This window comes from Trifolium pratense, linkage group LG2 (genome assembly GCF_020283565.1).
Source record: "Trifolium pratense cultivar HEN17-A07 linkage group LG2, ARS_RC_1.1, whole genome shotgun sequence".
Lineage (NCBI taxonomy): Eukaryota > Viridiplantae > Streptophyta > Magnoliopsida > Fabales > Fabaceae > Trifolium > Trifolium pratense.
Genome location: NC_060060.1, coordinates 58,824,478 through 58,896,566, shown reverse-complemented (window position 1 = coordinate 58,896,566; position 72,089 = coordinate 58,824,478). Strand labels below are relative to the sequence as shown.

Sequence of the window (72,089 nt, the reverse complement as noted above, 5' to 3'; positions counted from 1 at the left end):
TTTTTAGCAGATCAAACACACCCTTAAAATGAATAAATAAGATATCTAGAACTTAGTCAAAAAAGAGATATCTAGAGTTCAAACTATAACTCATACTCCTAAATATATAATATAATATTCCTACCAACTGAGTTATATAACTAGGACATTCTCTTTTGTTAATCCATTTCCGATATACTATAAGCATTTATCTAATTATTCTACTCTTCTTTTAAAACAAAGTCAAAACCCCACTTTTTAAATTTCTTCCAACATTAGTTTGAATTCCTGTGGATATTTAAAATGATTACCAACTGCATTATTCCGCCAACAACCTTAAGTAGATGTTTGTTTAGTACGAGGCATTTAAAAAAACTTAATAAAGTTTTTAAAGATATTAAGCCGCATAGTACTACTATTATTTCATATTTCTATAAAAATAAAATTGCTATTTTTTATGTTTAGTTATTTATTTTAAAAATAGAATTCTATTATTTTAATTATACAACTATATTATATATATATATATATAGGGGGCTGCTAATTTAGACCCAGTTGGGTCTAAATTAGCAAGGTGCACCTTTTGAGTTGGACAAAAATACCCTTTCTTTTTATAAAAAAAAAAAAAAAAAACATATTGGCGCTGATCCAGTGTCGCGCGCCTACCGCAGGACCACCGTTACAGACCGTTGATTTCCATCAGACGGCCAAGAGATGATCTCATCATGGCTGTCGGATCAATCAGACAGTCTAGATAATCCAGCTCCATGATAAGCCAGCGCGTGCACCACACTAGATCTGCGCCTGGAGAGAGAAAATTTTATTTTAAAAAAAGCAGGACACGTGTCAACTGCTGGGTGGTTGGCGTGTTTTTTTTTTCATTTAATACTTTAAACTCAATTATTTCGTTGTAAATTAATTTTTTATTTTTTTATTTTTATACCAAAATTCATAATTTTTTTTTGTCTACAAATAGAGACTTGGTTCGTTTGATTTGGACACAAAAAAAAAACTCAATTTTTCACTACCTTTAATTATCTTTATATAATACTGTGAAACCATTTAGCTGGTAGAATGGTTTCACAGTATAACTCTCTGAAACCATTTTACTGGTAGAATGGTTTCAGTGAGTAATTTCTTAATTGTTTGCTTCTGAAACCATTCTGAAACCATTTAGCTGGTACAATGGTTTCAGAGCGTTGTACTTTGAAACCATTTCACTGATAGAATGGTTTCAGGGGAGTTGATTCTTAATTGTTTGCTTCTGAAACCATTTTACTGCTAGAATGGTTTCGCAGTATAACTCTCTGAAACCATTCTTCCAGCTAAATGGTTTCATAGTAATATATAAACATAATTTTTCACTTCCTTAATCTCGTTATTTATATGTTCTATTGCATTTTAAATTATGTGTATCGTACTAAGTACGTTACTTGTGTGTTGTAATTTAACACGCACCACTCAATCAACTCACTGAAACCATTATACCAGCAAAATGGTTTCAGAATATAACTCTCTGAAACCATTCTACCGGCTAAATGGTTTCATAAGCAAATAACTAAGAATCAACTCAATGAAACCATTCTACCAGTAAAATGGTTTCAAAGTACAACTCTCTGAAACCATAGTACCAGCTAAATGGTTTCAGAAGCAAACAATAGTTTTTAATTACCGTTTTATCTCATTTAATTAACGAAAAATAGTTTCAGGTCTCCAAAAATTTCATAAAATATACCAAAAGTTCCAGAATATTATCTAATATTTTATTAGAAACAAATAAAAAAACAATTGGTTTCAGAGTACAAATCTATGAAATTATTATTATTATTTGTTAAATGGTTTTAAATAATCAGCGGAATTTGTGAAAATAATTTCATGACTTGAACTAGGGAGAGTGAGGTACACAAGAGGGTTCTAAATAATTCATAGTACTTTACATAAAATTTTGGAAATTTTTTATGGAATTATAATATTTTTAATTACCTTTTTAATCATTTAATTAACTAAAAATAGTTTCAGGTCTCCAAAAATTTCATACAATATACCAAAATTTCCAGAATATTATCTACTATTTTATTATGAAAAAAAAAAAATAGAGCCTCCCTGAGGCCGCACGCACCCCCACGCGCCTCCGGTGAGAGTGGGCGTGGGCGACGCGCACTGTTCATCGTCCCCCCCACCCGTTTTATGCAGAAACGGGCCGCGCGACCCGGTTTTGGACCCGGTTCGATCTCCCTCAATACTCAACGAAACTCGACGTTCCTTATATGGATTTTGATCGTTTTTCAATTTTACAAAGGTTTCCGGTATTAGTTTTTGAAATCGGCGTTCGATTCGCACGTAAAATGAGGTCGAAATTTGGAAGAAATTTAAAAAATGTAATAGTTGTTGTTGTTGCATGGGGGGCGCGCTATTTTATGATGCAAATTACATACATGCCCCAGTTGCTCTATTGTTTCAAAAAAAAAAAAATGGGTATTTTTGTCCAACTCAAAAGGTGCACCTTGCTAACTTAGACCTAACTAGGGTCTAAGTTAGAAAATCTCATATATATATATATATATATATATATATATATATATATATATATATATATATATATATATATATACTTTAATTTTTTTTAAAAAATGTCGTACCATGTACCGGTACCAATACCGAGTACCGATACCGTGCCCGCACCTATGCAACGTACGTAGTTGGTGGATAATATGCATGTAAATATTTATGTTATTCTTTGGTTTTTAATATAAGTTTTTTTTAGTTATATTGAAATATTGATGTGGTTAGTATATGATATAGTCTAGATACATCAATATTTCAATATATTTAAAAAGTGAACTTCTTCTTATATTAAAAACCGAATGAAATAATATTTTTTGAATTTTAAAATATGTACATGCAGACTGGACCAAAGAACTACGATACTAACAGCCTAATATCATCCTAGGCCTAACACAGCTACACTATTATTATCTCACGAGAGTAACCATTCAATTATGTCCGTTCAGAGCAAAATCTAACATTATACTAGTAAGTCTTTGAGATCCAACTCAACTAGAATTTTTCCTATTTAAAAAGAATGTTGAAAACTGAATATATTTAATGTATATTGCTGGTAGTGACATGCATTGCTAGATATAAAATTGCAGCATTCCCCTATTTTTAAATTTGGTGGGTAATATGCCGCCTAATTAAATTTTATTTTAAACAAGTCAACTAATTAAGGTACATTCTATACCTTAATTCTCTGTAAACAGATATTTTCTGTTTTAATTCTCTCTTCTTGATCTTTGATCTATTAAGCTATATGGCGTGTGCTCTCTCGTCTAAAATATTATAAACAAAAATATATTCAAAAATTAATGTATTTAGTTTATAGAAGAATGTTAACTAATATGATAATTAAAAAAAAATGTTAACTAATAATATTATCTTTTCAATACGTTCTCTAACATTCATTTTTTAATTGGATAAAATACATGTAAGTTTTACAATTTTATGTGAAATCTATTTTTTTAAATGAAAGACGCATATTAATTTTTATTTTCAACAAAAAAAAAAAGTGTTAAAAAAAGTGTTGAAGTTTTTTTTGTCAAGTAGATTAGTGGCTAGAATTTCATCTTTTAAGGTGAATAAGTGGGAGTACTCGAACACCGATCCCTACAATAACATGTAATGTCTCTGACAACTAAGCTATACTCGCACGGACGTACAAAAAAGTATTGAAGTTTTTCGCAACTAATTAATTAATGACAACATATATAATATTCTAAATCCTAAGTCAAACATGAATACACAATATAAATCATTGAAAATACCCTTGAGTGCTTTCCCAATCAACAATTAAATAGTGAACAATTTTTTTTAAACAAACTTAATTTGCTGGCTAAGTCAACTATATACATATATCCTTAATGAAATAATCATGGCATCATTATATATAGCCAAAACATGCTTATCCTAAACACAAAACAACATCAGTTTGCATAAAACTCATCATGACAAGCCCCTTAAGTTTTCTTATACTCATAGCAATTTCTTTGCTATTATTTTCAAAGCCTTCACTCACAATATTTGTGAGTATCAATTGTGGATCCTCTAAATCTTTCATTGATGAAAACAATATAAAATGGAGTGGTGATTATGATTACATTCAAAATGGAGTGCCTCAAGAGGTTTATTTTGGTTCTAGCCCATTAAGCACTCTAAGATTTTTCCCAACTAGAAAGAAAAATTGTTATTCCATCAAAGTTCCAAGAGGTGAAAAAGTTCTTGCTAGAGCAAGTTTTTACTATGGAAATTATGACAACAAATTTTCACCACCAATATTTGATCTTCAATTTGATGGTAACTATTGGGCCACCGTTAATACCTCAAATTATTATTATGTTGATTATGAAGCAATATATGTAACCAAAGGAAACTTCACTAGCATATGTGTTGCTCAAACAAAGGCTAAACAATTTCCTTTTATATCATCACTTGAAGTAAGAAGCTTGGATCCTACGATGTATAGTCATGTTGATTCCAATCATGCATTGATTTTGCAATGGAGATATGCTTTTGGTGGAAATGAAACTATCAGGTATTCAAATTTAATTAATATATCAAGTATTCTAGTTAGATATAAGTATGAGAAGTAGTGAAAATAACTTTACAATTATTCTGTTTTTAATAGTGTTTTCAAAAAAGGTCCGATGCATCTAAATATATATATGTGGCTTAAGTTTTATGTTTGTAACAGTTAAATTTTTAAGTTTTTTAGATAATGAATATGTTATTTAAGTTTCTAATTTGTTAAGTTTAAAAAAATATATAGTGTTTTCAAAATCAGAAAAGATTGGCCGGTTCAACTGATTAAACCGAGAACCAATCAGTCTATTGGATCACAATTAGTTGAACCGAGTCGTTTATTCATTTATTTTATTTTTAAATATTTCTTTTAATATTTATTTATTTATTTACTCTCCTCTTTTCACAAATTATACTTTTGTTATCTAGTAAGCTATGTAGCATGGGTACTCCTAAAACGGTGAAGTACCCGTACCGGGTATGTATCAGTACCGGATACTCCATGGTACTCGTATGGTACGCACCGATTCCGTACCAATTTTTATTTGGTTGATTTATGATGATAAATACGGAAAAAACATATTGACCGTTGAAAATTCTCTTAAAATATTATAATTTTTTATTATATTTCAATTATCTCTCATTTTTTATGAAAATAGTTGAGACGATAAACAAAAAAAATTAAATCTTCAAAACATGATGATAATAATTCACTTAAAAATAATTTTTCTAATATTTTATACTAACGTACCCGTACCTTAAATTTTCTGTCGTACCGCGTACCAGTACTGGTACCGGATACCGGTACCGTACCCGTACCTAGGCAACATAGCTAGTAAGCCACTAGGTTTGATCTAGTGGTGAAAAGTTTGAGTAATACGCTATAGGTCCTGGATTCGATTCTCGGCTTATTGTAAACCAAAAAGATTCTAGTAATTTGAAAGAATGCTTAAGAGACAATATTTTTTGCTTCAAATGATATTTATAATTAGAGACGTCGATGATATTTATTTAGTTATGGTTTAACGGTAGTTAAACCAATTGAACCATAAGCCGGATGTTTTTTTTTTTTTTTTTTTTGACAGTAACCATAAGCCGGATGTATCATTCATTTATTTTGAAATCATTGCTATAAACACTCATACGAGATAAACCAAGGCCAAAAGTATTCATGTCATGCGTATACAAAATTTGCGAAATTACTTTTTAGATATTTAACTTTATTTCAAGTAACGATATGGTTCTTTATCTTTTTTATAACATTTTAGTCCATTTTTTATGTTTGGATATGAATTTCAACCTTCAAATTTTAGTTCATTTTTTTTTTTTGCTTATCAAAAAAAAAAAAAAGTTTTATTTTTTTGTTCGCTGTGAATCATAAATATATGTTATGCCGTAAAAGAATATCATAGATTTGAAACGTGAAAAATTATATACAACACATGGATAAAGGACCAAAAAGAACAAAAATAATGACGTAAAAAATGATAAAAGACTAAATCGTTATATGAAATAAGAGTTAAAGAACTAAAGATGTAGTTTTGCCTAAAAAGTTAAATGGAGTATTTCATTGCATAACGACTTATAACTTTTAGTCAAAAAAAACTTATAACTTATTTTTCAAAATGAATAAAATGCCTACTATTGAACATAAATTTAGATAAATTGCATTTTTGGCCCTCCATCCTTCACAAACTTGCAATTTTGGCAATTTAGCCTAAAAATTTCGATAGCAATTTAACAAGTTAGGGTTCAAAGGTATTGCCTATAAATTTTGATGCTTCACATAAGTTTTTAAATTGCGGTCTACAACTACAATTTCATTCGTAATAAAAGGATTTTGAGGTCTTTGTGACGACATTGCAACCATAATTTCGATTGCATTTTCTCATAATACAAAGATTCTCGGCGTAACCGCAACTGCAACCTCAATTTAAAATCAGACTCACCCCGGACACATGTGCAACATGTGTTGTGGCAGTGAGCCTCCTAAATATGAGGGCCTCAAAAAATAATAAAAAAATTACAAAGTAGTGATATTTGTAAATTAGGGGATGCAAAACTTACTACATTACATCAAACTACAAAAACACAATTACGAGACCCATAATCTTTTTTACAGAATTGTAATATTAATATATTAGGGATGCAAAATTTAATACATTACTTGATTGACGAATATACTTCAAAAAAATGTTCAAGAATGACTCGTCTTAAAGATAATTATTTATTTGCAATTTAATCGAGGATAACACATTTAAAAAAAATGCATTTTTTTATTATTAAGGAACTACTTTTAACATTTGCATATGGGTTCCAAAAACTCAAAGTCGGCCCTGTTTAAAATCGTACTTTTAACATGCTAGGTACCCGGACGACATTTTTGATCGAATATGGACACCGGCAGTTGGTATCCTTCTTTCAGAAGTAAAAAGTGAGGAATCAAGCTTTGATATTACTACAGCAGAAGATCATCCGCCACAAGCTGCATTACAAAATGCTATTGTTTCGTCAAGCACATTAGAATACATACAATTTATCAATAGGCTTCCAACAGAGGAAAATCCTGTTTATATAAATGCTTATTTCTCTGAAGTGATGGAAAGTGCTTTTGGAAAAAGATCAATTCAGATGAATATAGATGGCAAGCCCTTTTTAAGTCCTATAGTTCCTCCTCTTGGAAGTGTGAAAGAAGTGTATATTACCAATATTACAGCTTCAGCAAACACTACATTTATTCTGCAAGCTTCAGATTCTTCCACTTTTCCTCCTATACTTAATGCTCTTGAAGTTTTTACAATAAGTGATGCATTCAATGCTGGAACTGATAGTAGAGATGGTAAGTGATTAAGGCTATGTTTGGATAAATAACTTAATTAAGTGTGCTTAAGCATAAACACTTATCATATAAGTTTTAGAATTCTAAGCTGAGTCTAACTCAACCTTACAAAATCGATTTGTAAGGTAAGAATTGCCCTCACTTGTAAACACATATTCAGACCATCTCGCAACCGATGTGAGACTTCTTAACACCCCTCTCACGGCCCAACACTATTGGGATTGATGCGTGGATATAAACGATGAGTGGCCCGATAGTGGAAACCTATTAACAGGTGGCCAAACGGATCGTTGAGAGGCTCTGATACTATCTTAGAATTAAGTTTTGGGTCTAACTCATCCTTACAAAATTGACTTATATGCTGAGAATTGTCTGTTCTTTATTAGCATATACTCAGACTGTCTAATACTTTTTATACTAATTTACCAAAAAATTCTTTTATTTTCTATGAATTTTTTATATTTAATTCACACTTTTGGCTTGTACTTTATTTTGTGAAATTAGTGGAAGGTTTGTTAGAACTGAAGTTTGCATTTGAAGTGCTTGTGGATTGGAGTGGTGACCCTTGTCTACCATATCCTTATAATTGGGATTGGATAGAATGTACCTCCGATGCCAAACCTCGTGTAATAGCATTGTAAGTACTCCATTAATATCACTTTAATATAATCTCATATATGATGTATTTATAATATAGTAGCTACTAATAATTTGTTGATATATATGTGACTAAAACATATAGGTATCTTCGTGGTTATGACTTGCAAGGCACACTTCCAGATTTCAGTTCCATGACTGCACTTGAAACAATGTGAGATATACTTACAAAATATAAGCATAATTTAAAAGTTTGTTTCGTTCCATGTACTACCGACTCTTCAGATTAAATGTGTATCTGACATTCGTCACTGACATGACACATATGATTATATATCTATTTCTTTTGAAATGAGTGACCAATAGTTTTATTTTATATATTTAATAAAAATTAATTTTGAGTTGCAGTCATTTGCAAAACAATACCATTGAAGGACGTATTCCTGATTTCTTAGGCCTTTTCCCTAATCTCAAGACATTGTAAGTTTAATTTTCTTTCACATTTTTGTTTCAACAAATGCAACACACACATGCTTTCATGAGTTCAATAAAGTGAAAATTATTTTCCATTATGCAGGAACTTATCTTACAATAGGTTCAATGGTTCTATACCTGCATCTCTTGTGAATAAGAACATTGAAATTGAGTAAGTTGATTTTTTCTATTCTATTCTCATTGCATTAGAAAATTAAAATAATGTCATGTCTAATTGTTGTCTTTATATTGTAAAATATGCTTGGATCTCAACCCCAAAAGCTAGCTCATAGGGTGAGGTTGTTCTCACATATTTATACACTCAATAGTCCGGAAACATAAGCAATGTGTGGGATTTCAGTTTTCAGACAAACTCCAACAACTTATTCATAAGGTGGGGTTGCCCTCACATATTTATGCACTCAACAGCTCGAAAACCTAAGCAATGTGAGACTTCAAACAAACTCCAACAACACAACTACATACTCAACATAGATGACATGCGTCATGTCATCAAAATTAACCCTTAAATAGAGCGGGAGACCAAAAGTAAAAAACAATTGAAATATAGGACAAAAAACTAGTTTTCTAAAATTGGAGGACCGAAACTTTAAAAAATTAAAAATAGTGAAATGAAATCTGCATTTAAGCAATTATTTATATCTCAATATTTTTTTACAACTTTTGTGCTTTTATAGTTTCTAACTTGAATTAATCTGGTTATTTTAGCACAACAAATAATTGTCTTTTGGGAATGAAGTGTCAACCTCTCAAGCAATCACCAAGTAAGCAAACACCACCACCACCACCTCAACTTATTTTAGGAGATGAACCTCAACCAAATATAATTGATTCACCACCTTTGCCAGATTTTCGTTCAGGGGATGAACCTTTGGGAAATGGAGGCTTGAAGAATAACAAGCTAAACATATTATTCATATTAGCTATACAAATTTTGCTACCAATGATTTTCATAAAGTTTATATGATTATGAAACATAATTTATTTATTTTGTTATACTTTTTACATGATTATGAAGATAATCAAGTAAGCCATGTATTGTGTGACTCTTCTTAAAGAGTAAAAGTTGTTTCCAATTATTTTTTTTTATGTAATTAAATTTGACACACACGTGTGTGTATGTTTTGGAATGATAATGTCACGAGTTAATAGTTATATATGTTAGAGATATTATGTTTCAATGCATATTGGTTTCTCTTATCCATGATTCTATGGTTTCTAGGCTCTTCAATGCAAGAAAACGTTTCTTCAATGCAAAGTAGATCAACTCCAATACATTGGCTCATCCATTCTATTTATCTAATATAGAATTATAATTCCTTAGGTGAACTCATTAGAAAAAAAGAATGAATGTTAAATTATATATCATACCAACTAATTCGATATTCCTAAAACAATTACGTTAGCAAACAATTAATTTATTTTTTGTTATAAAACATAGGGTCAGTAGCAATTTATCCCTTAAAATCAATTTGATAGTTATCGGGTTCCTCGTTTGCTTTAGTTTAAGTTAAAAAAAAAAGACTATGTTGTGTGCTGGGATAATCTCCACACACTTTAATGCAATATCTTTGATGAATGTACACAAGGGACAAATACCAGTAAAACTCACATATACTGCAAAATTCTGAGTTCGAAGAAAAATAATATCAGCATTGTTAGAGTGAACTATAACTTACGAACCAAAATAATTAAATTCTTAGCAATTGTTAAAATATTTACTATTTTCTTTATATTTTGATTCATATTTTTTTATTTAAGAAGTTGTGTTCCATGTTTGAACTAGTTCATGGCTGCATACTTGCAAATCAACTTTGCAGTCAAAAACGTTTTAACATATGTTGAACGCAAGCACAAATAGTTAATTATTTTATTTGTATAATAATAAAATAAAACAACTATCATTATTTTCATTATTATTAAATAATTTGTTCATGGCTTACAATGCAACTATCGGTCATTTTGGATGTCTTTTTATTGTTCACATAGGAAAACCACAAAATAGTAGTTTATGTGAGATCCACAAACTAAGAGGAATACTCCATTGAATATAGAATCATGGATATTCCACAAACCAATTGAAGATTATATGCTCATCTACATCATAATTTATTTTAAAGAATAAAGGAGCATCAAATTTATTTTAAAGTTTAGTACATATAATCTGTTAGGTATTGGGCCTTATGAGCATTAAGCCCAATACAAATATGTACTTTGGCCCATTAGCTTATATATGGTGCTTTGTCTATATAAGTAATGTGTGCTTGATCAATACAATTAGAGGATTACCATTTGATCACAACAAGTGGTATCAATCGCCCTTAATCCAGGGGCTGAGAGAGAATAGAGTTTGTTAAGTGTTTGTTGAGGCAGTTACACGGTTGCAACCACCGTAACTGTCACCGTCTTTGCTAGTTTCTTGACTATCCCACCGTACCTTGCGCCTCAAGCCATCTTCTTCCTCACATTGTTCAAACAATGGCTGATCAATCTGACTTTCTCAAGCCATCAATTCCAAAATTTGATGGATTTTATGATCATTGGGCAATGTTGATGGAGAATTTGCTCCGATCAAAGGAGTATTGGTCGTTGATTGAAGATGGAGTCACAGTTGCTCCACCTAATGCTACACCAGAGCAAATTCGATTAGCCAATGCAAGCAAGATCACTGATATGAAGGTAAAGAACTATTTGTTTCATTCCATTGATCGTGAGATTCTAGAGACGATTCTTTCGAAAGAAACCTCGAAATAAATCTGGGATTCAATGAGATTGAAGTACAAAGGCTCGAGCAAGGTAAAGCGCGCTCAACTTCAAGCTTCAAAGAGAGAATTTGAAGTTCTTGAAATGAGGGAAGATGAAACTGTGGCTGAATACTTTGCAAGAACTATGGCAATTGCAAACAAGATGACATCACAAGGTGAAAGAATGGAACAAGTGACAATTGTTGAGAAGATCTTGCGCTCAATGACAGAAAGATTCAACTATGTCACCTGCTCCATAGAGGAATCAAATGATGTAACCAACCTTTCCATTGATGCACTTCAGAGCAGTCTAATTGTTCACGAACAAAAGATGAAAAGCAAGCATACAAGTCATGAAGAACAAGCTCTCAAGGTTGCTAATGGAGGTAGAGGGAGAGGAAGGAGTTCATCTTCAAGGGGTCGTGGCAGAGGAAGAATCAACAAAGAAAGTGTTGAGTGCTATAAATGTCACAAGTTAGGCCACTACAAGAATGAATGTCCATCTTGGGAAGAATCTGCAAAGTATGCTGCATTTGATGATGAAGATGAAATGCTTCTCATGGCCAAAACCAACTATGAACAATTTGAAAATGAGAGATGGTTTCTAGACTCAGGTTGTAGCAACCATATGGTTGGGAACAAAAGCTGGTTATATGAATTTGATGAAAGCTACAGAGATACTGTAAAGCTTGGAGATGATTCAAGGATGAATGTCATGAGAAAAGGTAATGTCAAGCTAAACATCAATGGTAGAACTCATGTCATTACAGAAGTTTATTACATACCTGGTTTGAAGACAAATCTTTTGAGCATTGGACAAATACAGCAGAAGAATGTAACTATCATTTTCAAGAATGATACTTGCAAACTCTATCATGATGACAGAGGGCTGTTATTTGTCTCACACATGTCAGCCAATAGAATGTACACTTTGAATGCTGCAGTGATTACTCCCAAATGTCTTAAAGTTTCAAAAGAAAATTTGTCCCAGTTATGGCATGATAGATATGCTCATTTGAGCATCAAAGGCTTGAACATTTTGGCTAAGAAAGATATGGTAAAAGGCTTGCCATCACTAGATGAGGTGAATGAAAGGTGTGTAGATTGCTTGACTGGTAAGCAACACAGGGAAGCTATTCCTAAGCAGGCTGTATGGAGAGCTGGCAGGGTATTGGAGCTCATTCACTCAGATATATGTGGTCCCATCAACCCAACAAGCAATGGAGGCAACAGGCATTTCATTACCTTCACTGATGACTTCTCAAGGAAGACTTGGGTTTATTTTTTGAAAGAAAAGTCTAGTGCATTAGATACTTTCAAAAACTTTAAGGCATTAGTTGAAAATGAGTCAGGATGTACTATACAATGCTTAAGGACAGATAGAGGTGGTGAATTTCTCTCAAATGCTTTTAATGAATTTTGTAGCAATCAAGGCATTAAAAGACAGTTGACAACTGCATACACTCCACAGCAAAATGGAGTTTCTGAGAGAAAAAACAGGACAATAATGAATATGGTAAGGAGTATGCTGGCTGGGAGAAATGTACCAAAGATGTTTTGGCCTGAAGCTGTCAAATGGGCCACATATGTCATGAATAGAAGCCCTACATTGTCAGTCAAGGATGTCACTCCTGAGGAAGCTTGGAGTGGAAACAAACCCTCAGTACATCATTTTAGGGTCTTTGGCTGCTTGGCATTTGTTCATATACCAGATAGTCAAAGGACTAAATTGGATAACAAGAGTATAAGCTGCATACATCTTGGAATAAGTGATGAATCAAAAGGGTACAAACTGTATGATCCACTGAAAAAGAAAATCATAATCAGCAGAGATATGATCTTTGAAGAAAAGAAAGGGTGGGAATGGAACAAGCCTAGCAGAGAGAAGAATGGTGAGGTCACTAGTGATGATATAGAAGGTGAAACCAGTGAACCAATCACTGAGAATGAGATGGAACTTAATGTTGACAGTGATTCAGATATGAGTATAGCTACAAATCCAATTCAGACTCCAAATGAATCTGATGATGAGGTTGCTTTACCACCAAGAAACAGAAGACCACCAGCTAGTCACAGTGATTATGTATCAGGGAGTGAACTTGATGATGAAGATTTGCACAATCTAGCTATCTACTCTCAAGCTGATGATCCAAAGAACTATGCAGAAGCTGCAAAATTTGATGTGTGGAGAACTGCTATGGATCAGGAGATTGAAGCAATCAAGAACAATGATACTTGGGAGTTGACAACTCTACCAGATGGTTCCAATGCAATTGGAGTTAAATGGATCTATAAGACTAAGTACAATGAAAGGGGTGAGATTGAAAAGCATAAAGCTAGGCTGGTTGCTAAGGGCTATAGTCAGAAACTTGGTGTTGACTACAATGAAGTATTTGCTCCTGTGGCAAGATGGGATACAATCAGGTCTATATTGGCATTAGCAGCTAAAGAAAGGTGGAGTGTGTTCCAATTGGATGTAAAAAGTGCATTTTTACATGGTGAACTAGTTGAAGATATATATGTGGAACAACCTCTTGGATATCAGAAGAGTGGTAATAACAAAGTGTACAAGTTGAAAAAGGCCCTTTATGGATTGAAGCAGGCTCCCAGAGCATGGTACAGCAAGATTGAAAGTTATTTCAATTTTGAAAAGTTTGAAAAATGCTCTCATGAACACACATTGTTTGTGAAATATGGAAAAGATGGAAAGATATTAATTGTCAGCTTGTATGTTGATGATTTAATATGTACTGGTAATGATATGGATATGATTCATGAATTCAAAGAGTTTATGAAAAGAAAGTTTGCTATGACTGACTTAGGGAGGATGAAATATTTCCTTGGAGTTGAAGTCATTCAATCCAAAGCAGGAATTTTCATCAATCAAAACAAGTATGCAGCAGAGATTTTGAAAAGGTTTGGCATGGAAAACTGTAATGAGGTGTGTAGTCCAATAGTGCCAGGTTCTAAGCTTGTCAAAGATGAAAATGGAACAGCCACTGATGCAAGGGAATACAAGCAGATGGTTGGTTGCTTGATGTATTTGCTAGCTACTAGGCCAGACTTAGCCTACTCAGTGTGCTTGGTTGCCAGGTTTATGGACAGGCCAACTGAATTGCATGTCACTGCTATAAAGAGAATTTTGAGATACTTGAAGGGTACACTAGCTGATGGAATCATGTACAGCCACAACCTTAATGAGAATGAGCTAATAGGTTGGTCAGATTCAGACTATGCTGGTGATTTGGATGACAGAAAAAGTACTTCTGGTTATGTGTTTATGCTTGGAACAGGTGCTATATCTTGGTCTTCAAAGAAACAGCATATTGTAACCTTGTCTACTACTGAAGCTGAGTATGTTGCAGCTTCCTTGTGTGCTTGTCAGTGTATTTGGTTGAGAAATATTCTGAGTCATTTAGGAATTGGACAAGGCAAGACATCTTTGATCTACTGTGACAATAGTTCATCCATCAAATTATCAAAGAATCCTATAATGCATGGAAGATGTAAGCATATAGATGTGAGATTTCACTTCTTGAGAAATCTTGCTAAGGAAGGAATTGTGGAGCTTAAGCATTGTACAACTCAAGAGTAGCTAGCTGATTTGATGACTAAGCCATTAAAACTTGATACATTTCAGAAATTGAGAAGCAAATTGGGAATGATGGCTCTTCAGAAGGTGTGATAGTGTTGCTTGATAGGCTGTAGTTGAGGCCTGCAAGGCTTGCCTGGCTTGTCTGTCTGTGCCTGAGGCCTGCAAGATTGGCGTGCGCTCAACTAGCTTGCCTGGCTTGCCAATGAGCTTGACTGACTTGTGATGCTGCATTTTTGATCTGTTTTAGTTTGTAATGTTTGTTGATTCTAGTTTGTTTTTGCTTGTTTTGTTAATTGTATAGTCATACAATTAGGGGAGGATTATGTTAGGTATTGGGCCTTATGAGCATTAAGCCCAATACAAATATGTACTTTGGCCCATTAGCTTATATATGGTGTTTTGCCTATATAAGTAATGTGTGCTTGATCAATACAATTAGAGGATTACCATTTGATCACAACATAATCACTGTATATTTTTGGTCAATTTGCAACATCCACCAATTTTGCCAATCACCCGAACAATATAATATTTGTTGGAAATTATATTTAAAAAATGGGATGAAAATTTTGTTAATATGAATTTATAAGCTATATAAGTTGTAGATCATAAGCTCAAAAATTAACATTGTCAAATAGAGTTTAGCCTTATAAGTTTTTATCAATATAAACTTATAAGCTTTAAGTTATAGATCAAAAGCTAAAAAATAGGCATAATATAATTGAAGACTCTTAAAAATGGGATGATGGAAAAAACAAAATATGATTGTTATTTATTTACCGTATAAAATTTGTAAAAAAAATTTGACCGTATAAAATTGTGTAAAATACTATCATATTCCTTTTTCTCAAATTGAATTCATGGAAATTACTGAGGGATTAAGGGAGGAAAATATATCCCACTTTTTTTTCCTGTTCTTTTTTCCACTATTAGTATCAAGTTCACTTGACGACTTAATTTGGTTTGGAGTTACTTTTAACATTAAGTGGTTTTCAGCCCCTTTCAATCATAGTTGTGAAAGATTAAATCATAGTGATCACTATCAAGTTTAGCGTGAATCATTACTGAATAAATTATCGATCGGTAAATATACCCCCACTTTACCATTATATATCAAACTCAACACATATACCCCACTTTACCATTATCAAACCCAATACTCTGACTTCTTATATCGAACAATTAATGAAATAAATTAAGTTTATTTTATTAAAAAAATAAGAGAAAAAAGAATATATATTGATAATGTAAAATAATTTTACACGGTTAATTAATAATAACCATATGATCATGATATAAAAAAATAAATTGACAATTTTTTATTGGGCTCGTTTAGCCCAACTTTTTTTAGAGTTTATGCAAACAGCTTATGCAATTTTTACATATTATTATAAATTTGTCAAGGTAGTTTATGATAAAATAGCTTATAAAATTATAATTTTCACTAATGTAAACTTATAAAATAACATAAAATATAATTTATATTGCACAAGCTATTTACATAAGCTCTAAAAAAAGCTGGCCAAACGAGCCAATATGATTAAACTTTTGACTTTTGAGGTTAATATATTCTTTCAACCAAAAAAAGGTTAATATATTCCATTTACACCATGATGCGTCTCCATTGAACTTAAAAAAACAACTCAACAAAAAAGAAAAGAAAAGAAATTCACAAGTTCCGACCATTATTTTGGATTTCATTCATTCATTCAATTGACTGTTACTCTGTAACACCATCTCCTCTCTCTTTCTCTCTCTAAAATTCGCACCTCTTTCTCTCTCTAGGGTTTCATCATCCATATATTATCTCTCTCCTATTTCTCCAAGGTATGCATGCTTCAAAATCTTCATTTTCATAATTCATCATTTTCGTGCATTTCTTCCTTTTTTTCTTCGTTAATTCAACTCTCATTACTTTATCACAGTTCAGAAATGGAAGCCACACGAACCGCGTTAAACTTAACGGCAACTGTTCTTCCATCATCTTCCCGTTTGTCTAAGCCGTCAATGTTCGCCGGTAGATCCACCGTTGCACTTCTCCGTTCCGATTTACCGTTCTCCTGTAAGGTATTGAATCATATCACTGCTTCAATCAATTATTTATTTATTTATTTATTTATTTCTATTTTGTTTTTTAGAATTTGATTTTGATTTATGATTCTGTGATTGCATGTTCTGTTTGTTGTGGTTTATGAAATTAGGGATTTTGATGAATTGCAGTTGTTTTCATGTTGGAGTCACTTTGGATATACTTCTGAGAAAAGTAAATGAGTGAACACCCAATTTGGTTCCTAAATTTATCAAAATGGTCTCTGAAATTATAAAACTTCAATCAAATTTGTCTCTCTGTTGATATTTGTAGCGATTATAACGATATAATATTAACAACATGGAATTGATATTACACTTGATTGAAAGGCAAACGAGCAACAAGCTGCATCACTATTGAATTCCAAATGTCGGGGACTTGGGAGTTTGGAGTGGAGGAAAAGTGAGAGAAAGCTGAATCCTCAATCTCAAATTCCCAAATTCTTATCAATTGTTTTCATGATTATTTATACTCGATAAAAGCTCGGTTTTGTTAAACCAATCCTCAATCTCAAATTCCCAAATTCACAAACGATTTATTATTAAATAAAAAAACCTAAATTGACAGATTCTCAAATACCAAAAGATTCCACAATATTTGCATTCTTATTTTCAAGATTGTTTTTGAAAAGAAAAGTTGAAAAATGACCGACTTTTAAGATACTAACATGTCACATTGGGTTTTTTTTTACCAAAGATTGAGTTTATATTATAGTTATTTTTTCCAAGTTGCTCATTGCTAATTGTTATACAAGATTTTTTCTATCGGTGCATAAATCTACAGGGAGTATGGATGAATCTAGAAACGAGACAAGAAGATTGAATATGAAAAGGAATAGAATGGTTATAGTCACAATTGAATTTAACGGACGTTAGAGGGAGGTTAGAGGGAGGGTTAGACGGAGGGGGTAAATAATCTTATTTATTATAAAAACAAGGGAGGCTATGCACAAAAAATAGATCTATATATATACATTTTTTTATTCATTTATATATTTATATAATTAAGTATATGCAGGAACAATATAGATGTACTAAACTCATATTCATATCGGCCAGTTCCTTATTCGGGAGTTGACTCAAAAGGTGCCCTTTTAACTCAGCGGTAGAGTAACGCCATGGTAAGGCGTAAGTCATCGGTTTGTTCATTTAATAAGTAGAGGGGGTGTGAGTGATATTTAAACATACTTCAAGGGAGGTGAGTGTAATTTCCCCTTTTTCTTATTACTTTCCTTTTTTCCGAAAACCTTGCCCTCATAAACTCCCAAACGTAGCCTAAGTAAATAATGTCAGTAATGTCAATAATGCATTTGATAACAGATCTCGACAAATGAATGAATCTGATTAACATTTCGCAATTCTTGGAATATTGATAATGTGGGGGATTAAGTTGATACATGCAATTTGAGGGACCAAATTGGATATTTTTACTCTAAATAAATAAATTGAGATAATCCTACAATGCTTACAAGTCTTCCAATTAATAGAGTTTTTCATAAGTTGAGATGAACATTTGTATCTCACATTGTTTGACACCCTTTGATCTAACTTAGCCACCTATGAACTTGTATGGGATATTTTATTGGTTAAGAATCAAATACTTTTCTCAACCCAGATGCTTCTATTAGTCCCAAACTAATCCAAACTAGGCTTTACTGATGATGTGTTGGATGAAGTTGAGCTTGAAATTTGATTCGAAGCCCATGCTACTTGTTAGTGTCAGCTGCAATTTGCTTGATCGTATTGTTCTGAAGAATGGGATATGAGAACAGAAAGTATAAGTGATCTTATAATTTTATTTGGAAGTATACTATTTTTGGTTAATATGCTATCTAATAACTCATTTTAACGTGTTTCTATAATACTTTGTTTTTATGGTGCAGCTCTGTTTTATTTTTTTATATAAAAATTATTTTTGGTGTTTTATTTGAATCTTCTGTAAAGATGATTTGTGATACTTTTGTTTACTTGTGAACATTTGATTATTGACACCAGTTGTTTATTGCATTTTTATTTGAATGGAGATATTGGCCCGACAAACAGCCATGGTTTTTGTTGTGCTTTCAGTGTATTAGCTTATTTTATTGTAATATATGAGATTTGTTGGAAACTTTGTATACTTGCTGACTGTTTTTGGTGGTTGGTAGGTGCACTCTTCTGTACCTATCCCCAAGCAAGGCCATGGGAGGAAACTTTCTGTTGGAAGTAGAAGGGGCTTTGTAGTTAGAGCTGCATCATCGTCTGCAGAGTCATCTGGATCACGTTCTAATATTGCCCCACTAAAGCTTGAGTCTCCGGTCGGGCAGTTTCTCTCTCAGATATTAGTAAGTCACCCACATCTCATGTCTGCTGCAGTAGAGCGGCAGCTAGAGCAATTCCAAACTGATCGTGATGGTGATGAACACAAGGAAAAACCTTCTGCTTCAGGAACTGACTTAGTTTTGTACAGGTTTGGTCTATACTTGATAATATCTGATATTTTGCTTTATCACCATATACATTCATAAATATGGAAAAAGTTAGTTTCTTTCTTATTAGTAAAACTTAAATAAAATGTCTTCAATTGATCCCATAATTGATAGATGCCACATTTTACTCGAAGTATATTTACTTGGGCTTGTTGACTTCTGTCACTGTCAATAGTTTATGGTTAGGAGTTTGAATGTGGAATCTTGGCTATTAGTATGCCTATCAGTGATTCAGTGGCAATTGATATTTGTGCCTTAATTTTTTATGCCACATCAAATCCTTCGCTGTAAAATATGATCAGCACTATTATTTTATCATGGCATCTAGTTTGCATGTGAGGTTTAATTATTTAGTACATTTTTGTCAATATTTCATGTTGCTTTTGCATACATTTAATTAGAGCTATACATCCACAGAGTGGATTGTGAATTTGAAATGTAAATGAAAATAATGCCCAATGAAAATAAAACCTCCAAACTGATTTTAATGACTGACAGTGTTTAAAGTTATGCAATATGTATACTATAAGGAACTTCAAAAAATCATACTAAAAGAATTACATGATAAGGAAATGTGAAGTCCTCATGCTCTCCATGCACTCATGCCACCTCATCATCCTTTCGTTTCCTTTCCCTCTTCCTTTCCACACCTTAGTCTTGCGCCAAAGTCAAGGCCTACTTTCACATTCAAGTCTCTATCAATTTTTTACAAAGTAAAAGTCGTGGAATTCATTAGATGAATAATCTATTACTAATATATTAAAATCGATTACCACCAAATTTACTAATTTATCCTTATCACTTTTAACCATGTTGCAAGTTTTATATCCTTTATTGTAATTTTACTAAAAAATATAAAAATATATATATAGAAAGAATATAAGTTAAATACAAAAAAAATGATATGCTTAAAAATAAAAACAAAACAGATTATAGATTGGAACAAAATAGAACGATCTATACTCATAAAAATAGCAACAAAATAGATTAATACCATAAACTCAATAATCTATTAAAAGAAAAAGAGAATAAAATAGTCAGTAAAAAAAATTATAGAAAAAATAAGATGAATATGCATAAAATTAGGAATATAGAAATAGAAACATAAACAATTTTTTTCATAAAAAAATACTATTAACTATTAATAATAATACAATAAAGTTAATTACTAACAAATTTACTAACTTATCCTAAATATTCCTAATCAAATTTCTAATTTTTTATTTTATTAGAAAATATATACGGGACTATTATTTCTGAGGGATAAATAAAAAATTGGATAATTTATCACCGATAATTATAATCAAATTTTTTTTTTTTGGTTTACAATGAGCTGGGGATCGAAACCCAGGACCTATAGCGTACTACCCAAACCCCTCACCACTAGACCAAACCTAGTGGCTTATAATCAAATTTATTCATTTAATAAGTTTTACAAAAAATAGCACAATAGTTTCACTTATATTTTAACAATATTATATAACAAATCGCACAGGTCTTTAAACTAGTATATCAATGTAGATGGATAGACTGAAAAGTTCGCATCAGTTTGTTTTACTTAATGACGATTTAAGACTTACGTGTCACATCCTTGCTTTTATTTATAAAATACAGGTTTTCAGTGATTTTTTTTGAAACGTACAGGTTTGAAGTGTTATATTGTCTCCTATATAAACTTTGCATTTCATGTACATACTACATTTCATATCTCATCAAATTGTTTTAATTAACCATTTGGTGGAGAAATACCTCTTGTTTCTGGTCTCGTGAAATGCACATTAAGTCAGTAGTCAGTGAATTTAAGTCTCTTTATGAAGTGCTGAATTTACTTGTGAAATAGATCTGCTATATTTCATTGATGTATATATAGATTCAACTGTATTTAGTTTGAATTTATACAAAAAAAGATAGTACTAAACATATTAGTATTGATGAATGATTTTTATCTCACAAGATGAGAATATTCATAATGGTTTTTGTTTCTAGCTGTTTTCTATTGGAATGTTTTTTAACTGTTACAAAGTACTGAGGTATGTTTTATTAAAAATGGAGAAAAATGGCGTACTGATCATTTAGCTGGGTTTCAAAATTTTACAGAAGAATTGCTGAGGTTAAGGCTAAAGAGAGGAGAAAAGCTATAGAAGACATATTGTACACATTAGTAGTGCAGAAATTTATGGATGCTGATATTTCTTTAATACCCTCCATAACGACTCATCCGTCAGGTCAAGTTGATTCATGGCCAAGCGAAGATGAAAAACTTGAGAAGATTCATTCGCCTGAAGCCTATGAGATGATCCAAAGCCACCTGGCTCTCCTTCTCGGTAACCGATCAGGGGATTCAACATCTGTAGCTCAGATCAGCAAACTCAGGGTAGGACAGGTCTATGCAGCATCAGTAATGTATGGATACTTTCTTAAACGTGTTGTCCAAAGGTTCCAGCTGGAGAAGACGATAAAAATTCTACCTGATGAAAATACCATTAGCCGAACTGTGGAAAATGAATCAAGAATGGCCGGTGTTGAGGTTCCGTCTCAAGTTATGTCCCACCCTGAAGTCCCTGCTTGGCTTGACAGTGGAATCCGTTCGGGTGCATTTGGTCACGAGATAACAGTGTCTAGGTTGCGCTCCTATATGATGTCGTTTGACGTCGAGACATTACAGAGATATGCAACAATTAGATCTAAAGAGGCCATCGGCATCATTGAGAATCACACAGAAGCATTGTTTGGTAGACCAGAAATTGTTATAACACCAGAGGGGAAAGTCAATTCTTCAAAAGATGAAATCATCAAAATTAGCATTGGTGGTTTGAAAAGACTTGTTTTAGAAGCTGTTACTTTTGGTTCTTTTCTTTGGGATGTGGAGAGCTATGTTGACTCAAGGTACCATTTTTTCCTAAAATGAGTTCTAATCATTCCATGCAACATTTCAAGGGTACTGAGTTCTGACCAATTCGTTTGAAGTCCAAATACTTTCACTGATTGGTGTTGTATATAGGTGATTTGGCTTTCACCGAGAATGAAAAGTTGTTTACAAAGTCAGATATTTGCTTATTTATTTGTTTAGATTTTGTTATTCACATCAAATCCTTACAAACAAATTGATTGCTCTCTGTCACTGGTTAATGCTGTAATTCATTGCATTCACTCTTAGTTTCTTTTATTTGATGCATTTGAAATAATGTACAGAAATTGGTTATAACTTATAAATTTGTGTCACACTAACCGATGAAATAGCATAAATTGAGGAAGTCATGTGAATATTTGTTGCCTTAACAAGTTAGTAATATATCTTTTCCTTTTGTAACAAATAAAAAAGGTAAAATATCTCTTATTGTCTAAATATATATTAATAGATATTTCTTGTAGAAATGGTAAAGATAGAGACTGCCATTTCATCAATCTTCTGCTGGCTTGAAAATATTTTCCTTTATGCAAATGTAAGATTTATACAATAGATCTGCAAATTTACATTGGCTTGATTCTTGTTATAAGGACAGCTAAACTACTTTTAATAAAAAAAAACCAAATGTATTCGGGAGTCTTATAAGTTTTACATTTGTAATAATTAGGTCTTTTAAATTTTTTAAGTAACAAGTATGTCTTTTAAGTTTTTTAGCTAACAAATTAAGCCTTTAAGTTTATAATTTGTTGCACCGTTACTCTTTTTTAATTTCCTTCTATCCAGTTGTGCCTCAATTGTTTGGGGCTCATGATTCACATCAGATTGAACTTCAAATTCATCATAGTTAGCATCATAATTAACGGTCATGTTAGTATTTTTGTAAACATGGAATAAGTGGAAGGATTTTTCTAAACTTGGAATAAGTTAGCATCATAATTAAGAGTCTGTAAACATGGAATAAGCATGGAATAAGTGGAAGGATTTTTCTAAACTTGGAATAAGTGGAAGGGTAACGGTGCGACAAATTTAAAACTTAAATGACCTATTTATTATCTTAAAAACTTAAAAGACTTTACTATTACAAACGCGAAATTTAAAGAACTCCCAAATGCATTTGGCGTGAAAAACATCATTTATAGATATGAGGAAATACTTGTTTTAATGAGAAAACTAGTCACTATTTTTTTTTCTTCTCTCTGTTTGCTTATGCACTTAATGAGAGAAAATGTTTGTTTCATATTTTGAAACGGTGGGGAGTTTAATTGAATTAAAACACCAGTCCCTTCGAGTAAAGTCGAAAAGGATATTATCGTATCCATGTAGTGACTGGAATTTGAATCCGGAGTTCTCCACTTGTTCGGTTCAAAAATAAATTTCTATAAACTATTTGATAAAAAAAAAAAAAACCATAATTTTGTTGAAGCAAAGATATAAGTTCAAGCTTCAAACTCAGACAAATTCAGTATAATTTTTGACAAAATGCAAAATTCAATGTCAATCCAAACAAACAGCGAGTTCCTTATGTCTACATATTACCCAGGTGATAGAAACAATGGCCTTCACCAATAACAGAAGGATGCAAAAATGGATAGTAACAAGAAATATTGGCTAGCTAGCTAGCTACTTTTCAAATAAATGAAAGAGATTATAATATATAGTTATAAGCAAAAAATAAAAGTATAATACATTGCTACAAGTAATTTAGTCACAATTACAGCCCATAAAATTCATCAACAAAATGCAGACGCTTCAACCTCCATCACATTTTCTTCTCGGATCCAGCTCCTCTAAAGCGAGCGATTCACTTTAGAGTGTAAAGTGAATAATACCAACCATTAAATAATAAATCAAAGGTAGATATTATAAGTACATCATAACAAAACATGACATTTGTTATAATCAGAGCTCTTGATTTCCTCACTTTACTTACACTTCACTCACTTTAGAAAATCCAAATCCTTTCCGTCGCTGCTTTACCTAATTTCACACTCTACTATTCAACCATTGAATTATATCTTCAGTGATAGCATCTCTTTCAGGTTCAAATAGTAGATCATGTGAAAATCCTTCATACAATTTGATAGTTTTGTCATTTGATGAAGATTCTTCATATAGTTTTTGTGAAGCAGTAGGATCAGTCACAGAATCAGCAGTGCCATGTAGAACAAGAAATGGAACTCTAATTTTACTTAGATTTTGCTGCAAGTAGCATGTAATTTGAAGAATCTCATAGCCAGTTCGTATTCTAAGAGATCCCGTGCACACTAACGGGTCTGAATACTTCGCAATAAGAGCCTCTGGGTCACGAGAAACTGGTAAACCTTTTTTATATGCAGAATTACATTGGAATGTTGGCAGCAAAAATGATAGTATTGGCGCAAGTGCCTGTAATGAAGAAAGTATAGAGATGAATATCGGTGATACACATGAATTTAAGAATTATGCACTCACATAGATACATGAATTTAACAATTATGCACTCACATTAGTAAAAATAAATAAAAATTTATGCACTCACATAGTTTTATACAGACATTTAGTAAGTTCAACCGGTAACTTTATCGAACGCTTCAAATTAAATTTGCTAACTTATCTGCTATCAACTATACACTCATATGTTACTAGCAAACAAAACCTTAATAAAAAAGTTAGACGCGACCAAAAGGTTATGCTTACCACCAAAATTGGATGAGAAGGCTCAACTCCGACTGCAGGTGATGTGAATGTAGCACCAGCTACGCAAGCTCCAATTTTTGGATCAAGAAGTGCCTACAATTTGCATAGTTGTGAATATCGAATACTCGATTGGTTCTTAACCTTGTTTACTCACAAGTAAATTTCAAGAATGTTATATACCTTAAGAGTAATTGCTGCACCTGTTGAGTGTGCATAGCAGAAAAGTGGAAGGCCAGGATTTTCAGATATAACCTTCTCAATAAATACTTTCTGTTTATAAAAAAACAAATAATATTTATCAGAACATAGATAACTTGAGCAGGATTATATAAATGAGATGTGTTATTTAAACATAACTTTAGACACCGCATGAGACATGATAACTCAAGCAGCAGTATATCAATGAGATGTGTTATTTAAACACAACTTTAGACACCGTATCGGTCTCTATCTCACACATACTTTGCATACGAAAATACACAAAAACACAATGGCATATTGTATTTTTGTCAATTTGTGGTGATATTTAACATTTCTACATATAAATCACAATACCTTTTAGGCCTTGTTTGGATAAACATCTCAATTAAGTTCTTATAGCGTAAGCTGTTATCATATAGGGGCTTATAAATAAGCTATTTTTATATTAGAAGATAAATTCAATTCAAACTGTTTTCATAAATTATCCTGAAGAACTTATGAAAATAAGCTGTAAACAACTTCAGAACATGTCAAAGCTATTTTCAGCTATGAAACACTGATGCAGATACTGAACATGAGATTAACAGTGTCACATCAAATCTGGTAATAATTTTAGAAAATGTGTTAATTGAATGTAATCACAAGATTCGGTGTTGTGTAGGTGTCGGACACCGGATATGCCTTAAATCAGAAGTGTCGGTGCTTTAGAGGTTTCCATAAACACTCCAAACAATATCACAAGCTATGAAGCATGAACATGGACACTAGACATGACACAAACACTAACACGTTGACACCAATAATAATTTGAGAAAATGATATAATTCAATGTAAACATAAGGGTCGGTGTCGGTCACTGACGCGTATCCGACACAGGACATGCCTAATATGAAGAGTGCATGTGCTTCATAGATCACAAGTGTTTATATCAATAGATAGACTCAAATAAATCAATCCAAGCATCTCTATAGTTGTATATTATTCAACAAAATTCCTAGAGATCCAGCAACATACCAAATCAGAAACAGCATCATCAAGAGAATGGACATATCCATGCAGACCATCACTTCCACCATGACCTAAAAGATGAATATAGATCATTAAAACAAAATAGGTTTGACCTAATACTAAAAAATGGGTGAGGAAAATTGAAAATAACACAATCAACCAGATTAGACAATAAAACATAAGGTTTCACAACAGATTCATATGCAGCACATAACATTATAACCTTATGAAGACAAGACATCCAATGTTAATGAATGAAACATACAAGGTTTAGATGTCATCCAGTAGAATCGACTTTTCGTCTAAGTTTATTGTTAAACTCACGCTTTCATTAATATATCTAGACATAAATCAGTTTACATTCAGCTCACTTTTATATATAATCAATTTTACAGAATCAACTCATTCATAATCATCTTATGTCACCGCAAAACCAAACACACAAGAAGTATCTTGACTTTATTAAAAGCCAAAACTTATCTAATCCTTGAAATACATTAAGACCATATAAACCTCTAATGAAACAGCAAAAATTTTCAAAAGAAAGTCAAAGAACACTTATCTGTGTAAGACTCAATTTATAGTAATTTTCAATTGTTAATCTAAACTTCCATTTGAACCTTAAACATACTGAGTCAGACACAATTTCACACAGATGATAAGCTTACTTATATACAGGAGCTTCACATGTTTACTTTATCGCACAAATAGGCATCTTCCTGCAACATCCAAATATAGATGCATGTTGAAGAATGATGGTCACTAAACTAATAAACAAAATGAAGCAATCACTGTTTTCTATAATGCAATGGAAGTATCATATAATCAAAGGATGACATAAAATTTGGCAAGACTAAGATTTCTTCACAATTTCATACTATAAAATAGACACATCTTCAAGGACACATCCCCTAGAAGGTAAAATGCTCAATCGACACTTCAAATTGAAGGCACTGAAAAAGGAAGTTACATTCAATCACTTCTACTCTATCAAATTGTTACCGGGGTCTACATGTATCATTTTCGATGTGTTTGTGCTTTATAGAAAATGCTTTCAAAGGTTATAAATAAATAATCTATATAGCACCGTCGCTTCAGATTGAAGGCATGTCTGGTGTTACACTGACATGATACCATGTGGTTATACTCAATCCCTTCTATTTGTCAATTTATTACCGGTCTCTATGTGTCTATGTCAGTATTAACTATTGTGTAAGGTATCTGTCATCTGTGTGTGTGTAAATTATTATATTTTTTTTTTAACAGCCAATGTTAGTAATTAGTAATTAATATTATAAGTTTTTTTCGAGGGAGAGAATGGAACCCCCGACCTCTTCATCTCTACTCCCTAACACATCCACCTTCAGCCACCAGCCTTCCTTATAATTCCCTCTGTGTCCAATAGGTAGATCCATTTTCACAATGAGGAATTTCCAAGAAAATTGATGGCCATTGTCTCTAGTTCTTCTCTATTCTTAATTAACTAAAAACACCAAATTGAAAAGTCTCTGGGAAACTGCATAAACATTGGTCAATGAATCCTCCTCTTTATCAAATAATGTTTTCTTAAACCATATTATTGGTGCAAAGTATCTATCAGTTTATGTCGATGATTTATCTCCACCGGGTAACCTGCTAGGCCACCTTTAGTGGGGTCTCTTCTTTCAACCACATTTTTTCCATCCACAAGGCTCAATTCCTAGACCTTACTTACGAGATACGAGTCCAATTTCACTCAGACCAATGTATTATTGGTCCATATTAAATAATGTGAATGTGATGTAATGACAAAATCATGCAGAATGTAGAGTATATTTAGTAGGATTTAATTCATGGACAAGGATATGAAAATAGTATTTAGCATACTAAGGAAACAAAAGGATCTAGTACCAAATGAATCATAAGTTGAATAGCAACTACCATTCCTCAGAGATAACACAAACTCATTAATTATAATTGGTTCTTACTTACCAATCCAATCCATTCCATAAACCTTGTAGCCATTAGCATTTAGCTGCTTTGCAAAATTACTATATCTACCACTGTTACAACATAAAGGAAATAGCTTTAGGATAAGCAAGAAGCAATAGAAAAAATGTGAATATTTTCAGAAATATAAATTGTCTAAAATTACAAACCTGTGTTCATTAAGACCATGCATAACAATAACAAGTCCCCTGCACAAAGTAGGTAAAATATTAGCCAGTGTTATTAAAAAGTGGCACTATATAGTACAACACAATTTGAACAAATCGCTATTATTCCACGATACACATTTCAAAATATTCTCAACCGCTATATCAACATTCAGCACTATAAAACATTGTTGTCTAGCAGAATTTGAATAAATCGTTATTTTCTACAATCCACGATTGACAATACTGATATAAGCTAGCTATTCAGAGTTTACCACGATTGAGGAATAAAATGACAAGGGACAATTTTTTTTGCATGTCATGCTTTTGTTTTTGTCATCCTTAATATAAACAAAGCCAAACCCTACCTAGTGGAAAAATGGTACTATTGTTTATTGTTGTTAGGCTAGAACTAAATTATTCGTTGTCAAGAAATAAAAAATTTACGAGGCACAAAGATGCAATCAAGATGAGACTCTTGAATATGTTGGTTGTGTTGTCGGAGTTTGTTTGAAGTCCTACATTGCTTAGGTTCCCGGGATGTGAAGTGTATAAATATGTGAAGGCAACCTCACCCTTTGAGCTAGCTTTTGGGGATGAGATCAAAGCATATTTAACAGAGACATCTAGATACCACTTATCAAGGTTTTACAAAATGGCATGTAATTAGTGTCAAGATTTTTTATGTCACTACGATTGTAACCACGATTTCAATTATGATGACATCAACTATATCGGACTACAATTTTTCGTAATATCAAAGATCGCAAAAAGCAGCCACAATTTAAATTAAGAGACCTCATCTACACAAAAAGACTTGATGAAAAAGTCCATAAACCAAAAATTCAATCTAGAGATCAACCTTTATAAAATTCTGAAATATACCCAAATGAAATTATGAATCATATTGGAATCAAAGCAAAGCAATAAATTATTTTTCCTGATTTTGTTGCTACCACAAAACTCTTTTCTTTTTCTCTCATCAAATCACATATCTATCCCTCAATAGGTCAATTAAAATGACACAAATCATAAAACATTTAAACACAAGGACAATTCCATCAAACAATATGATTTTGATTATAATCATAAAACTATGAATATTAAAGAATCCAAACCTATAAACATACCTAATCTTAACATAAACAGGTGTCCAACATTGTGTGAAAATTGTGTCACCCCTTTTAGTTCCAAAAAGAAAATACTCTCTCAAACATTTCTCATCACCATCCTCCAAAACCCTCCTTATAGCCAATTCCCTCCTCATCACATGATCCATCACCTTCATTGCAACCACACCAACACCACCGCCACCACCACCAGCACTCTTCCATGGCACAATCTTAGCCGGAACACGCACCACCGCGCCTTTCCGGTGATGATGATGATGATGATGATGATGATGATGACAACATTCTTGAATTTTCTCCTCCTTTTCAACAGGTGATACCCTTCTCCTTCCTCTAAATGGTAACAAAAGTACCATAAACATTGCTGATATTAACATGAGAAGACTCTTCAATGCTCTTAATGAAAAATAGGCGCTTTCTTTTAAAATAAACGCCTCTGTAGCCATTTTTTCTTGTAGATTCAATCACCCTTTTGATTTTTATTAACAAAACCTTCTCCAAAATATGTTTTTTTCTTCTCTCAAAAAATTCATTAAAATGAAAAAAAGACCACTAAATGTAGAGAAATAATAGTTTTTTTTGTAAGTTTGTTATTAAGGTAAAAATTATTTTAAGAATGTTTTTGCCAAATATAGTAGAAAGCTAAAACTAGATGTGAATATGATTATACTATATATTGTAACAAATTAAAATTTATAACTCTTTTGAATGAATGTGTTTTTTAAGGATGAAGGAACAAATGGGGTGTGGCAAAAGAAACAAGAACAATATTTGAAGATAGCTATGGAAACAATGTTTATGTTTGAAGGTGTTGTTTTTGTTAATTGTTGAATGATGAATGTTTTGAGGTAGTACTGTGGCACATGTGATGTGAGGGTGAAACGTTGGAATGAAGGAAGTATATAAAGATGACACGTGAGATTCGAGAACAATTTTTTAGGAGAGAAAGATTGAGATTAATGTGAACCAGTCAAATATTTTATTTATTATATGTCATCTAGAATCATCTATGAATTAAAAAATAATAAAATTATAGAAAAAAATAAAAAATAAAATCATCCATGAGTTATGAGGCGAATCGGTTATCAAGTTTATTTAGATTTCTTAGCCAAAAAAATATTTGTTTAGATTTTGTCTCGACATGTCACACTGTTATATGTTGTTGAAGAAATCTCTCATGTCACAATCACATTATCATGTTATCTATTTAGAGGTTCGGATTGTTTGTGTAAAAATATTTAGAGGTTCAAATTTTTACTCATTTTTTGTGTCTAAAATTTTGTTACTAGATTCGAATCCGATCAAAAAAGAAGTATATTATGTTGGGCAGTGGTGCACGCAGGCTAAAATCTCGGAGTGGACCGTGAATAGTTTGAACTTTTTTTACGAAAAAATTTAATCCATTTCATTCATAATAATATGTTTAATATAAGGTGGATAATAATTAAACATTCGAGGACTAGCAATAAAACAAGTTGAGTAAACATCCACTTTCGTCCCTGAAAGTGTCACTCGCTGTCATAGTAATCCCTGAATCAACAAAAAACATTTTATAGTCCCTGATTCGTACTTCCGTTAGTCAAAATAGTCCAAAACGTTAAATTGGTAATGATGTGTCCATTTTTTCTGCCACATCATATGCTTATTGGAATGTCCACATGGTCAGGGACTAAAATGATAACAAAACCTCTTTCATCTTGAAAAGAAGAACAAAGTTAATTTTTCATCTTCTTCCTCCATTCCAAGATTACCATCAATCATCTTACTTACAAAACACAATCTAAGACTAGTTATCCAAAAAAAACACACCAAAAATAAAACTAAATTACTTCTCAAAGTCAAGTTTTATTCTACTAATCACCTCTCAACAAATCATCTTAACATTCTCAAATCTCTTAAACATATCATGCTTCACAAACTCAATCAGATCCGTACGAACAACAAATTGCAAGTGAAAAAATCCATTTTTCCTGGTAATTGATGATGATTGTGATGGTTTCCAAAGTGCATGTAATAGTTCTTCAATTTTTTCATGGTATTTGTCATTGTTTGTAATTGATGATGATGATGATGATGATTGTGATGGTTTCCAAAGTGCATGTAATAGTTCTTCAATTTTTGAAGAGTTTTACACTAATTTGTAGTGTGTTGGGTGAAATCTAAGAAAAATGGGAAAATATTGGATTTTTCATATGTGGGGTTTGAGAAAAATTGCTTTTTTGTTGTGGATTTTTTTTATGCTACGGATAGGTGGATGAATACTCTTTACTCTCAACAACAATACAACTTATTAAAGTTGGAAACCCATAAACTCGTTTCATCTTTCACCCATTTTTTCATCCATTGAGTTCATCTTCATATGTTGTTTCCTCTACTTTTGGGTGTTCAAAGCAATCTTTAATGGTCATTTTAGTTCATCATATGTTAAAATGATCATTTTAGTCCCTCGCCATGTGGATATGCCAATAAGCATATGATGTGGCAGAAAAAATGGACAAATTAGCAGAGTTAACACCAATTTAACGTTTTGGACCATTTTGACTAACGGAAGTACGAATCAAGGACTATAAAATGTTATTTGCTGATTCAGGGACTACTATGACAGCGAGTGACACTTTCAGGGACGAAAGTGACTGTTTACTCAAAACAAGTTACTCGAACTAATTCATGAGCCACTCGATTGGTTTGTCTCCGAACGTAACTGACCGTACAGTTCTGATTCAAAACTAGTAACCTCATACATTCATCTATAATATTATTGCCAAACTCGGTATCATTCCTTCTTTTACTATTAAGTCTCTGCACCGCTTGTAGGCAACCGGTCTCTATTTGAACCATGTCATTGTGAGTATTGTGAATTAATTGAAGTACTTCTAATACTCTCTCATTGCTTCTGCTTCTGCAATGCTCGGTGTGCCCTCAAGTTTCTTTGCAAAGGCTTGCACAAAATGGCCGTTATTATCTCTGATATACGCCCCAACACAATAGTTGTTGTCTTCCACATAACAAGTTGTATCCACGTTGCATTTGAAGGATCCCGGAGTTGGTTTAAGCCATTTATGTATCTTTGTTACGATGCTAACACCAACATTTCTGTTGCGCTGTTGTTGTGCTAGTTGCCAATCATGTAATGTTTCTTGTGATCTTCTAATCACTTCTAATCATGTAATGTATCTATTGACTTACTCTGCTTAATAACTCGATATTGGTATTATATTTCTTCAACCCAACCGTTGAATTCAAATATCTCATTGAGTAGATCAACTTTACAAATTTTTATAAAAATTCAAAACTGTTTGATATTTTCTTTATAACTTCAATTGAACGCACGACAAACTTTTAAAAAAATCATTGAATTTCAATAGTCTGAATACGTAACTACATTTTTTGAATTTTTCAGTGTTTTAAAGAATACAAATTTTACAAAATTTATATTATATAAATCATTTATGTAAATTTTACACAAATTTAATATCATTTGATATGTTATTGAGACTCACCAAGATTAAATGTTTATATATTTTTGTTGAATACCGTTAATTTTGATGAATCCCAATCACAATTACTTTAATTTTTTTTTTTGGTTCCAAAGATTACTTTAAAATTTTACATATATAGAATATAAATTTTCAATTTTAGAGTAAATTTTGACTATTAATTTTTTTTTTGGGTATTCATTAAAATTATATTTTTGATCACTACCAAAAAGAAAAGGAAATTCTATATATAAAAAAAAAGGAAATTATATGTTGTAGGGGTAATGGCTAGTCTCATACTCAAGCTTACAAACTAGGTTCGTTCCATGCTTTTAGCAAAAATGCAAATGAAGTGTAAAAAGAGAGATTTGAAGCCCCAACCTCAATGAATGGATTCACGGTTCTAATCACGATGCTGTGTAGGTCATCCATGTTTAAAGTGAACCTATTAATAACATAACATGTGGTAAACATATTTATACATACATACCTAGGGACGCGCCGTGACACTCCCCAGTCCTAAAGGAGCTCCGTCCCCGATGTTGGGAGTGATGATTAATTTTTTGATCTTCCTATATTTTTTTAGCTCTGGCATTTTAGCCATCAAACCAACTTCATAAAATGTATTGAATCAAGTTTAAAAATAATTAGGACTGCTGAAATGATCCAGTATTGCCAAATACTTGAGGCGGGAATAGAAAATAAAACTTATGTTCCACGTTTATCATCATGATTTGCACAATATTATTGTGCAAATTAATCATGAGATGACGTTAGGGAGGGTGTAGGATGCAAAGTTTGGTGCTGGAAGTTATGTGTGTATAAGACCAGTTGAGGGAGAGGGCTGTGGAGAGGCCCAAATGGCCTGTTCTTGCTGTTGGTGCTAATTAGGCTGATATGGGGATGCCAGTAGTGATACAGATTCTAGTAGGATGTTTTCTCTTTCTACCCGTGTTTCTTTTACACCCCTAAATTTTCAATTTTGTTCCTGCAAAAAGCTTCGATTTCTAAAAACTGATTTTTTTTTTCCTTGAAATTTTTTCAGTTTCTAAAAATCAAAAATTACTCTGAATTTGCACTAAAACATCCTTTAGTGCAAATTAGAATATTGGGAGGCATAAAAGAATCACGGGGGATCGGAAGAGAAAAACATCCTTTAGTAGGAGTAGCAGATCTGTGACATTGAAGGAAAATTCAGGCCCAACGCAGAATGGCCTACATAAATTCAGAAGGTCGACCTGTTTTGAATGAGGGTCGACCTGTTTTAAAAAAGTCACTTGGAGAATGTATCGCAAAATTTAAGGGAATTTAATTTTGTGTCATTTGAGCAACATGAAGTAGTGGCGAAAGTGGACATTGAAGGATGTCAAGATCACAATATTGGCGTTTTAAGGCCAGAGGCGTCTTTGATGCATGTGCCACATACGCCACAACATAGAGCCTCATAAAAATTGAGGCCACAAAAAAAATTATAAAAAATTATAGAATAGTAGTATTGGTAAATGAGAGGTATGAAACAAAGGATCTTGGACTTTCAAATGAGGGATTGTAAAGTCCAAATATTTGAGTTTCTTTTTATTCTAAAATGAAGGATTTAAATGTCCTAAAATAGATTGCTCTATTGTGAATAAATCTTTTAGATGTTTTATAGCTAATTGTTATACTATAGTTTTATCAAATGGAGATGCATCATGCATGTGATAGAGTTTGTCTTGTTTATTTTTTTATTTTTTTTATATTAGTGACAAAAATGATTATTTTTTAGTGTTATTGACGATTTTTGTAATTTAAATCGATGACAATTCTTTTGAATTTTTTGCAATTTTTCTTTTATTAGGGTCGATTTTAATAATTCCACCGGGCTTTCAAAAAGTCAGAGACGCCCCTGTTCAAGGCATAAGAAAAAAAGGTGTGAGATATGAGAGTTTCCTATTTGGTATGTATTTGTTGTTTTGCATTTGAGTTTAGTTATCAGATTTTTGACTGGTTGTATCTTTGTTATCACTTATGTGTAAGTTGATTATTGTTTTAATACCGTTTTAGGGTTGATTCTTACACTTTTGTGTGATTGTTGGGTTAGATTTTTTTTTTACAAAGTTGGGTCAGATTTATGTCTTTCAACTAATTATACTTTCTTTTTTATTTAATATATTTTAATTTGCTTAAGAAAAAATTAAACATTTTTATTTCAATTTTAAGTGAATGGAAATTAAAAAAAAAATGACATGGAAAAAGTTAAGCCAACCCAACAATACCAACTCAACATTATTGTTGTGTTGCCTTTCAAAATGACACATCATTAAAATTGATGGGGACTAAAAAATATATTGACTTTCAAAATAGAGGACCAAAAAGCTAGTGTTTGAAAGAGGGAGCAAATATTTCAAAATATCAAAATAGGGAAACTAAAAATGCATCAAATTAAAAACTTTTAAATAGTGATTTGTGTGAGTATAATTCTCAATATTATAAGCAGAAATTCACCTTTTAAGTTTATTGAATTTCTGATGTATGTTATCTATACATAGAGCAAAAATATAAGTTATTCATTGAATACAAAAAGTGAATTTTTACTTATAATAGTGATAGGTAGGACTATTATATTTGTAACATATTTTTTCATGATAATTAATTTAAAAAATAATTAACTAATATAAGGTGTTTATTTTATATATTTTTTTAAACATGAAAAAAAAAACTCCTTAAATGAGTGCAACAAAAAAAAAGTAAAACGGACGTTCGTAGCAACCACACTATCCGTGAGTGGGTTTCATACTCGCATGAACAATGTCATCTTCAACCTCTGGGGATCGACCCACGACCAGAAAAAAGTCAAAACGCGAGTCACACTCCAGCACATGTAAATTCCGTTTTTCAGGACGGTTTTGAATTTTTTTAATGATCTTAGCATAAAATAATCAAAGTCTTAAACATCACAACACGAGATTTAAAGAGAAATTCACAAATCTATGAAGAACCCCATAAAAGAAAAGGTTTTTCTTAGGTTTCTCCCTCTATGATTGTCAAAAAAACACGAAATTTGTGACATCAAATTTGTAAAATAATATTCTACAAAATGACTAAATGATGAATAATCATTTTTTAAATATTAATTGACTAAATGACGAATAATATTTTTTTTAATTGACTCAACTTTTTTATTTTATTAAAAAAATAGTGTAACATATTTTATTTTCACTACTTTTTTAGCATCATAAAATGATAATATCATCACTATATTTTTTAGCACCATTACTTTTAAATGTCAAAAAGAAATGGAAGAGTGAAGACTCGAAGGAGATGATCATAGAATGCGTTAAAACTGTGATGCATTTTCCGTTTGAAATAAATACACATAAAACTTATTTTGAATTTTGTAGGAAACTTATTTTGAGTATTGAACTTTTGGCTTTTCTTTTAATGATGAAATATCTTTAATATTAACATGAAAATTATTTTAAAAAATAATACACATCCAATAACCCGGTCCAACACAATTTTTTAGGTTGGATTAAATGAGTTTAATCGGGTCAGTTAGATTTGTCTAACCCACATACACCCCTAATTTAAACAACAATTTTTTTTTTTTTTTTATAGGAATTTTAAACAACAAATTATCATATTGCGAAAGTCTAACTTCTGTTAAACCAAACCCTATCATTATCAAATAACAACACGTAAAGACTTTTATTTTAAAACAAAACACTTATAAAGACTTGGCCGGTCATTATTAAACAAAAAATCTAAAGAAATTAAAAACACGTAAAGATTTTTATTTTAAGAAAAAAACTCTTAAAAACATGGCTGGTCATTATAAAACAAAAAAACTAAAGACTTGGCCGTTCAAAAAGTATATCTTCAATGAACTTAATTAATTAATTATTTTCAATTATTTGAATTTTGAAGTGAGTACCTTTTTTTTTTGACTTATGAAGTGAGTACATTTGTTAATCAGCTATTTAATTGATTAATATACTGCAAATTGCATGTTGTCCAAATGGTACGTTTTGTTGACAGAATAGATTAAATACTACCTTGGTACCTAAAAATGAAAATACTACTCATTGGTCGGTTCGGTGATGATTGATGGTGAACTTAATAGGGGATCACGTTACGATCTCCTACAACTACGATTGAGAGTGAGCTGAAACCACTTGATGTCAGAATTGATCCCCGAACTATATTAGGCGGTCCAGTAAATCGGATACTATGATAATAACAAAAAAATTAAATACTTTTTATTTTGTTAGAATTAAATGAATAAAGACTTGGCTGGTCAAAAAGTATAATCTTGAATGAACTTAATTAAATAGTAATTATTTTAAATTTTTATTTGAATTTTGAAGTGAGTACATTTGTTGCTCAGCTATAATTAATTAATTTATACTATATATAAAAGATTGTACATGAGTTTTTGTGTGGACTTTTCATAATATCAATAATACACTTGATTTTTTTTAGTAGCAATAAAAATCTTTTATTAACAAACTCACCATAACATAAGACACATTTTTTTTTAGAAACAAAAATCCTTTATTAACTAACTCACCATAACATAAGACATATCTTTTTTAAATGGACATAAGTTAGACACAGGAAGGCGCGGAACGCGCGTGCCTAGCCCGCTAGTTCCGCGCCTGCCTGACCCGCTAGTATACTATAAATTGCATGTAAATACTACGATAGTTAGTTGGTCCAATGATGATTGACATTGAATTTGGGATGAATATCACGTTTTAATCTCCCACAACTGTAGTTAGGAGCTAGCTGAAATCACTTGATGTTATAAATGACTCACGAGCTAGACTAGACGGTCTAGTAGACCAAATATAAGTGGTAAAAAAAGGGGGGAAAAATTAAATACTTACTTTGTTTAAGGTAGACAATTTATTTAAAATTAAATATTTAAAAATTTGTTATATAGGAGTATTGTTAAAATATAAGTGGAATTATTTTGTTATTTTTTGTAAACTTATTTATTCAATTTTTTATGTTTGAGTGACAAATAATGCTCACATATGTATATGTTTAATAACAAATTAGAAATTTTATATTATTATGGTTTAAACATCACATTCATCACTGTATGTACACGCTTTTTTTATTTTAGTCCTTGTATGTTCTTTTTTCAAAAAACGTCTTTGAATGTGCAAATCTTGTTGATTTTCGTCCCGTTAAAATATGATTGCGTTTGTAACTAACGATTATTCAGTTTTGTTTCTATATTTAATCAGTTTTGTTCCTATTTTTAAGCATATCATATTTTTATTATTTTTATATTATATTTTTTCTATGTTTTTTTAATGAAATTACAATAAAAGATACAAAATTGCATCGCGGTTAAAATCAATAAGAATAAATTAGTAAATTCGGTGGTAATAGATTTTATTATTAGTAAATTTGGTTAAAATTAATAAGAATAAATTAGTAAATTTGGAGTATTAGATTAGATTAGATTAGAAGTAGTACTAAAAAAATGATTAAATACACATTCTCTCTCTAGTGGTTGAACAACAACTGTTAGTCTTAATACGTCAGTCCTTGTTTCCTTTAAAATCCTTCTTGTTTCTTTCTTTCTTTTTCATCTCTTTTCTTCTTCTTTTCCTTTTTCTGTTATCTCTGTTTTCTTCGTTAGTAACAACAAGAATAAGAAGAAAAAGATGGCTACACTGATTGTACCTCCAATTCCTCCTCATCCTAGAGATGATGCTACGCAACTCTACCGTGCTTTCAAAGGTATATACCCTCCTCTCTCTCTCTCTCTCTCTCTCTCTCTACTAGAGATGCAGCATACATGTTCTTAACTTGTTTTTGTGTAGGTTAGGTTTCAATTTTGATGGAATTAAAATTGAATTTAGAGGTGTACAATTGATTTTGACATGTTTGATTGTTATGATCAATTAGAATTGAAGCAAGAATTTGGAGATTTTGCCTTTAGAATTTGACTTTTACATGAATGTGTTTGGTTTTGTGGTGGACAAAATTGATTCCAACTTGAAGTAAGAATTTGGAGTTTTTGCCTCTAGAATTGATTTTTACATGAATTTATTCTAACATATAATTCAATTTAATTTTAATTCACTTTTAGTTAATTCAAAATCAATTTTTGTTACCGCAAAACCAAACTTCCCTTTTAAGTACTCCCTCAGTACTACAATATATGTTGCTTTGACATTTTTACACATATTAAGAAAGATAATTAATGTCGTAGGGAAAAGAGATATTATGAGTTGATTTACAAAATTGTCCTTCATTTATGGTATTGAAAAAATAAATTGAAGAATTAAAAGAAGAGAGACTAATAAATAGTACTATGAATGTGGTTATTTCCCAGGGCATCCTCTGAATTATTCTTTGTATTAAGAGATTACTTATGAAGTGTACTGTGATATGTGGTTGTTTACCATGGAACCTTTATTTCATTTTAATTCTGTGTTTTGACAGGATTTGGGTGTGACACAACTGCTGTGATCAATATTCTTGCTCACCGAGACGCGACTCAGCGTGCCTACATCCAACAAGAATATCGAACAACATACTCTGAAGAGCTTTCGAAACGCTTAGTTTCGGAGCTCTCTGGAAAGTTAGAGGTACTAAATTACTATTCAGTATACACTATATATCAATCTTTTACATTACACAATGTAGTAACTTTCTGTAGAACACGAAATCAATCAATACAGTAAAACCTTGAATTGAAAGATCTAACAAAGTGCATTAAGTTTGTCAAAAAAAAAAAAAAGTGCATTAAGTCTTTGATAACTTAGTACTCGGTCTCATCAAATTTTCTAGTAGTTTCATTTCGCATAATATTTCATTGTTTATCTTATACTTTTCGGTTTATCAGACTGCAGTTCTGCTTTGGCTGCCTGACCCTGCAGCACGTGACGCAGAAATCATTAGGAAGTCTCTAGTTGTAGACAGAAACCTTGAAGCTGCTACCGAAGTAATATGTTCGCGCACTCCATCCCAGCTACAATATCTAAAACAGCTCTACCATTCAAAGTTTGGTGTTTATGTCGAGCATGAAATCGAATTAAACACTTCTGGAGACCACAAAAAGGTGAGGTTTCTATGTGTACCTTCTCTTGTTCTTGTGTGCGGGCATGACAAATTAGCCACATTAAGGATTCTCCTATCATATTACTTCTTCCAAGTATAGTTCATGCCATCACGCAGCACTATAAAAAGTTCAAATAGCAAAAGAAATTCGGAGACAAAAAAAATGCCAAATCTGTCTCTAATTTTGTCCTATGTATTAGAGGGTGGCCACTTTTAATTTTTTCTGTTTCTATTTCCTGTTTTTATATCAACTTTTTCTGATAGTGATAAGCAATTTTAAGTGTATATTTCTTTCTAGATTCAAAATGTTAAAGGCCAAAATTCACCATAGTTTCTAGTTGTTTATCATAAAATGCAAAAACTTTATCACATGATTCCTTGGTTGCGTTCATGATAATGATTTTAGTTATTTTCAAGTTAATAAAACAAAGGGCTGCAACTACTAAAAACTAATCCCTTTATGCGAAAATTTTGTTAAGATCTTGCTTGCATATATAAGCACCCCTCGCCACGAAGGGCCTGAGGTTGATAGAGACGTTGCTCAGAAGGATGCAAAGGTTCTGTACAAAGCTGGGGAGAAGAAACTGGGAACCGATGAAAAAACTTTTGTCCAAATATTCAGTCAACGGAGTGGCGCACATTTGGCTGCAGTCAGTTCGTATTATCAGGACATGTATGGTCACTCATTGAAAAAGGTATTTTGATCACATTAATCTTATGAAACCACAACTTCATTTATCTGTTACTGTATTCAATTTCAAGCTGAATTTATAACAGGCAGTAAAAAATGAAGCATCAGGGAGTTTCGGTCACGCGCTTTTGACAATTAGTGGATGTGCTACTAATCCGGCAAAGTACTTTGCAAAGGTATATTCATCTTAACTTAAACTTTAGGTAAATTGCCTCTTTTAGGTTTTTATGTAATGGCCACTGTTTTTGTGTTCAATAACAGTGTACTTATGTTTTCGAGGTGTCATATTAATTACCATTACCATTGTAGTTAAGTGTATACCGTATTATACATGAGCCGATTTGGATTGACTTATTTGCATTTATATATTGACATAAGCGTGAGATTTTTTGAGAGAGCTTATTGAAACAACCTATAGAATAGCTTATACATAAGCAGTTATACGATAAACGCTTAATTAAGTTGTTTATCTAATCATTCCATTATGTCTTGTTATTTACAAATACTAGGGACTATTTAGCATAACATTTCAGTTTTAAGGCATGTCCAATCTCTGACATCAACATGACACTAACACATTGGTTGGTTAAATTCAATCACTTCCGTTTTCTTAAATTATCATCTCTATGTGTCAGTAATAAGTATCATGGTTGTGTCCGATGTTCGTGTCTATCTGAGTGCTTCATAGATTAGGAATATTATGGTACCTTTTAAACATTTTAACTTTCCAATACACAAAATTTATATTCATATTTTTGCTACCATGCAGGTGTTGCATAAGGCAATGAAAGGTATGGGGACTAATGATAGCACACTCATAAGGGTCATTGTAACAAGGACTGAGATTGATATGCAATACATCAAAGCTGAATATGCAAAGAAATACAAGAAGACATTGAATGATGCAGTTCACTCTGAAACATCTGGAAACTACAGGGCTTTTCTTCTTGCACTTTTGGGTCCCAATCATTAGACTAAGATGTTCAATCATGTTTCGTTTGAGATATTTTCAAACTTCGATGTTTTAATGTTTTAAATTTGGTAATTGTGTGTGCTTTGTAAGACATTTTTAAGCATCCTTATGAACATGCATTCCAGTTTGAGTTAGGTCAGCACAATTCACATATTGAAGTGCTGTTATTTCTTGCTTATGGACAATATGTTTTAAAATTGGGCCAGAGATCGAACCGGTAATACCTTCATGTCATAGTTCAATCGGTTGAATCATATCTTCATGGCAATTTGGAATTCCATGCATTATTTAGTATTTTTGACGGAAGCCATAGACTATTTTTCTTTTTTTGAAACAGCCATAGACTATTGTTAGAACAGCGCCTATACAAAAAATACTAATAGATTATTGTTAGAAACAGCCATAGACTATTGTTAGAACAGCGCCTATATCATAGTTCTTTTTTTTTAAAGCCTAAATATTATTGTTTCTATCATTCCATGCACAAAAACAAGGACTAAGGATCGTTTGGCCTGACTTTTTTTCCTCTTATTTAGAGCTTATGCAAACAACTTATGCAATTTTTATATATTATTATAAGTTTGTCAAGGTACTTTATGATAAAATAGCTTATAAAATTACAATTTTCACCAGTGTGAACTTATAAAATATCATAAAAATTAATTTATATTGCATAAGCTTAAAAAAAGTCGGGCCAAACGGACCCTAAGTACTACTAGAGTTGGATATGCAAGCTAATCCGTCCAATTTAGGGCTTGTTTCTTTCTGCTTTAAAAAAAAGATTTTTTCTTTGTATTTTTTAAAATAGATTTTGGGCTCATTTGAATTAGCTTATGCAAACAGATTCTACAATATAAGTTAGGTTTTATGTTATTTTATAAGTTCATCCTAGTAAAAATTGTACTTTTATAAGATATATTATCATAAACTATCTCGACAAACTTATAATAATACATAAAAATTGTATAAGCTGTTTGCATAATGTCAAAAATAAGCTAATCCAAAAGGGTTCTTTGTAAAACGGTTTTTCAAAATTTTACAAGTTTTTTTATATTTCTTTTTTCTAAATTGAAACATTAATTTTGACATCGTAAACATACATTATTGAAGATCAAAACATAGTCAAAATCGCAATTTTTTCAAAAAGTTTTATTTTAAAAATGATTTTTATGCAAATCTATTTGAAATAGCTTCAAAATTAAGTGATTTTTTGAAATTTTGATATTCATAAAAGTTTCAATAAAATGATGAAATACTTAAAATATCATTTTAGGAATAACTATTCAAACCAAATTTTCATTTGAAACTTTTATAAAAAATTTATTTGTAATTTTTTTTACACAAAATTATATTTATTTTACTATACTATACCGTTACAAAGTACACAATATATTGAAGGGAATCCTTTTTTTCTCTGCATGTGAAATAGTACATTTTGTATTTTAGCTTCATGAAAGATGTGCTTGGTACTATACTAGTAGTTTATAAGATTTGAGTCAACGTAATGGGACAAAAGAGGAAGGGTCCAGGATCTTAGATAGAAAACTTTTACAATGATTATTACTAATCACTAAGAATAACAACTTATCTAAAAAAAAATTAGGTAGTTGAATAATTGAAGGTTTATATTTAGTGTTAGGATTTCTTGCGATAACAAATCCTAACCATCAAAGTTTAAAAAGATGGCTGAGATTATTTTTAGTTATGTTTTGAGTAAATAATGAAGACTGTCTGATTTCATATAAACGGTTGTGATTGTTTATGACATTAAATTACATTAAATGATTACTGTATTTGTTAATTAAGAAAACTCTATTTGGATAGTTAAAATTAGATCTATGATGCAGCTTCATATAAGCTGCATTCTTTGTATTAATATTACTCCTCTGGAGTTTTTATTTATTTTTTATTTTTTTTATTTTTATAAGGAATGCTAAAAAATTACACATGCTAAAAAATAAGCCAATTTTTTTCAATAATAATTTTAAAATTTTATGTTTTATTTCAAAATTAACCATGGACTGGCATGAATTATTTGATTTTATTTAATAAGGGTACAAATGGAATTGTGTATTTAAATTAAAGATATTAGTTTTTTTTTCCTTTGTTGTAATGTCCATAAATAAAACATTTTTTTATTTTTTTATTTTATTTTTTATTCTCTTATTATTTTTATTTAAACTGTACGATGTTATGGGGAGAATGTCTTTTCCAACCCCATGGAGGAAGTGGATTAAAGAATGTGTGTGCATAGCTACAATGTCGGTTTTAGTCAATGGTAGTCCGACTGATGAATTTCCTCTTGAGCGGGGCCTTTGACAAGGGGATCCGTTACCCTCTTTCCTTTCCCTTTTGGCTACTCAGGGTCTGAACGTGCTGATGCAGGCCGTGTGGCAGCGCGCAATTTATTCACGAGGTATAGTAATGGTGAGCGGGATCCACTATCGGTGTCACATCTTCAATTTGCCGACGATACGCTCCTGTTAGGGATCAAAAGTTGGGTGAATGTCCGAGCGTTGCATGCTGTTTTTGTCCTGTTTGAGACTATGTCGGGCCTGAAGGTTAATTTCAATAAAAGCATGTTGGTTGGAGTTAATATTCCAGATTCATGGTTAGGCGAAGCTGCATCCGCTCTGTGTTGTAAAGTGGAAAAGATTCATTTCCTTTATTAGGGACATCCTATTTGGGGCGATCCGAGGCATCTGAGTTTTTGGGAACTGGCGGTGTCAGCTCTAAAGCGTATCATTCGGTATATTCACGACACTCTTGATTTTGGCCTTAACTTATATCCCTCCTCTGTCAACAAATTGGTATCTTACACCGATGTGAATTGGGCTGGTTGCCTAGACACCAGACGATCCACCTCTGGCTATTGTGTTTATCTTGGTGACAATTTGATTTCATGGCCGGCCAAACGTCAACACACTCTTTCTCAGTCTAGTGCAGAAGCAGAGTACCGCGGAGTAGCTAATGTAGTGTCTGAATCTTGTTGGATCAGAGACTTACTTTTAGAACTATATTGCCCAGTTACAACAACTACTCTAGTCTATTATGATAATGTGAGTGCAGTTTATCTATCCGACAATCCAATTCAACATCAGCGCACCAAACACATCGAGATGGATATATATTTTGTGCGTGAAAAGTTACTCGCGGCCAAGTACGAGTCTTACATGTTCCCTCTCGTTACTAGATTGCTGACATATTTACCAAAGGACTTCTGTTGCAACTCTTTGAAGATTTTCGTGATAGTCTCAACATTCGTCAACCTCCCATTTCGACTACGGGGGTGTATTAGACTATTATTATATTCGATTAGCAATAATGATATTTGAGTAGCAATAATTATATTTGATTAGTCATAATTGTATAAGAAACTATCTTTGTATATATAACCTGTCACAAGATATTGTAAAGGGCAAGGCCTATTATTCTTACACATTCTCCAATAAGTAACAACCCACTCTACCACAATCAGTTGTGCTTATGATATGGAGAAAATTTAAAATGCTTAGGCAGGGAGAGGATCCCCTTCAGTACATTATTTTGTCCGGTGAAATCTCAACCTTACATTGTATTATCGCTACAATTTTAATTTTTTTATTTGAAAAATGAATGATTGGATTTGAGACTGGACCTCCTGCAATGAAAACTGCACAGGAGAGGATCCATTCTCGCCTAGGCAGCTGGTGCAGGTGCTGCGGTTGAGAACTCTTTCACACCATATATAAGCTACAACAACTACTTGCAAAAAGCGTTAAAAATTACTACACCCGCTCTAAAGGTCCACCGCCTCCTCATTCATTATGAAGATTTTCTTTTGAAACTTTCACCAGATTGGCAATTCTATTTTTGGTTTTTTTTTTCTTTTTCTTTCCTCTCTTTCTTTTACTTTTTCTTTAGGTAAGGTTTGATCTCCACTTTGTATGTAATGTTCTTAATTTACCTAAAAAAACTCCTTTTGATCACTATGATAAGTAAAAAATTATTTTTTAAGTTCATTGAAAAATTGATGCACATTTATCTATAATATAAACTAAATATATCAATTTTTCAAATAGATTTTTACTTAAAATAATGACAAAACGGAGGATTCCGTATAAATCCCACATATATTGTTCCTTCCTAGCCTAGCCTGTATGTAGGATTTGAATATGCTTCACTTAAGGTTACAGCTGTTGGAACTGAATTTTTCATCAAACCCATCAAGTCAGTGGATTAGGCATATCTTAAATCAACTAAAAGGTATCCATTATTATAGTAGGCCATTATGCAACCCACAATCACAACATCAACATGCTAATCTCTGTGACAAGCAACGTGGATATTTTCCTATCACAAATGTATCTTGAAATTTTAAGTACACTTACTTAATATCTGCTTTTTAAATAATGATTTTGTCAAAAGATGTAATTGATTTACTTATCAAAGAAAGCTCAATAATATTATTCTTCATATCTTTCACACCCATCACTACTTTTTAGATATCCTTTGTGCACAAGTCAAGGGTAAATTTATCAAATTAGGGACATACTACTATATATAGACACCAGCTTTCCATGCTTTCAGACACTGATCATTCAAGCATAATCAAGGTTAGGAAAATTTAAAAAACTATAAATCGAAGTGAACCGTTAAATCAAACTGAATTGTGTTAAAAAATATTCAATTGTGATCGATAGTTCACGAATTAAAAGTAATCATGGAATTTCCTTTTATAAAAAATGTGACAAAGGTAAAATGGTTCGAGGAAGAGTTCGAACGATTTCTTGTATCGAAAGTGTTCCTGATAAAAGTGGTCAAACAGCGTGTCCTGTTGAACATTAAGTGAGAGGAACCATAAACTTAATATTTAAGCTTTTGGGTAACTGGTGTCTCACTCACTTGTATAGTTATTCTGAGCCTAATGTGAATGATCCTCTCACTGTCCTCATAACCTAATGCCGGAACCATTTACAATTCAATTTTACACCAAACTGTTATTAAATTCAATTTGGTATAGTTTTTCATCTTGAACCAAACCATCAACTAATCAAAATCATGAGCATAAAAAAGTTATATATAAATACAAATCAGTAGGAACATAGAGAAAAGGAAAGAAATAAAAAAGACACAATAAAAGCCTTATAACACATTTGATTCCTTCTTTTCTTCCACTTTTACTTTTAACCACAACATTTTTTATATATAATGATAATGACTAGCTAACACCACCTAAATAATAAACTTTGGCTCAAAAAAGAATATACAAAGTTGCTTATATATTTGTGGAAAGTGACATCTTCGTCTTCACAAAAGCAATACCTAGCTAACTAGCTATATATATATATATAAAATATCTGTGCACTATTTTTTTTTTATGGCCAGTAAAGAGATCCATGAATAATGTAAATTAATTTGATCTCCCTAAGGTGAACTCCAAGTTTGGATTCTTCTGACAATCTATGTTTTGATCCTTGAAGCTTCTTGATTGTATGTAGTTGCTTCCCTGCAAAAATAATTAATCAATAACCATTTTTTAGGGAGCCTCTAATTGTTGGATCACTGAATTGGATCAACATTTTGAACTAAGAACAATCAGACAACTGAGACACCGGACATTATATTTCCCCAAAAACTTCAAAGTATTGAGTTTATGAATCCTTTCATTTATATGTTTTTCAATATCAACTCTGTTAGATTTTAATCCACATGTGATATAGTCATGTTCCAATAGTGAACTTCATAGACTGACCTACTATAACATGTTTCATTTGGGATCTAGACTCGGTGCAAAAAACACGTAATTCTACACAGTTTTATATCTCAGCCGTTAAATATATCAGACAATTCATATTACATTTTAATAAAATCAATTGATAATGATCTCAATCATTGCTTTTTTATCAGACGGTTGACGCACTAACTGCGTTAAATCCTTATCCGTTTCATTTATGTTTTTATCATTTTGCAGTAATACCAATATTTTCTTAATAGTAATAAAAAATTAAACAATATTTGCTATGCCTGCCACCTGACTTTGTCTAGTCTTTCCTCCGTCTTCTAGTGTTTTCTGGATAAGTTCTTAATTAGGGTCCTCTAATAGAAACCTTCTCTTTACTTGCTAAGATAGTTTTGGAGGATTTGCCAGGTCCTGAGCTAGATTTCTGTTGTACCTTGTTTTATGGTTTTCTTGTTCATTTGGATCGATTTTGTTATTTTATTTTCTCTGACAATTAGCGCCTAATGGCTAGATTCTATGCACTATAAAAGTGCAGAGAAGTGGAAAATTAGAAGTAATTTGAATTTCGGTCCCTCTAATAATATCTGTTCTGAGTCATTCCTGTACTCTTTTTTCTATATATTTGATTTGCATTTATTTGACTAAATAATCATTACGTTTACTAGCTATATAGTATAGTATTAGCATAAGTAATAAGGATTAGGGCTTAAAGTTACCTGAGGAAGGTTCCCATTGTGTTGAGATGATAGGATTTCATGTGTACTAAGCTCATCAAAATCTCTGGAACTAGCTTCTGTCCATGTTTCTTTACTGCCAGTCATTTAGGGAACAAAAATGTTGTTAATGAAGGTGAGCCATTATATCATATTCATATGTATAGTAACTTTATCTATAAAGATCAAAGTGTCGCGTATATGTTGTGTCGTTTAGGTCCATGAATATAGTTTTTTAAAGATTTGATTTTGCTATACAGAAAGTCTTAGCAACGTAGCTTGTTGTCGGTCTACCTTTTATTCATGTGTAATTATGTATATATAGTATTTCTATCTTGCATTAAAAAAAAAAAAGTGTAATAATATTTTTTTGAAGTTAAATAATATATACGCGCAATGTTTATTTTGACAGATAAATAATTAATATCATGGGAATACATTTTATAATCTTGTACCACTTCCTATGAATGTTTGTGGTACCTTAAAAGTTGAACCTAAGACTGATGAAAGGAATAATGACACATGGGAATTCAATCGAAGAGAAATTAGCACAAGGAGTGAATGATGAATTTGAGGTAGACCGATAGACTAGTGATAAATATTTAAAGAGTTATTTTGTACTATTTATTTAAATATTTATAAACTTGTTTTTCAAGTAATTTAATAGAAAAATTCAACTATTTGTAAATATTGGTTTGAAATAATAAAATAGTCATTTTTGTGCATTTCTATCTAATTCTAACCATTTTTGTAGAAAAATAAGAGTTTGATGGACTTGAAGCAAAAAGAACAAGAAAATCAAACGATAAAAGTTTCGTCACCTAGCGAGCCAAAGTCATGATAATGTACCCTGTTTCACTCGTCAAAGCTTCGCTCAAGCGACCATCAAGCGAATGCAAATAGAAAGCATCAAGTGATGCTCGCCAGGACTTTGCTCAAGCGATCCAGAAGTGAACCAAGTCAGAAAGTCTCAAGCCCAGAAATCAATGGTCATCACTCAACGAACACACAACTCCTCATCGAGCGACCAAGGGTAGTAAAAAATATACAATTTGATAAGTTGTCTATGAGCTAGCTTTTCCTTCCTCAGAAGAAAGCTTGGTCGCTTAGCGAACATAGCTCACCGAACAAGGAAATAGTTTTCCACCACCTAACTTGGTGTTAAAATCATTCAATTGAGCGGAGAAGTACGAAATACATTAGGGAGAGACTGAGAGAGTGATTTTTCACCATTGGGAGCATTGGTATCAACTCCTTGATGCAATTTCCTCTCTTTCTTTATCATTTATAAGTTATGCTCCTGAATATGAGTAGCTATACTCAATTTTGTGTTGGGATCTTAAATGTAAACATGTGATTTAGCTGATTATATATGAAGTATGTTTTGATATGTTTATGATTTATTGTCGTACTTAATGCTTTTCAAATGTTAAATTAATATTATGATTTGGAAAGTGCTAGACATAGACTTTCTACTTAAAGAACGTCCAATAAACTCATCTATGGAATTGATTAGTCATCGCTTACGGCGGTGGAAACTTCGTACCAATATCATGGTAATCCAAAAAAAAAACTCATCTATGGAATTTAATTGCCAGAATAGAGTTAATTTCATAGTCACAAATACTATTGAGTTGTAATGTCGTTATATTGATTAACCAATCGTGACATCAGAGGTTAATAGGTGTAACAGAACTCTTGTTGTTTTCCGAACATAGGATGAGCGATAGGTGTAAACATATTCGAAACATATGAAATATATAATCGATATCGCATAATTTATAGTAAGTGAATAAATATAATGATATCTATAGAAAGGTTAGGCTAACATGTCGCCTCGTTTATCACAATGGCGTCGTTTCCGGAGACTTGCGTCAATTAGTATCATTGCAGAATTCTAATAACTTTTAAGTTTATGTGTAAAGTTTTTTTTACATATTTAACTATTTTTCAAAAATTCACCTTGTCTACTAACGAGTTTGGTGTAGCTCTGTGTTTTTCACTTGTTTAAGCGAGGTAAAACTCCGACCGATCAATTATATTGTTCGATCTTGAAATAGAAAAAACGGCAAAGAAAACCAATAGCAGATCAAGAAGAAGAAAAAAAAAGAAGATTCATTTAGTTCTATAATCTTTACTTCCAACGCATTCGAAGATATGGCAGAAGACAACAATCGACCTCCACCCCAAGTCACGAACAATAATAGCCCGAAGAGGCTAACTCATATTGTAAGGCCAGGTACCAATGAAAGACAAATGAAGATGAAGACCGAGATTCTCCAACACTTACGCTTACGTGCTAATTCGTTCACCGGATTAGATCATGAAGATCAAATCAATCATCTCACAAAGTTCCATGAGATTGTAAACGAGGAGGAAAATGTATTCATGATATTTATTCCCTCGTTCTCTCATAGACAGAGTGTGTGATGTTAGAGAATAAGTTGAGTTGAATATTGTGCAGTTGTTTAAAAATAACATTAGTACGTAGAAAGAGGTAATTATGAGCAAACATATTAAATAATATATATTTTAAAATAATTAAATGATATGTGTTGTTATGTGAATATGTGATTAAATAGAGTGGTTAAATATATGAGACTATGCAAATATTTTCCAAATAGTATAAATGTGTGTATATATTGATCTAGATGTTGAGTTAGTTGAGTTTCAGTCTTAGTCCAAAGACCTAGTTAGGTTAGATTTAGGCTTAAATCAAGAATTTTGTTAAGTTCAACAAGTCAAATCCAATACAACTGGACCTATATATTATGAACATACTTTAATATAATAGGTAGGTATAGGATTGATGAATCAAATGAATTATGATCTCTATTATTATTCTTATAATAATACCCCAATTAAAAAACTTTCCTATAGTATGATGAAGATATTTAACTCTTATCATAAAAGCACATTCTAACTTAATAATATTTAAGTTTTTTGCAATCTAGTTATATTTTGTTGTCCAACATCATATTTATATACAGTTTGAATACAATGTTTTTTTTTTTTTTTTTTTTTTTCATATTTGGTTTGAATACAATGTTGTTTTCATAAATTATATATTTTTAAACGATGTTAAATTCAGTGTCAATATTGGTTTGGGACCTGCGAGTGTGTTCCTCCTTATAAGGTCTCAAGTTCGATTCTCTTTGATACCAATTTGGATGTACTAATTTAGTTTCTTCAAAAAAAATATAGTATCAATATATTTATACGTTCATTTAAAAAAAATTATGTTCAAATAAAAATAAAAAATACTCATAATTAATATTCCGCTCCTATGTTTACATTCTTTATTAATTATTTATTTTATGTGATCTGCAATTATGCAAACAAATACTAGCTAGTAATAAAGATGTACGAAAAAGAGACAGTAAATTGAAGATTACTACCTGTCCTTCTGACTTACAAGGAACCCTATTGCAGAAAAAATAATGCGAAGACTCAGAAAATTTTATATGCATGTGATAGTCAAAACTGACATTAAGCCAACTCATTTCTGGACAAACATTATTAGAATTTAGGGAACCTATAAAACTGTGAATCTTTGTGATTTTACTTTATTCTCCAAAATCAATGTGTGAGTTTGTGTGAATGTCACAATATCTCACTCAAAATCAAAACAATATTGTTAATGTATTTAATTTCCAAAAAATGGGATATCTTATATTCTATATTATCCATTGTACGTAGTCACAAAGATCAAGCTACATGTTTTAGATCAATGTAATGGATTGTAGACTTCATTAATTAATACTCTAAATTTGATGAAAAGATCTTGGTGTCTTGGCTATGATTAATTGTGGTCTTTGAGATGTTGGTTCAATGATATAAGAAGTTTTTGAACTTGTAACTTCATGCCATAAAGTTCAAATATTGACAAGACAATTGTAAAATAATTATTTTAGTGTCTTTTAATTAATAATAATTTCGCTCATTTTTATTTTTATTTTTTTAAGATCTTGCTCTCAGCATATTACATCAATGCATTTTTGTGGGATTTTAAAATTAGTAAATTGTTGTGTAAAAAAAAAACAAAAAAATCGTAAATTGTTTGTAGGGAGCATCTTATCCATTTCATAATTTATTTTTATAGTTGATGTTTATTTGTTTGGGGATGGAGTAACACTTATATTTAAAATAGATTGTAGTCATTTACAGTAATCATTTAACGTAGTTTGATGCTGTAAGTAATTACAACCGTTTATATAAAATTAGATGGTGTTCATTACTTACTCAAAAAACAACTAAAAATAATCTCAACCATTTTTTTAAACTTGGACGGTTAGAATTTATTACTGCATGTTACTGTGTCATGCTTTTACAACAGGAAATCCAAACACTAAATTTACACCTTCAATCCTACTAGATATTATTCAACTATCAAATTTTGTTTAGACAAGTTGTTAATCTTAGTATTAGTAATCATTGTAAGAGTTTTCTATCTAAGATCCTATACCCACCCTCTTTTGTCCCATTACGTTGACTCAAATCTTACAAACTACTAGTATAGTACCAAGCACATCTTTCATGAAACTAAAATACAAAATGTACTATTTCACACGCAGAGAAAAAAAAAGGATTCCCTTCAATATATTGTGTACTTTGCAACGGTATAGTATAGTAAAATAAATATTTTACTTTGAATGATAAATAGCTAAAAAAAGTAAAAAAGTCAACAAATCAACATAGAGAGGAAAATATGTTCCTCCAAAATTGAGTAAGTTATTTTTTGTATGTTTTTGTTTTTTTAGTAACTTGAGTTTATTTGCACATAACCACTAAAAATTCATCTAGGTTAATTATTTTTTTTATTTTTTTGTACATTTAAAGAACTTGTACCAAAAAGGGTTATCACCCATATGAGGAATAGCTACTTTGATCTTCAAAAGAAAGTTGAATTGGTGAAAATTATGAAAAAAGCTAAAGTTGTCAGAAAGAAGCACTTTTGTGTTTCACAAAAGAAAAAGATGGATGTAACCATGCATTCATGCACATATAACATAAATATAAATATAAAATATGGTTTAATTAATTTTTCAAATATTCAAATACACTAAGAAATGTTACCTTGAAGAAGAATTAGCCCATAAATTGTTTGTAGTGTGTCCAATTTCATGATCTAGAGATGCATTATAGTTCTTATTTTGATTATGAGGTGGTGTTAGGGACATGAAATTCTCATCTCCATCTGTTACATTGCATTATATAAGTACATATTAATTAATTTTTCCACCAAAAATTAAAAAAGAAATAAGTATGAAAAATTCCTAAACATAATATTGGAGACATAATTGAAGTTCAAATAAATTTTCATTTAGTTCCATGTTAATCATTTATGTAAAGAAAAAGATTATTTAAATATGCATAACTTAATAGAGTGAGTCATAAAGGGTTGTGAGAGGAATCTTCACAAGATCTGAGTAAAGTAGACTCAAAATTTGGAACAAAGACCTAGGAATTAATTATAGTATAAATTTCATTAGGTAAAATGCTACTTTGAGTTTTTCAATATGAATTACCTGAAGAAGCTGCTGGCTTGTCAGTGTTTTTAACAGTTCTAAACATCTGCAGAAGCCAAATAAAGGACAAGTATATGAATATATCCAATTAAATAATAGAATATGATTTTAAATTGCGATCAACAACGAAAGTGAAGTCGGTAGCTCAACTAGTTTGAACAGAAGAAATTAAAAAATAAAGATCCAATTAATAGAAAAAAGGGGTAAATAATATAATGAAATCAAATGCTTCTTTTTATCCTTAGGTGTTTATTTTGTTTAATTAAACATGAGGTTGATGTTTGGTAAGGTAAGTAAATTGGTTCTATTATTGAGAAATGATGGCTACTTTTCCTAACTTTATTTTTCTCTCTCATATGAAAAGTAGAACTTGTCTGGTTATGAGCATCAAAACAAACAGATTCAACTGTTCATCTCCATTCATATTCATACACTCACTGCATGTCTTGGTTCTTGTGCCTCTTAGAAGATAGACCTTAGTTTTTGTAATTTTGTTTTATATGTAAAGATATCAAAGTGTGAGGAAAAAAAAGTGTGATGTGAGTGAGACTGAGTTATATACCTGCAAATGGCTTTTGACATGAGCAAGTGTTAGATCTTTCACATCCATTAGCTCCAAAACTGACTTTGGAGTAGCTCCTAAAATCCAAAAAAATGAAAAAAAATATAAAAATAAAATACATCAAGAGTTTAAAAAAATAAAATAAAAATTGAAGTAGTAGTCACACTCGTACACACATATACATTTAGTTACACTCAGATCTAACAACTCAATACTATGTTGTTTGGACCGATAGTGAAATTGATAGAATCACAGTAAGATGTGCCATGATTTGGATAGAAATCATGACACAAGTATGATTTTATCAATCTCAATATCTCACTGTCAATTCAAACATACAGATAGTCAATTTTGTTTGTATCGGTGCAGCCGCTATAGGGGAATTCATACTCATATATATAAAGGGTGAGATTTATCGGTGTTTGAATCCCCTGCAGCTACTTTATGGTGTAGCAACAGTAGAAACCATTAGATTTGGACATAAACCTACACCATAAATTAGTTGCAGAGGATCCAAGTTCGATATAACAAGTGAAGAGATTTACTTTCATGGCCGCCGAGAAGTTCAACGGCGTGAACAAATCGATTATGAAGCGAACTAGTCCATCGCATTCTCGGAGCCCTCATATTCCTCTTATTACTTTGTTGTCTTGGCATAATCATTCTTGACCTCACAAATCCATTTCCAAAATCAGAATTTCCCATATTCCCTAACTGATTCTTCTGATGTTGTTGCTCCTGTTGTAGAACATGATGCTGATTTTGTTGATTCAAGTATTGAAACTTCTGAGGTCTTAAACTCTCCATAGTTATACCATTAAACCTTGAAATTCCCTTAACACCCTCAAAACCATTATGACCACAAAAAGTTGAAGAATTAGAAGAACAAGAAGGATATAGAGAAAAGTTTGAATCTTTCTCTATTATTGAAGGATTGTTATCACTATAAAGAGGGATTCCATTAAAGGGTCTTAATCTATCAAATTCTTTTCTCATCAAAGGACTCTCAACTTCACTAGGAGTTGTTGTTAATGAAAGTTTGATTGAAGTTGAAAAAGCATCACTATGAGATTTAAAACCTTGATGTGTATTAGTAGAATCATTAATATTATTTTTCCATATATCAAAAGGTGAATCTAAATCATCAACTTCATTTGTGCAAATTGATGAAGGTGAACTATTTGGTAGACTAATTTGAAGTGAAAGATCAGGAACATCAATATGTGGCATTTTTTTTTTTTGTTACTCTTAGAAATTAATGATTAATTTCAAGGTGTAGAATAGTATAAAAATTAAATGAAAAAGGAAGAATTTTTTTTTTTTTTCTTTTCAAATAAAACTTAGGCAAACAAAGGAAAATTTAGAACTAAAATATGTAACAAGATATAAACATAGGACAATCAAGTTGAGGATGTTTGTTTATTTATTTCTCTACTACTATAGTACTAAAAGAAAACCCTTAAAAAAAAATTAATTTTTTTAGTAACCCTTCAAAGAAAACTAAAGCAATAAAGAAACTAGAAGAAGATAGAATATAATTAATTAAGATGATTAATTGTATAGAGGTGCAAACTAAGGAATATGAAATTATTTGTTTTGAAAGAAGGATATGATTAATAAATTAATAATGAAATAAAAACATTATACCCTTTATCATGAGCTTCATAAAACAAACATCCTTCAAAGAAGAGTCACGAGGAGAGAGAAAGAGTGTGTATGAGTGAGAGAGAAAATAGAGAGAGATGAGGTTTCTGGCTATAAGTTGAGTTTGAGAGTATATATAGGAAAGTGACACTCAAACAATTCCTTTTCATTTTTTTTTTTTTTAATTCTATAGTAATACTAACTCTCATTTTCTTTTCTGAATAGTCAAAACACGCAAACACTGCAACGTTTGGACAATTTTTATTAATTTTTTATATCTCCGGAGACAACGGGGTGAAATGTATAAGTATACTTACATTATTATTGACCATAGAGTGTAGAAACAGTAAACATAGAGTGACCGTACTATTGAATTTTTTGTTTACTTTTATATAAAAAATGCTAATTAGTGTACATGTGCACGTCATAAAAAATACACGGTCATAAAAAATTACAGTCTAGGGAGTAAAATGAGAGAATCTATATTGTAGGGGGTAAATAGAAGAAAAAAAAATTACATGGGGTAAATCAAATTTGCTAACTTATAGGGGTAAACATTGATTTACCCAATATAGTATGGACACTTGTTCCAAACCCTAAGGGTGCGTTTGATCTGCTAAAAAATAAAGACTGAACAACATTTGTTATACCCTATTTATTTATTTTTTTGAACAAGCCAAATTGAGATATATTAACACAATCAGCCTCCCCAGCACAAGACTTATCGAGGTAGGTTACAAAAATTTACAAAGAGTCAGAGAAATAAAATCATAAACAAATCATACAAGGCCCAAACAAAGCAAATGACTAAACCACCAGCTATGGTAGTTTGAAGCTAACGTAATGTTCGTCGACTTCAACCACCTAAAAGAGAACAGTTTGATCTTGTCCAACAAAATACGGGGCGTGTCTGCTGAGCTTGTGAATAATTGATGATTTCTCTCAGTCCATACTACCAAAACGCAAACAAGTCAGATGAACCGTAAAAATGATCGGCGCGCTCGAGAACCACCCGCTAAAGATGTAAACTGAACAAAGTGATCCCGCAATGTAGTAAAATCCACCAAAGGAATGTCAATCCACAAATACACTAAATCCTAAAGAGAGCCAACAATCCGGCAGGAGATGAATAAGTGATGGGCTGACTCGACCTCACCACATCCAAAAACACAATTGTGGACTGTAGGAGATAAAACCCGACGAGTAACCAGATTCACCCTCGTGGACAACCTGTCACGCAATAAACGCCACGCAAAATGGAAACCTTCAAAGGAACCTGAGGGTGCCAAATGAGATTTTCCGCAACATCCATAATAATCAAAGCATGAGATATTAGGAGCTGGTATGCTCCCCTAACGGTGTATTCTGTGTCAGGGTCAGGGCGCCACTGCCACCTGTCAGTAGAAAGAGCCTGCAAGGAAATGTTAAGAAGTAAAGATTGACACTCCCCCAACATCTCCTCCTCCCATGCCCTCAACTGCCTCCGCCACTCCCATGCCTCACCATTCGCTCCCCACCCTAAAGCAAACATCTCTGCCACCGTTTGTTGTACCCTCACTGAATTTAGGTAGCAAATTAGGTAGTTAGGGACAGGACAAAAACAAGATTTTTCGTCCCTCACTGAATCACATGACAACTTTTTATCCACAATACAACTATAAAAAAAATGAAAATACCCATTTTATTTTCGAATATAAAAATATTATCGTCCTACAATTTTGTCCTTGTTATGTCCTGTACTGTTATGTCCAATCCTTGTTGTTTTACGAATCAAACGCACCCTAAAGATCATACTCCCTTCGTCCCAAAATAATTGTCATTTTAGGAAGAAAAAAATTTGTCTGAAATACTTTCCAATCGTACCCCCTAATAATTACTATATGCATTATTCTCAAGGAAACAAACATATAACTAATAGGGGCAATTTAGTAAAAATATTATTTCTTTTAACAATCATTACATTTCTTAATATGTGTGGAACAACCTTAAAAAACAATCTTTTTGAGATGGAGGGAGTACAATAATAGGAACAAGATGCGGGGAAAGGATTGTCTCCGGTGGATATATGACTGTAGAGAATAAAGTGATAATTCAATTATTATGTTTTTGTCGAACACTTGAAGAAAAAAAAAGTGAGTGGTTAAGATTTAATGGGAGATAAAAGTGACACAAGACAATCTATTTCCCGAGATGAGTCTTCATAAACAAATTAGATGAAGAAGGTAAGGCAAAGCCAGACTTGTTGCTCAAATGTATAATCATAAGAAAGTATTGATTACGATGAAACGTTTGCCCTAATTGCAAGGTTATAAACAATAAGAATTCTTATAGCTTATGCATCTCACAAAAATAATAATCTTTTTCAAATGGACGTTAAATTTTTTTTTTTTTAAATGGATTTCTAAATGAAGAAGTTTACGTTTAACCTCCTGGTTTGAAAATGAAAAGAAACAAAATCATGTGTCAAACTTACAAAAGCCTTGTATGGCCTTAAACAAGCTCCACGAGTTTGGTATGACTGTTAAAGTACATTTATATATCAAAAACAATTTTTCTTGAGGAAAAATTAACACAACTCTTTTTAAAAAACTAATAAGTCTGATATATTAATTGTTCAAGTATATGTTGATGATATTAGTTTTGGATCAACAGGTGAAAAAAATGTGTGAAATTTTTTCGAATATCATACAATGTGAATTTGAAATGTGGGAGAATTAAAAATTTTCTTGGTTTACAAATCAAATAAGAAACAAATGGAATATTTATTTGTCAACAAAAGTATATCAAACATCTTCAAAAAACAAAATACAAAAAGAATGAAGTCAAAATGATGACAACTCTCATACATCCATCATCAAATTTAGATAAAGATAAAAAATGGAAAAATGTTTATGAAAAAAAATACAAAGGAATCATTATTGGATCTCTTTGTACTTGAAAAATGAATTTCCCTGAATTTGCATATTAAATATATGAAAGACTATATTTTCGTTGTTAGAGATGCAAAATTCTTTAAAGAAAGCCTAAAGAGATCGCTTTCTTCATAAAAAATCTAAAGACCATCCACCATCAATAATATTATGATATACTCTCTCCGTCCCAAAATATAAGCAAAAGTTGGTCAACAAAAGTGAATGTATTTGGTCCAAATCTTTAACCAAATACATCAAGTTTATTTGACCCACTTTTGCTTATATTTTGAGACGGAGGGAGTATGTTGCATGAACACATTTTGTTCCTATTGGTGGTGGATGGTCTTTGCAAGGGTATTCACGCAACCATAGACATGAAAAGATTAATTCTTAGTGGTTAGTCAAAATACAACAAAAATACACTTTTTTAGATCTTTAAGGTTGTAATGTGGCTTAGGTAACAGTGAGATATATTTGGATAGTATGCTTATAATATGGAGTTAAGTACTTGCTATTATTTCCTTGTTTAAACAACTGACAGTTACTATTGAACGCACTAAAATATGTCTAATAATTAGTAGTATTTTACTTAAATAAACTAAACTTTTATATAAGTTTATGAGAACTATTTGCTTGTTTATGCTTATTTTGTATTTTTAGGAGTAAAAACTTGGAATGTGAAGAAATTAAATGAGACCATTTGATGCATACGATGTCTTATTTATCAAGACTTGATTAATGATAAGTGAAAGGTCTCTTAATGAAGAGAAAGTGGAAAATCAATATAAATCAAATTGGGTAGTAGTCAAAAGGTTAAGAAACGGTTACTAGAAGCTGAAAACATGAAAAGTCACACTTTTGATCTTCCTGAGAGTCTAACACAACCAGTGAGAAATTGGCCACGATCATGTGGCAGCTAAAGTAGGAGCCAAGGACTCTATATAAATTGTTGGCACGGCCTGTTGTGGTTTGATCACGACCATGGCAACCTCAATGACAAATTTTGGTAGTTTTTGATATTTTATTTCATTTTTAAATGTCCATTATGTAATAAAACTCCGAAAACCATTGAAAAATTTCTCCCAATTTAATAAGAGCTAAAACGCAGAAATTTATTTATTTATTTATTTATAGGCAAAGCAGAGTTGAGATTTTATGATTTGCTAGGATTAAATTAAAAAGGTGCAGGTGAAATTGTGATCCCATGTAAAAGATTGAAGAGAATTCTTGCAGCATATATCTTCTAGAAAAAAGTGTGTTGAAATTTCTATTAATATAACAATAATGCTTATTGTTACGAAAAATCAACTAAGCGAAATGATCTGAGTCGTATATTTAATACCAGCACACTGTCTGATTTCTGCTATTGAAGGAGATAATATACTTTGATGTATCTAAAGCATGACATACATTCTTGCCCTTCTTGTGCAATTTATGTCGTATTGTATAGCATTATTCAAAGACTAATTGCAAAAGTGGTATTTTGTTGTTGTATGGACCAAGCATTTCTATGTATTTTCTTTGGTATTTAAAAACAACAAATCTTTTATATATATATACTAGGGATAAACCCGTGCAACGCACGGGTTTGGTTAAAATATATAATTAAAATATTTTTATAAATGAAAAATAATAATTGTGATAAGTATAATCACATATAGTTAAAAGATAGATACTAACTTAAAATATGATTATGTTTCTATATTTATAAAAAAAAAATGATTATGTTTAATATTAGTATATGTATAAAAATTAAAAATAGGTTGTTTAGAAATATGAGATTTTTTATTGATTTATATCGTAATTTTGTTTATATTTTAATATAATAGATCTTTTATAATATTTTATAAATTTGAAAGGATACATCATATTTTAGTTTAATAGTGTGATGGTATAAGATCTTAGTTTTTTTTATATAAGTTGCAATTGTATAGTCACATGTAACTTTGCTTTTTATTTTTGATGTATCCATTATTTTATTTTTAATAAGAGTTGGAGGCATGCATACATACATACATACTTTTTTTATCACGTGATCTCTTTATGAAAATTACGTATAAAATAGCGTAACAGCTTACTTCCTTCTATGAAATTTAAAGTACCAAATAACTTTTCTACTTACTTATTATTTTTTGTTGATATAAGTTTGGATACTAATTTCATATATTTGAATTTAGGTTTAGTTATTTGGCTCAGGTAAAGAAAATTTAGTATTTTAGAAGAATTTAACATGTCAACTTATTATTTGCTTAAAAAAGTGATATTATTCTTATAAATATCTCACTATTTTTTTTCGAGGCGTAACTTACACATTTTTTTAACACTTTAGAATATGTACTTATTTTATTTAAATAGTTAAATTATTATTATTTAAATCAAATTAATAATTTTGGAAATTTTAGTAAATTTCAGAGCACATACACACACACACACACACACACACTATATTTTGACGTATGAGCATTGATAATTGATGATTTTCATTTTTTTCTTGAAAAATTATAACTATCTACTCTACTCCTTCATACAATTTAAAGTCTCTCATCTTTTACTAGTAAAAGAAAGGTTGAATTGCTCCTAGGCCTTCATTGTGATGATGTGGCACTCTAACAAAATATTTTCAATCTTTGTTAAAATCTTAATATTATCTCTTTTAATTTATTAAATTAAATCTAAAAAAATTAATACATTATATTAAAAGGTAATAAATATTGCTAATGACATCAACTTAATGAAAAAGAATACGGAAAATCAATCTACCCACACCTTATGAAATGAATACATAAGCTTAATAAATATAATTAGGGAGGTTATTATGCTATATAACTCAAAGAATTCCAATAATAAACATATACGTTCATAAAATTAAGAAACCATAGACATAGTAAGTATATATAGATACTAGCTAGCATGGAGATTTTATCATATATATATATATATATATATATATATATTGAGACTTTTGCAAAAAGAGTCATACATGTTTAGGTATTCAACTATTCATATTGTAGGTTTTATTTGGTGTGTTTTCAAGTTTAAAGCTTATTCTATTTTTAATATTCATGTCCATTTTTCTTACTTTGTTAAGGTTCAAATTGTTCAAAGATAACAATGGAACAGATTTTGGGGATGTGAATTGTGATGATTTAGCAATACGTCAGTTTATACGTAAGTAATTTAGCTATACTTAAACTAAGGGTTTTGTATATGTAATGTTAAAAAAAAATAACACATATTTTTGATTTAGCAACACGTCAATTTGTGTATTGATGGCAAGAAACTCATTTGTGTAATTTTTGCAGGGATATCATACCTTTGACTGTCAATGTCACTACTGTCGTGAATTACTACTTTGTGTTCATATATCTTCCCTTAAGCATAATGCATTATTATTTTGAACCCTATATAAATTTTTTAAAAACAATGGCTCTTAACTTTGTTTCTTTTTCTACTAAACATAGTGATTATTCTTTGGCATTTTAAGTTGATAAGAATGTGAATGGAAATCTCAAATTGATTGTATTAAGTATTTTAGAATATATCACGACAATAATTAAAAATATAGACATCTATAGATCACACTTCTATACAATTTTTTCATACTATATATTGTTCACACTTACTTTGAGTGTTTGGGTAAAAAAGTTAATTAATCTCGCATAAGAGCTTATAGAAACTGCGGTAAACTTGCATAAGTTAGTGATGATAAGTTTCGACCAATATTGTAAGATAGCTATATGATGATGGACTTCAACTCTGGCAGCTCTAGAGTACTACTAGGATTCATTAAGCAGCTCTAAAGCATGACTGTGCTTGTGCATCTTAGATATCACCATTAGAGAAATTTTTTGGGAGGTAATATATAGAAAAAATAATGTATTATTTCTCTTCATTTTTTTATATCAATTATGTTTGACTCTTAATGTGTTGAAAATATAATTTACTTAAAATTTTAATTTGCAATATAATATTCTTATACGTTATGATCTCATTCTATTGTTTCTTTTGAAGGTATTGACTATGTATCTATTGTCAACATGAAACACTGTCGTTAAGAGCTTTAATATGTAGTACGTACTAACTTTATGGTTATTTTGTAATAGATAATTTTTAATAGATTCATATTAAACATAATGTGATTTTTTTTTAATGTGAGCCACATTTTTTAGATTTAATTTTTCCATTTATTTTACTTTAGTAGTTTTTTTTTTCTTTTTGTAATTAGCCTTCCTTTGTTGAATATGAATTATAATTATTATTATTAAACCTAATTAAATTCAAATATATGAAATCAACATCCAAATAGCAAATATTATTTTCACCAAGTGAATATGTGAGAAGAGACTTATAAAAAAAAGAGAGAAGTAAGTAGAAAAGTTATATGTAGTAACTTAAATTGCATGGAAGGGAGTAAGCGTTTATGCTATTTTATATGTAATTTTCAAAAAACGAGATTATGTGATAAAAAAAAAAAGCATGTATGCATGCATTCCTCCAACTCTTATTGAAAAAATAAAATAAATGATACATCAAGAATAAAACGCAGAGTGATATGTGATTATACAATTGCAACTCATATAAAGAAAGTTAAAATCTCATACGACTACACCATTAAAATAGAATATGATGCATCCCTTCAAACTTATAAGATATTATCAAAGTTCTATTACATTAAAACAATATAAACAAAACTACGATATAAATCAATAAAAAAATCTAATATTTTTAAAAAATTTATACATATACTAATATTAAATATAATCATATTTTAAATTATTATATATTCAACTATGTATGGTTATACTTAATTATTATCACAACTATTATTTTTCATTTATAAAAATATTTTAATTATATATTTTAATCGAACCCGTGCAACGCACGGGTTTACCCGTAGTATTTATAAAAAAGATGATTCTTGTTCTAATAATAAATTGATTTCTATATTGAAGTTTCTTCTCAAACATTTACTTGGTAAAATTATATCTCATATTTATTGGTCAGAAATTTAGAATATTTTTAACCAGCGGTTTTATTTATTTTCTTTTTAGTAAGCTTAATTCATTTTTTTTTATATATATTTCTCATTTTTTTTATGAGTTTTGTCCCCTCATTTTTGTCTTTTTTTATTTAATAATTTTTATTCGGATTTTCAGTTTAGTTTAGTAGTGCTTATTAGAATGCAATTTTTTTAGAAGTTTTTTTTAGATGTGTCACATTATTACAATTAATACAATCGACAGTTTTTCATATATTTTATGTACTCATTTCCTTATACAATTCTCTATATATTCTTATACAATCGACATTTTTTTATACAATTCTCTATATTGTCAAAAAAAAAAGATTATCGAATTCTAATAAGGCAATTTCTTGAAAATATAAATATTTTCAAGAAATTTAAATCAATAAAACGAATATCATTCAGAAATTCATACACAAATCCATGCATGTTTTTGTGTTTTATCATCCTATCATTGTCATACATATTCATTTTTTCGATCCATCAAAAACATGTGTGGAATTAATTACCACACTAACTAAACTAAAGATCACAATGAGCAAAACTTGTTTTCAAATTGATTGCAGGTACCATTGCATTCCCAACATATTTTTTCCTGGCAAAATACTAATTAGAGTACACAATATATATGAAGTGATACATCATTCACTTCAAAATTGCTCAATCAATATAAAGAGCATACGGTATATAAAATATGTACTAATTACACCACGCATACGTAAAAAGATGGTAAAAGAGAAGTAAAGTTTTCGCATCAAACACGAATTGTTAGTGCTAGTTATTGTTAGAAATAAATGTATAAAATATGCTTGCAACATTAACAATAGTATCTCATTCGTTGAATACAAAGAAAAAGAAAAAATACAATGAGATCACAAAAGTTTCAGAAAATTACCATTCTTCTAAAATACTAATAACCCTTTGAAATAGAAACTTCACATGCCCATATATGTATGAGGAGGGGTTGTACATAAGACATATATAATAATTAATTCACACAACCGTTTTTTATTAGTATGAGATTGAAAAGTTAGAAGAATGAAAGACTTAGTACCTACTAAAAAAACCAACATTAAAAGAGGTAATTGTTTCATCTTTCATAACAATTTATTTAATTTCATTTTTTTATTAATCTTTCATAACATTTTTCTTATAGGGGTGCACACATATACTTATTATTCAATTATTAATTAATTAATATAAGTAGGTGAAGGAAACAAAAGGATGCACACAATATATGCTTTGGAGATAATTGGACAAAGACACTAAATTGTGGTTACAAATACTATTAATTAATTGAGAGTTACATAATAAAGTAGATGAGGGAAATGCAAAGGCAAAAGATGTTATAGACCATTGATTGTGAACAAAAAAATAACAAAAATGAATCATTGATTTGGAGTATGAATTATAACCAACAAATAAATTTCGATCCATTAGCCTGCTCTATAATAATAATTTTTTAGTAATTATAACTTGAAAAGATAAAAAATAATCAGAAATAAATATAAAAGAATTCAACAAATAAAAGAATTTACTTTTATTTATCTCTAATATTAACTACTATGCAAAACACTCATTGAAATTATTTTAAAAAAGAATAGGATAATAAGAAATTAATAAAAATTGTTAAATGTCAAATTATTAATTTAGATTTTGCATTAGTACAATCTTTTTAAAAAAGTAGTATAAATTTTTTATTAGTGAAGCAAAGAAATTACTTTTGGATTTGGTAACCATAATTTGTAAGAATTTTTTTTTTTTTTACGATAATTGTATATGGTGATAATTTGATAATTAAAATGATTTAAAAAAGAGATGATGAAAATGTTTTAATAGAAATTGTAAACTTTTCTTATAGAGTGCCACATCATCACATTGCTTGATTATTAGCAACCCAACCTTCCTTTTACTAGTAAAAGATAAAAGATAAAAGATATATAGAATAATGCTATATAGTACGACATAAATTGCACAAGAAGGGCAAGAATATATAGGTGTCATGCTTTAGATACATCAAAATATATTATCTCCTTCAATAGCAGAAATCAAGCGGTGTGTTGGTATTAAATATACGGCTTAGATCATTTCGCATATTTCGTTAGTTGATTTTTCGTAACAATAAGCATTATATATATATATATTGGGGAGAGATAAAATTACACCGGTGTAACATTTGAGAGTAATGTTACACCGCTCAATAACGTTTCAACGAATACAAATTTTACAAAATCCACCGTTGCAGATTCGGATGCATGACTATTTCGAACATTTGAAGTTTGTCATTTCAGCAATTGCAGGCTTGTAATTAGACCGTTTTATACTATATATTAACTCGGTTTTGTGATATTGTTCATAAATTCATTATTTTTTATTTTTAGCGATTTTGTATATCTAATGATTTGGATCAATGTAATTTACAAATTCAAATGAATGAAAATCATCGTTTTAAGTAAAAATAATGTGTGTGCATGATCACCCATATTCTCTATTCATAATAAAATGACAGATTTTGAATTTGAGTGTTATTGATTTTGAGTCTTTGCAAATATTTTTAAGATAATATAAATATAAATATTTTTGTAAATATTATTTAAACATTAATTTTTTTCTATAAAAAGATAGGGAATAAGCAATATTACGTGATTTTATTGTTAGCAATAAATAAACGGTTGTTAAGATAATAGTGTGATAAAGAAACATTGATTTTTAGGGTATGGACCCATTGACCAGAATGTGTGAATATATATAGTGACACATAGAGACGAATAATGAGGGCCTAAAGGGTTGTTTGTTTGCTTGTATATATTTGTCAATGTAAACCCTATAATTTAAAAATTCCTTTGTTAGTTTCTTAATTCCTTTTCATTCTCCCAAATATTCCCTTCTAATCTCCCCCAACAACTTGTCTAGTATTTCTGCGTTTTCTTTTGTCATCCTCACATGTTATATCCCTCATACCCAACATAGATTTTCAATACAATGGCCCATTAATAATTCATATTCATAACTCTCTAGAGTACTTGTCAACAAAAAAAAAAAAACTCTCTAGAGTACTACTGAACATTTTTTTTTTATAAGCAAAAACAAATAATACTACTGAACATATTGCATTTGCATACCTATTTTTTTATACAATGAGTTGGGGATCGAACACATGACATATAGCGTATATGATTAATGATGCAATGCTTAACAATAAAATGTGAAATAATTGGTTGGACGTTTACAAAAATATAAGTCTACTCCTTCCGTACAAAATATAAGAAAAATTCATCTTTTTAGATATTAAATTAGACTTTGAAAAGTCACATAAATGGATTATACATTACATCTTCATCCAAAATCTTAAAATAATAGGTGCATAAGTTTTTCAATTATAAATTATTCAACATCCATTTATTTTTCCATTCAATGTAAGACTTTTACTGACGTTTGAAAGGGGCTAAACCAAATCTCGCTCAAATTGCAGGGGTGAAAACTGTATTAACCCTAAATTTATTAACGGTGAATGTGTTATTTTTACAAATTTATCATTTAAAGGGAAAGTTTGTTTATGTGGCTAATGCTACGGTGGACCACCTTCACAAGTGGTCCAGCGTGGGCAAGTGATCTACCCAATATGAATTTTACGAAATTCATTGTTGGATTGAAAGTTTATATCGTATAGATCATCCATAAATTTTTTAAATTTTTTTGAAAATCATTTAATATGTTATTGAGACCCATCAAGATTTACGTTATTTAATAAACCGTTAATCTTGATGTGTCTCAATAACATATCAAATGATTTTCAATTTTTCTAAATTTTTCCATGGATGATCTATATGATATAAACTTTGAATCCAACGGTGGATTTTGTAAAATTCGTATTCGTTATAATGTTATTCATGACTGGTCCACCATGGACCACTTGATAAAGTGGTCCATATTAGAATTTACCTTGATTCCTTATCTTTATTTTAGGTTTCAAGTTGGTCCCTTATCTTTTAAGTTTCAAAAAGGTCCCTCATATTTTCTTCCGTTTAATAAGTTAGTCACTCTCGTTTCAAGTTGGTCCCTTATCTTTTAAAAGAAAATGACGTGGCAAAAAATCCACGTGCATCACTGTTTGCCACGTGTCCACATCTAATGGTGTTAGACAAAACATTGATGGGAGGGAATAACTTATTAAACGGAAGAAAAGATAAGGGACCAGTTTGAAACTTTTAAAAAATAAGGGACCAACTTAAAACCTAAAATAAAGATAAGAGATCAAATGTGCAATTAAGCCTAAAGATAATATATAGGACTCTGATCTACAATACATTCGAAAATTTAAATTAATGTACCTATACAGTAAGTCGGTAAATTAATAAATTAATAATTATTTTTATGAATAGAAAAACTATTTTATGTTGTGTCGATCTTTTACATGTCCATTGGAAATGGTTTTGCGCCATTTCATCTATTAGTTCATGAGCTTACTCCATGTTTTTGTGTTGTGACAAGTGTGAGTTAAGTCTCACATTACTTAAAAAAGTGGAGGTTGAACACTATATAAAGTGAGAGAACCCATAAACCTAACGCCTTAAGGCTTTGGGTTAAAGTGTGGTGTCTAACTCATTTGTATTATTGTTTTTAAACCTAATGTGGATGATTTCCAAGCTGCCCCCTTGTGACCCAATAGTGGTATCAGAGCCGATGGTTCGATCGACTCCTTGTATCGAAAGTCTTCCTGACAAAGGTGGTCAGGCAGCGGGTCCCGTTGAGTAGGCCTGAGCATCGGTCGGTTTCGGTCGGGTTCGGGCCGAAAATCACTAAATCGATAAAAGCCGCAATCATTTAATTTGGACTCAATTCCGACCGTCTATATCTTCGGTTTGTTCGGGTTCGGGTCATAGGGGTGGCGGGTTGAACGGGTCGTTATTACGGGTTAGATCGAAACTTTGTTTACATCTAAAACTCATCCATTATCCAAAAATTCCTAATTTTCGAATAGTTTAATACCTCGTACACAATGCAACAAAAGATAGACGAAGTAAATTAAAAAACAAAGAGGGTAAAATGCAGTTACTTTCTTTCAATATGTAGATCTAAAGACAATAAAATATTAAGTAGAAGAGATGTAGAAATTAAAATAGATCTAGAATATATTTCCCACCTTCTTTATCACTATATTATTAATTATAAGCTTTGTAAAATATAATATTTTTATCTTATAACAAAGATGGATAAAAATAACAAAGAGAAGAGTATATTAGATTGAAAGGGAGAGAAGGAAAAAAATTAATTTCCATCTAATGGTTGTTCGGTCGGTTTCGGTTATAGAGAGATAGAATTTTAGAGACCCGCACCCGCCCGTATGCAACCGTTCATGCCCGTTTTTTGCAATTTGTTGACCCGAGACCCGACCCGCACCCGACCGAATGCTTCAATGTGTTGTCGGTTATATCGGTTTCGAGTCGGATCTCGGGTTCATGCTCACCCCTACCGTTGAGCACATCAACGGCGGTACAAGTGTATGAATGAAAGAAAGCCTCCGCTTGAGGGAGAACATAATGAATTGGAGGACTCACACTTGAGGGAGAGAGATTGTTGTGGCAATAAGTGTGAGTTAAGTCTCACATTGCTTAGAAAAGTTGAAGTCGAACACTTTATAAGTGAGAGGACCCATAAACCTAACACCTTAAGGTTTTTAGTTAAAGTGTAGTGTTTAACTCACTTGTATTGTTGTTCTTAAACCCAATGTAAATGATCCCCGACTGCCACTTGTGACCCAACATTTTGTTCATTTAAGCAACACCCGCGACATAATTCGTCATCCTTGTGTTGTAACGCCATTGTAAAAGATGTGCCCAATGAGCCATGATACAAGGCCATGATGAGGACAAAGTCTTAACATATTGTTGAGTCTCTCCCAAAGTTCACATAGAGATTGTCCCCTTCTTTTTGATTGAAACTTCTAATTTGATTCCTTATTTGAGCCAATTTTGCTTGCCAAAGAAGACTTGGTCGTTGGAGTGTGTGAACCACCAAACACAACCAGCTAGACCACCTGCCAAATTCCTATCACAGCGACTTCCACCGCTTTATCACCGGCCTGATCTAAAGTTCGGTGAGGATCACAAAGTATCACAAGAGTAAAAAGAAAATTGAAAAATGCAAGTTAGGATCATTGATAATTGAACCAGAAAATTGATTTTGTTGTACCATAGAAAGTAGTGAAGGCTTTTGTTCAAAATAAGTAACTTCAACTGTTGGCCTCACAATACAAGAGTGAGGCTCCGAAACGGTTTGAGTTGCATACTCTTTCATGGCTATAACTTCGGCCATAATTTTCTTTTGGGTGCTGTTAACATGTGCATATACGGCACATGTTAAGGTTTCTATAATTAGAAATTTGCATTTAATATTATAAACGAATTTAATGCTTAAAAGATATAATACACATGTTTCGAGAAAATATTTCTATATTTATATTCTTAACATGTGTCTTAGGTGCACATGTTAATATTTGCCTTTTGTTTTTTAGATTTTTCTTTTTTGTACTATGAATAAATTTTTCTATCTCGGGGATTGGTTCCACGACATTCCAAGACTTTGAGTTGAGTTCTTTGCATTCAACAAAAGATTCAAGTTATATAAAGTAATAAAAAAAAACCTATTAATGTTAATAGGGTCATGCTAAACACGGGGCACTTATTAAGCATACCTAAAAAGGAAATAAAAAATTAAACAAAAAAGAAAAAAATTAAAAGAACTAAAGAAAAGAAAATTAAAGCAAACTTGATAGTCTCGCAAATGCACAAGATTTCGTCGTAATAAGAAGAGTATTGATTCACAAGGACTAAGAAAAAAAAAACAAAGTAAAATATAACATATACTTATAACGGTAAAAAGATTAGTAAAAATAGAGAGAATACTTGATGGAGATATTATCTCGATTTTTGTGAAATTTGAACCGTTCGTTCGTAACAGAATATTTTTCCGATGTGATTGATTAAAATAGGGGAATCAAAACTGCATTTAAACCTGAAAACTTTAAACACTAAACAATTCAAAGATATATAGTATTAAATTGAGCAATTTGGATTTCCTACTATTACGGAAGGATGTTTGTATCAAATCTCGGAAGTTCGATCTTGTTGAAATATATAGTGTGAATTAAGTCTCACATTGGTTGCAATAGTTGATGTTGAAGAACATATAAACGAGAGGACTCATAAAACTAATGTTTTAAGATTTTGGGTGATGATAATATAGTGTCAAAATAGTGGTTGCTCTTAGCTTAATATGCCGATTCAAACTGTTGAGTCTCTCACAACCGATCGATCTTAAATCAATGTCAAGATTGCTTACTACATCAAATTGTGTGAACCTCAACAATTTGGGTCCTAAACTGAAGCAGTACAACATAATTTTCGTGGTAACATCATGATTCCAGCCAAACAAATTGGTGCCACGAACAAGAACAATGTTCTTGTTCATCTTTAGTCACGCAACTGGTACTACAACCTTGGAGAGGGGCCGGAGTAGATAGATGGTGTGAAAAAACCAAAACAATATTGCAAACACACATGAGAGAAGTGTAGAGAGAAATGATTTTGCAATCAATTGCTTTATGATTGGAAACTATAAAAGCATATAAAAAGAAGGAAAAAAAAGCATTTCTTTTTCCTCAATTCAAACAACTTTTTTATTGGGAGTAGGGTAGCGGCATTAAAACCAATCATTCACCTTTTTTATAAATATAAAAATAAAATAAAATAAAATTGGGAGGTTTTGATTTGTGCCAAATACATAAGCATTTGCATTTTTGAGTTTTCCTTCTTTTATTGTTTTCAACTTTTCTTTATATTTTTTTTTGTCTTGGCTCGGGTCCTTGGAGTACGTTACTCACAAGATTTTAGGTTTGGTTTGATTTCCTCTGGTGCCAATGTCGGTGGGCTAGTCCATACAGAGAAAAAAAAACTCTGGCTTTAAATGAGCCCCTGCAAGTGGGCGGCGAAATTGGTCCTCTCGAATTAGTCGGTAATTTGAATACTATATATCTTTAATACCACCCTTTTTTCTCTTCAATTCTCTCTCCTTTTTCTTTTATGTGTCTTTCTCTCTCATTATTTCTTCTCTCTCATCATCACTTGTTTATTTTTTAATTTTAATTTATATCTCTTCACACTCACAAAACAAAAAAAAGAAGAGAGAATTGGAGAGAAAAGAAAGGAGGGTGATCCAAATCCTGTAATCTAATAGACTTTGGATAGACTCTGAAACTATTTAAAGTTAAGTTAAACGTAAGTTAATCTTAAAAATCGACTTATAATATGAAAGATGTCTCACTAACTTATAAAAAACAAAAATTT

At 31.1% G+C, this 72,089-nt stretch overlaps 5 protein-coding genes across 5 annotated transcripts; 3 read left to right on the top strand and 2 right to left on the bottom strand.

The window, feature by feature from the left end:
* The first annotated feature begins 3,980 nt into the window (after positions 1 to 3,980).
* On the top strand, positions 3,981 to 9,634 carry LOC123905118 (uncharacterized protein At1g24485-like). Its single transcript, XM_045954755.1, has 7 exons — positions 3,981 to 4,567; positions 6,921 to 7,393; positions 7,898 to 8,030; positions 8,136 to 8,204; positions 8,399 to 8,470; positions 8,568 to 8,636; positions 9,194 to 9,634. The coding sequence occupies exons 1-7, from the start codon at positions 3,981 to 3,983 to the stop codon at positions 9,450 to 9,452; spliced, it is 1,662 nt and encodes a 553-aa protein (XP_045810711.1). The 3' UTR covers positions 9,453 to 9,634.
* Positions 9,635 to 16,447: 6,813 nt separating this feature from the next.
* LOC123907845 (UV-B-induced protein At3g17800, chloroplastic-like) lies at positions 16,448 to 22,608 on the top strand. The gene is made up of 4 exons (XM_045958241.1): positions 16,448 to 16,651; positions 16,750 to 16,891; positions 19,060 to 19,361; positions 21,478 to 22,608. Exons 2-4 carry the CDS (start codon positions 16,757 to 16,759, stop codon positions 22,286 to 22,288), a joined length of 1,248 nt encoding a protein of 415 aa, XP_045814197.1. The 5' UTR covers positions 16,448 to 16,651; positions 16,750 to 16,756; the 3' UTR covers positions 22,289 to 22,608.
* Positions 22,609 to 23,949: 1,341 nt separating this feature from the next.
* Positions 23,950 to 30,327, bottom strand: LOC123907844 (monoacylglycerol lipase-like). Its single transcript, XM_045958240.1, has 7 exons — positions 29,439 to 30,327; positions 28,312 to 28,350; positions 28,145 to 28,215; positions 26,180 to 26,244; positions 25,145 to 25,234; positions 24,965 to 25,057; positions 23,950 to 24,673 (listed from the first exon to the last, which is right to left on the bottom strand). The coding sequence occupies exons 1-7, from the start codon at positions 29,882 to 29,884 to the stop codon at positions 24,272 to 24,274; spliced, it is 1,206 nt and encodes a 401-aa protein (XP_045814196.1). The 5' UTR covers positions 29,885 to 30,327; the 3' UTR covers positions 23,950 to 24,271.
* Positions 30,328 to 38,390: 8,063 nt separating this feature from the next.
* Positions 38,391 to 41,915, top strand: LOC123908566 (annexin D5-like). Its single transcript, XM_045959237.1, has 6 exons — positions 38,391 to 38,650; positions 39,359 to 39,504; positions 39,762 to 39,977; positions 40,456 to 40,671; positions 40,754 to 40,843; positions 41,437 to 41,915. Exons 1-6 carry the CDS (start codon positions 38,575 to 38,577, stop codon positions 41,638 to 41,640), a joined length of 948 nt encoding a protein of 315 aa, XP_045815193.1. The 5' UTR covers positions 38,391 to 38,574; the 3' UTR covers positions 41,641 to 41,915.
* A 4,834-nt stretch (positions 41,916 to 46,749) lies between these two features.
* LOC123909699 (transcription repressor KAN1-like) lies at positions 46,750 to 55,958 on the bottom strand. Its single transcript, XM_045960577.1, has 6 exons — positions 54,711 to 55,958; positions 54,166 to 54,242; positions 53,604 to 53,649; positions 53,152 to 53,272; positions 48,079 to 48,172; positions 46,750 to 47,128 (listed from the first exon to the last, which is right to left on the bottom strand). The coding sequence occupies exons 1-6, from the start codon at positions 55,393 to 55,395 to the stop codon at positions 47,033 to 47,035; spliced, it is 1,119 nt and encodes a 372-aa protein (XP_045816533.1). The 5' UTR covers positions 55,396 to 55,958; the 3' UTR covers positions 46,750 to 47,032.
* Between the last annotated feature and the right edge of the window lie 16,131 nt (positions 55,959 to 72,089).

Coding starts and splice junctions, on each gene's coding strand:
- LOC123905118 (XM_045954755.1), top strand. CDS start 3,981: ATGACAAGCCCCTTAAGTTTTCTTATACTCATAGCAATTTCTTTGCTA. Junction 7,394..7,897: donor TGGAACTGATAGTAGAGATG/GTAAGTGATTAA, acceptor TTGTGAAATTAG/TGGAAGGTTTGTTAGAACTG. Junction 8,637..9,193: donor AATAAGAACATTGAAATTGA/GTAAGTTGATTT, acceptor TGGTTATTTTAG/CACAACAAATAATTGTCTTT.
- LOC123907844 (XM_045958240.1), bottom strand. CDS start 29,884: ATGGCTACAGAGGCGTTTATTTTAAAAGAAAGCGCCTATTTTTCATTA. Junction 28,351..29,438: donor CCTGTTTATGTTAAGATTAG/GTATGTTTATAG, acceptor TACTTTGTGCAG/GGGACTTGTTATTGTTATGC. Junction 25,235..26,179: donor ATGATGCTGTTTCTGATTTG/GTATGTTGCTGG, acceptor TTTTATAAACAG/AAAGTATTTATTGAGAAGGT.
- LOC123908566 (XM_045959237.1), top strand. CDS start 38,575: ATGGCTACACTGATTGTACCTCCAATTCCTCCTCATCCTAGAGATGAT. Junction 38,651..39,358: donor ACTCTACCGTGCTTTCAAAG/GTATATACCCTC, acceptor GTGTTTTGACAG/GATTTGGGTGTGACACAACT. Junction 39,505..39,761: donor AGCTCTCTGGAAAGTTAGAG/GTACTAAATTAC, acceptor TCGGTTTATCAG/ACTGCAGTTCTGCTTTGGCT.
- LOC123907845 (XM_045958241.1), top strand. CDS start 16,757: ATGGAAGCCACACGAACCGCGTTAAACTTAACGGCAACTGTTCTTCCA. Junction 16,892..19,059: donor ATTTACCGTTCTCCTGTAAG/GTATTGAATCAT, acceptor GGTGGTTGGTAG/GTGCACTCTTCTGTACCTAT. Junction 19,362..21,477: donor ACTGACTTAGTTTTGTACAG/GTTTGGTCTATA, acceptor AAAATTTTACAG/AAGAATTGCTGAGGTTAAGG.
- LOC123909699 (XM_045960577.1), bottom strand. CDS start 55,395: ATGCCACATATTGATGTTCCTGATCTTTCACTTCAAATTAGTCTACCA. Junction 48,173..53,151: donor TGGGCTAATTCTTCTTCAAG/GTAACATTTCTT, acceptor AATGACTGGCAG/TAAAGAAACATGGACAGAAG. Junction 47,129..48,078: donor ACAATGGGAACCTTCCTCAG/GTAACTTTAAGC, acceptor TTATTTTTGCAG/GGAAGCAACTACATACAATC.